The following is a 72,089-nucleotide window of genomic DNA, read 5'->3' as shown; positions in this document are numbered from 1 at the left end:
TTGATAAATATTCAGTTTCGCCTAATGTAAATTGATCAGTATGCAATATATCCCTGTTATGTAAACTTTCTATCGTCAGATGATAGATGTGACCCATAAACTTAAACTAAACTTAACTAAAATAAACACAGGAGACCAAGTTATGCCGTTTAAATTAATTGGTCAGCTTTATTTGGTTACAAAGGTAGACATGGTGGCAGGAGAAAGAACGGCAACTAACCCGCGTCCGCTTGTCTTAGGCCGGAAGTAAATCACAACTTGTGAGGGCCAACTATCCCAGACAAGGGTAGGGTGATCTTAAAAACTTGCAAAGGGCCAACTATCCCTTTCAGAGCAAGTGATGCGGCCCCAACACCCATGCCAATGCACCATTCATCCTGCTCGGTCGAGAGGTGCCGCTGACCCCAATAGGGTGAAATCAGCCTATCAGTGCATTGAAGGGGTGCGCACCGCTATTACTGCTGCAAGATGGACACTTCAATATTGCCGGTCTTTCCCTGCCAATGAAACAAAGCCGACACAAGACACAAGAGGGTAGGGAGGGTGGGAGATCAATTCAAAAGAGGCAGATTTTACCACAGTAGATTCTCTACACCCTCTCACTAACTCCGCCCCTAACCCAACGTCCTATCGCATCTGCCTATAACTGTAAACAAACATTTTTAACTTTATTAACCCCTCTATCCCTGACTAGAAGTTTATGTGCCGTCGGCTCTATTCCTAACCTCCGTTATATTAAACTTTCTATCGTCAGATGATAGATGTGACCCATAAACTTAAACTAAACTTAACTAAAATAAACACAGGAGACCAAGTTATGCCGTTTAAATTAATTGGTCAGCTTTATTTGGTTACAAAGGTAGACATGGTGGCAGGAGAAAGAACGGCAACTAACCCGCGTCCGCTTGTCTTAGGCCGGAAGTAAATCACAACTTGTGAGGGCCAACTATCCCAGACAAGGGTAGGGTGATCTTAAAAACTTGCAAAGGGCCAACTATCCCTTTCAGAGCAAGTGATGCGGCCCCAACACCCATGCCAATGCACCATTCATCCTGCTCGGTCGAGAGGTGCCGCTGACCCCAATAGGGTGAAATCAGCCTATCAGTGCATTGAAGGGGTGCGCACCGCTATTACTGCTGCAAGATGGACACTTCAATATTGCCGGTCTTTCCCGCCACAGCGGCTCTCAGGAGAGAAGCAGCCCGCCACCATGCTAACCAACCAAACCCTTAAAAACTGCAAAAATATCTTCTAGAAACAAAAAATTACCCTCCTCAGTAAGATGAACTCCATCCCTGCGGAAAAGGTGGGCATCCTGAATCCGAATTAAAGGATGGTGCACCACTAGCCCTCCCATTTCCAGCACGTGCCTAGCCACCCATTTGTTAACCTTCCTCCTGGACCTGTCCAAAGCCACACTATTATAGCAATAGCGCCAGGAAAGCCTGGCGATGATAGGGGACCACACCAAAAGGCAGTTAGGCAATAACCGAACCACCTCTCTCAAGTCACGAACAATCGCATGGCGCAACTCTAAGGACGTTTGCTGACCCAAATCGTTGCCCCCGAGATGGATAATTAACACTAAAGGGGGACCAAATTCAGCTACTGCCCTGTGCAAGTTGCGCAACAAAGCTTCCCACAGCATGCCCCTCTGCCCCAACCACCTAACACTCTCCCAACGTGGGAACACGGAGGCATCTTCAGCAAAGCGCGACTGCCCGGCCCAAAAAATAAAAGAGTGACCAATCAACCAAATGGGCCTAGCGTCCTGGAAACCTGCAAATATACAGAAATATAATAGATAAGTATATATGCAACATGTAAATCACGAAGGAGGAGTGGGAGGGTGGGAGGGGGGGAGGAAGACTTGACCCGAGGTGAAAACCTACAAAAAACCTGCTGGATCTTTTCTATATTTCATTCGTTCACATTAATATTATTTTAAGCTAAACGATCAATGTCCAAAGCAGGGCAAAAAACGGCAAAATCTCTCGGACCCCCACCGGAAAGGCAGCGAGTTGGCCAAGGCACTCAAGTCCAAACGAATAAAGTATAACAATTTATGGTTCCAGACGAACATAACTTCTGTAAGCATTGGACTTCCATCTTCCGAGAGCCTGGATCTCCTGTGAAGAAAGACCCGAGGAGGCCGCAAAAGTGGCGGCACCTATTCTAAAAGAATGGGTGCCGTAATCCGAAGGGGAAAGCCCGAGGTGCCGTATGCAGCGATGGAAGACCGATCTAAATTGGAATTTAGTCAAAGGACTTCCGTCCTCGTGCATAAGCCAAGCCCCCGGCCGCATTGGCCTGCAAAGAGTATATTGGGAGGCTAAGTGAACCGGACAAATCCCGTCATCAGGACAGGACTTCAGGGACACCCAGCGACCTCTACCCATCTGATCGGTCTTGGAACACCGAATACGGCACAGCAGCGTATCACGCAGCAAAATGTGACAATGAAGCAGAGGGGGCTGAGCGCGGCGCGAAGACGCTACCAGCTCGCTGATGCGAAACGCCCCATGAAAGGCCATCGCAAAAGCGAGTCGGAATAACAGAACCTCGAATTGCGAAGAACAAATGCCCGTCAAACTTTCACCTAGACGTGCTAACAAATCAGGACCAATAGGACGACGTCGGTCATCCGCGGCAGGCCTGACGCGAGACCAACCCCTAAGGGCCCTTTGTATTAAAAAACCCTTAGTTATGTCCCTCCGCCCCGCTAGGCGCAAAAAGAACGAAATCCCAGCAAGCCTCTGGGCAACATAAGCCCGCGACCTGCCGGAATCGAACAAGAAACAAACAAAGCAACCATATTAGTATCACGAGATTTACCTGACGAACTCCGCCCTTGCAAAAACTTCTCCCACTGTTGCCAAGATGTCTGGTAGGCCGTCAACGTCCGTGGGGCCACGGACCGACGTGCGAGATCTTCCATTCTGGTTTGATGATCTGCCAGCAATGAAATGGACAAAGCTCACCTTTTAATGCCGCGTACGGGGCCAATTCGCGGAACCGTCGCCAATCCTGTCTGGAGAGCGCATCAGCAATGGAATTATCAGTACCCGGCACATGACGAGCTGTGAACAATATGTTAAACTGCAAAGCGCGCAGAACCAGCCAAGCAAGAAGCCGCAACACTGGCAGCGATGACGATCTTTGGTTATTGATCGCCTGTACTACCCCCAGGTTATCGCACCAAAAAACTATGGAACGGTCGCGCAACCGCTGACACCATAGCTCTAATGCCACCACTATGGGAAACAGCTCCAGTAGGAGCAAGTTCTTGGTCAATCCTGCCTGCACCCATTCCGCCGGCCAAACTGAAAAACACCAATCTCCTCCCAAAAAAGATCCGAAACCTGATGATCCAGCAGCATCCGTGAAGAGCTGCAGGCAAGCATTAGGCTGAGGATCCGCAGAACCAGACGCGCACTCCATTAAAATCGACCAAAAAAACGTCCCAAACCGCCAGGTCCAGCTTTAGCTCAGACGACAGTCGCAGAAAATGGTGCTGGTGACGCAGCCCTACCAAAGCCCTCTGTAGCTTCCGACAGAAAATCTTCCCCATCGGGATAACTCGACACACGAAGTTAAACAGCCCGAGCAGGGATTGACCTTGACGAAGAGTTACCTTTCCTCCTGCCAACGCTAGGAGGATAGCATCCTGCAAGCGACGAATCTTGTCCGGCGGCAGCCGGCAAAGACCCTCCAAGGTATCAATTTCAATACCCAAGAAAACCAGCTTAGTGGCTGGGCCCTCAGTTTTATCTTGCGCAATAGGTACTCCAAATTCCGAGAAGAGTGCTTGCAATGAAAAAAGGAGACGATTGCAGCGACGCGAGCCAGCTGGACCTACGCACAAGAAGTCATCCAAGTAATGGGCTATGCTCGTCTCCCCAGACCCCACCGCGACACACCAATGGAGAAAGGAACTGAAACGCTCGAAGAATGCGCAGGAAATAGAACAACCCATCGGAAGACATTTGTCCAGGTAATAGCCATCCGTCAACCGAAACCCCATGAAACGAAATGATTCAGGATGCAGGGGCAACAATCTGAAGGCGGACTCAATGTCCACTTTCGCCATGAAAGAACCCGGACCCGCTGCGCGAACCAAGGCTAACGCAGATTCGAATGACTGGTACTGTACGCGGCAGACCTCAACATCTATGGCGTCGTTAACCGACGTGCCTGACGGATGTGACAGGTGCTGAATTAAACGGTAACTCCCGGGGGCCTTCTTGGGGACAACACCCACAGGGGAAAGGACCAGATCGGGTATCGGAGGCTGCGGGAAAGGTCCAATCATGCGACCCAGCCCTACCTCCTTCATAACCTTATCCTTTAGTACGTGAGGTAAATCGCAGGCCGAGCGTAAATTCCTAGGGGACCCGGAACTGACAGGCCGTATTATTGGAAGCAAAAATCCTTCTGCAAAACCCTTACGCAAAAAGGCGGCGGCGTCCCACACAGGATACCAGTCTAACCATTTTGCCATGGCATCTAGATGAATGGGGGTCAACGCTTTACTTTGAAGTCCCGGCCCCTGACCGTTTGGCAGAGGGTACTGCAGAGGAGGCCTGAGCTCCTCCTGGACCGCGGGAGCAGTCCTTACTGGGGTGTGCCGCACCGCAGCGGAGGCACTGGTGTCGAAAGCGACACCTGTTACCAAGGGTACAATTCCCATTGTTGTATGCGTAACACTTCCGCTTGTTTTGCCCTCCATTGGCTGTCCTTGGTGCCGAGGGGGACGAGGGTTGAACTGGCCGCCCAGGGGACTGATCAGCAAGGACGCGTGTAGGCTGTGTCACCTCCATCCACACTTCAACATCTTTACAACCCAATTCCATGACCTTAACCCGATCTTGCTTCCGACGAAACTCTTCGTCGTATTGGCGCCACGCCGTACTGCGTGAGGCCTTGAATAGGCCATGTATCAGGTGTAAATATCGTATAACATTAAGGTACTCGGAAGGCCTGGTTTTTAGATAGCAAGTTGAGAACACGCAGAACCCAGATAGCCAATTCGTGTAAGACTTAAAGGCCTCCAGACCAATACCCCCTTTTGTCTTTGCGGTCGCAGCAGCTTTCTTCGCCGTAGCTGTAAGGGTGAACATATCTACGTAGCGCCCTTTTTTGATCCGCTGCTTAACCCTGGTACGCATACCTCGAGTGACAGCTGTATTAGCGCAGTGTACAACATCCTCCAGACCTGCTCCGCGATCTACACTGGTACTACTGCCAGAGGACCGTTCGCTAGAATGCCTATGACGATGTGAGCGACGTCTGCGAGACCTCCTTGCCCTTTTACGCCTAGCCTTCTGCGAACTATCGCTTGAAGAGGAGGAGGAAATGGAAGTAGACCCGCAGTCAGATGTACTGTCACACTCACCAGAAGCACTGGCAAGGGCATTGGTAACTCCAGCGCCTGCGTTAGCTCCGACTTCCGCCGTCGCACTTCTGGTCGGGGCTGCGACCACTGTTAACTCCTCCAGACTGTCGTCTGTAAAAGAAGAGACTGAGGCGGCATCGTGCGCATTGTCTGTGTCCGTAGCCTGAGTGGGCTGAGGAAGGGAGATGGCAGAGGGAGAGAAAGAAACGGAAGGAGCTGCGGGCATGGGAGCGAGGGAAAGACCGCAAATCCTGCCTAATTGCTGCACCAGAGGGCCAAGCTGCGTCTGCACGGCGGACGCCGCCAACGCAGAAGGGCCTCCAGTGTCAGTGTTTCCAGGCTGCTGGGTCAAAAGCGGCGTCAATGCACCCACCACAGAGACCAGCAGTCCGGCAATGGCACCAGCGTCAAACGAGGGAACACTCCCTGTCGACGCAGACCCTGCAGGTGTAGAGACTGCCTGTGCTGCTGCCACACCTGCAGGCCTGAAAGAACTGGCCACTACAGACATGGGGGAACCCATGTCTGAGTCACCATTATACACAGAGGGGAGCAGAATAGGAGGAGGACCAACCTGCCTGTCACTGTGCAGGCGCTGGCTCCTCCCCCTTCGTCTCCGCCCCCCGCCTGTGCTTATAGTATCGTGCGTGCAGGCCAGCGCCATGACAGGCACCCGGCCTGCACGCTTATGCCCTCTTTTTCGACGCCCCTCCGCCCGCACAGTGGCCGACTCAATCTGAGCGGCCACCGTGGGAGAAGAGACAGGCGGCGTTACAGCCCGCTGCCGCCCGCGGGAAAGGCCAGAGCGCACGCCCGTGACTCTCGCGGGTGCTGTAGCACGCTCGGCCTCCCCCGATCCCCGCCTGCCCTGGTCCCCGGCCGCGCTAGTACTGGTGACCAGAGGGGAACCAGAGGCAGGCGGAGGCAGAGCAGCTGATGTCTCGCGGCACCGCCGCGGCCGCGCGCCCGCCCCGCTTCCCAACTGCAAGGAGGGCACGCCTGACCCTCCCGAACGCCGGGAGGGCAGGCCTTGAGAGAGGGGGGGATAAAGCGCACCGGACCCGACACCGTCTGACAGACGGGCGGGTACCGAGCGCGCACGTTGGGGACGGCTCATGCTGCTCCAACAGTGAGCAAGGGAAAGAAGAAGAAGAAATAAAAATAACAAAAAATTAGAAGATAAGAAAAGAGAGTGTAGATATAGGGAAAGTATGGAGAAGAGAGTAGGGAAAGATATAAAGTAGGGAAAGAGAAAGTAGGGATGAATAAAGAACTTTAATTCACAACAGACAGATCTGCTAAGAAGGAACTGTACTTCCCTGGTCGCAGATCAATTCAAAAGAGGCAGATTTTACCACAGTAGATTCTCTACACCCTCTCACTAACTCCGCCCCTAACCCAACGTCCTATCGCATCTGCCTATAACTGTAAACAAACATTTTTAACTTTATTAACCCCTCTATCCCTGACTAGAAGTTTATGTGCCGTCGGCTCTACTCCTAACCTCCGTTATATTTTGGCCACTATACAGATTAGGCCCACTGTGCTAAATATACGTACACTCTGGGGGTCATTTAGAGTTGGCTGTGCTGGCAAAGTGATTTTGTGAGGGGGCACACTGCACGCTGATAGATGCTGCGCTATACTCTGCTGATTAAGTGCTGTGTCCAGAGACTCACAGGTGGCTGTGCTGGCAAAGTGACTGTGTAAGGGGGCACACTGTACGCTGATGTATGCTGCGTTATACTCTGCTGATTAAGTGCTGTGTCCAGAGACTCACAGGTGGCTGTGCTGGCAAAGTGACTGTGTAAGCGGGAACACTGTACGCTGATGTATGCTGCGTTATACTCTGCTGATTAAGTGCTGTGTCCAGAGACTCAAAGGTGGCTGTGCTGGTAAAGTGACTGTGTATGGGTGCACACTGCTCGCTGATGTATGCTGCGCTATACTCTGCTGATTAAGTGCTGTGTCCAGAGACTCACAAGTGGCTGTGCTGGTAAAGTGACTGTATATAGTGTGCACACTGCTCGCTGATGTATGCTGCGCTATACTTTGCTGATTAAAGGGGCTGTGTCCAGACTCACAAGTGGCTTTGTGTGCAAAAAAAAAAAAGAAATGGTCCGGCACACATATCTAGTTTATATGTGGTTTTTTTCTGTGGCACTACAGGTCCCAGCTGGTCCTGATGATTTCTTCAAGCTGCAACGTGATTTTTCAGCCATGGGTATGCAGGCACTTGTAGTGCTAAAAGCGCCTGCATGCGCGAGCCGTTTTATTTATTTGGCTGGCTGCATTTGTGTGGAAAAGGTGTGTGTCTGTGTAGGCTTTTGTCAGTGTGGGTCTGCGTGTGTGTGTCTGGGGAGGTTATGGTGTGCTGAGAGACGATGCAGGGGGAGATGGTGAGGCTAAGAGATGCAGGGGGCAGGAAGGTAGACAGGGGAAACGAGTCTGGTTGAACCGCTGTTGTAAGACGATGACCTTGTTAATATTCCCACACAAACAGGCATCTTCCGGACGATGTGACCTACAAGAATAATAAATGCTGACTGAGGACGCCGTCTTCCCATGGAGGATATATTTCTTCAGAGGTTCCACATTGTGAGAAACCACCGTATAGGTAAGGTATATATGGAATGGAAAGTAATGTTCCCAGAGTGACAAGAAATGGGTGGTGTGCCATGTTGGCATGCCCCATTTTTAATGGACACGCCCCTTTGGTATGTGACCACATCCATTTTTTTTGCTGCGCGCCAGGGGTGCGCAGATATATTTCTCTATGTGTGTCTGTGGGGGTGCGGGGCACGCCGTTCTTCAACTTGCTCTGGGCTCCAAAGGCCCTAGTGATGCCTCTGGCTCTTTTCTTTCCTAGGGAAGAAGCACACATCCCCCTGCAGAATAGGCTTGGACTAGGTGACAGGAGGACCCCTTGCTTTGAGTTTTCTTCTTATCGTGTCAACAGCACAGGATCATAACATTGAGCAATTGCCTGGGACTTGGCAGACTCAATTAGGCATCTCGGAAGTGAATGTGAGCCAAATATGTCATTTTTAATCCATTCATAATGGCTACCTGTTTTGCAGGTGCACCCCACTGCTTCCGAGTCTGCAGGATGATTGCATTAAATAATGCAGTTGGACAGGGTATCCAACCTCTTTAAGAAATGCCTTGAAAAGCATCCTAAATAGTTGCTATTTAAAGGGACTGTAACCTTCCATATGTCGTTGGCTTCATTTTCTCCAGCACAGAAGAGTATACATGTTAGAAAAATTTTATATTATTTCAATTTCACCTGATCTCTTTCATTTTTTGTGTCCTTTCTGGACTTGACCACTTCCCCAATGACATCATGTACCACCGCCATATCCTGCACATCGCCATCAGGTCATCACCTTAAACAATTATGTAGTGCGAATATTATCAAATCTCAATTCTAGTTACAGGATAGTTCTGGGAGGCGTGAAACAGATTTTGGGTGAAAGAAAGCAGAAGATTGGAAATGTAATAAATGATGAATTGGATAAGCAGTCTTAGTAGTACCAACATATAAATTGCACCATGTTCTGTATTAAGATTATTTGAATATATTCATTACTTAATATTTATATGAGAAAAGAAATACACGGTAGGGAATCCCTGTAAAATCTTGACCCGGATTGTGTGCAAACAAAGTTTTTGTCATTGGGACCCTTACCACAGCCTAAAGTTATCATATCGCTCCTCAGGTGCCAGTAATCCATATGAGCTTCATAGAAATATTTTATGTCATTCAGAATACAAGGCCTTTAGTGTTTTGTGAGTGTCATGAAATGAACATAACATTTTTGTTTTTATTTTAGTTTCTTCTTTGTTTTGGTCAGATTTTGTTTCTTTGTAAAGAAATTGCAAAACGTCACTGGATCCTCTTAATATTTTCCATATAACTCATTTTACCATTGTTGTAAACTAGACAAGTGGGTAACAACAAGTACGGAGTAAGACCATATTCCTGATTCTATAGTAGCAGATATACAGTATTTACTGTAAGAAGAGTTTATCACCTCATTTACTTTGCTAGACCTCACAGCCTCTTAACCTTCTAAGAACCTCCATTATGAAAAAAACAAAGACCACATCAAGCAAAATCAATTTTAAAATATATTTATTATGAATTTTTAGCACAAGGAAAACAACACTTTATTTTTACTCTGCATTGTAAAATAAATTAGTGCCCAAGATTAGCCGGAGTCTCTTACAAGCTTGTCCTATAAGAAGACCAAGATGGTGGAAGCCTCATGACTCACGAAGAATCATCCTTCAAGCACTCAGGAGAGGAAAAACCCCATGTGGAGGAAACCTTTGGGGACCCATGGCTTGAAGGACTGCCCGTCCCTCTGGGCACTAGGAGGCTATGCAGAGTTATATTTCCAAACTTATTTAAAATATGAACATTTGACACTAAAATGCAGTATACATTTCACCACATTAATAAATAACATTGGCTGACGTCATTAATGTAGCTCCAGTCCACATCTCCTGAGATTACCCAATTTACATTCCTCCCAAAGCTGCGCAATTTTCTGAAGAGGACGGTCATCCCCTTTTGAGAAGCACCGAGTTTAGCCGAATGGCTACTACATTTCGATAGATGTGCTGTGCTGCTAGAACCTCCAATTATAGAAATAAACAAGCTCAAGGTCATATTTTAGGGTAGTCAAGCTCCAAGTCTGCAGGCACATCCAAGTGAAACGCCCTTATCTTTGATGAGATACTTACCTCAAGAGGATATCTTTCCCTCAGTGGCCTGGGTGCAAGAGATGTATTTGGGGTATGCTAATAACAGCAATGATAATGCTATGTCAGTGTCCTGGGCAGCTAAGAGTGGTAGCAACAGCAAAGAGCTACCATTATGACATCACAGCATGACCTCACTCGTGTTCTACATTCCTTAAAGGAGAAGTGCACAAAATAATCTCTACTGATGTGTGATATGTTTATATTCTGCATCACCTCTGCTTCCCATGATACACCTGCCATTTATTACACATCTGTCCCTTTGCCATCTCATTATTCGCCAAAGTTCTCTTTTACTGCATCCACTCATTGAATCAATCAGTTCGTAGCAGCTCTTTCTCATTTCATTAACCTGCTGCTTCTGTCCAATTTTTATTTTTCAAGACTGCTACTTGGGTAGAAAACAAGCAAGAGATTGAATTAATATAAAAAACACAATTGAAATGAAAATATTCTTAGGATGTTTATATATTGAAATGACATTAATAGCTAGGCCAAGGCTAGTTATTTCTGCACCTTTATAGGTGTGAGCAAAGCCGAGCGAGGATTTCCTGCAGGATGACCAGCATTACACCAGCGTGCAATATTCTGATGGAAACTTGCTGCTAATTGAATTTCCCCAATAGTCTCTGTTCCCAGTATAGAATATAATTGGCAATGATGAAGATACAGTGGAGGACCCATTATGCCCATTATACAGTAGACTTTCAGGATTGATAAATATTCAGTTTAGCCTAATGTAAATTGATCAGTATGCAATATATCCCTGTTATGTTTGGCCACTATACAGATTAGGCCCACTGTGCTAAATATACGTACACTCTGGGGGTCGTTTAGAGTTGGCTGTGCTGGCAAAGTGATTTTGTGAGGGGGCACACTGCACGCTGATAGATGCTGCGCTATACTCTGCTGATTAAGTGCTGTGTCCGGAGACTCACAGGTGGCTGTGCTGGCAAAGTGACTGTGTAAGGGGGCACACTGTACGCTGATGTATGCTGCATTATACTCTGCTGATTAAGTGCTGTGTCCAGAGACTCACAGGTGGCTGTGCTGGCAAAGTGACTGTGTAAGGGGGCTCACTGTACGCTGATGTATGCTGCGTTATACTCTGCTGATTAAGTGCTGTGTCCAGAGACTCAAAGGTGGCTGTGCTGGTAAAGTGACTGTGTAAGGGTGCACACTGCTCGCTGATGTATGCTGCGCTATACTCTGCTGATTAAGTGCTGTGTCCAGAGACTCACAAGTGGCTGTGCTGGTAAAGTGACTGTATATAGGGTGCACACTGCTCGCTGATGTATGCTGCGCTATACTTTGCTGATTAAAGGGGCTGTGTCCAGACTCACAAGTGGCTTTGTGTGCAAAAAAAAAAAGAAATGGTCCGGCACACATATCTAGTTTATATGTGTTTTTTTTCTGTGGCACTACAGGTCCCAGCTGGTCCTGGATGATTTCTTCAAACTGCAACGTGATTTTTCAGCCATGGGTATGCAGGCACTTGTAGTGCTAAAAGCGCCTGCATGCGCGAGCCGTTTTATTTATTTGGCTGGCTGCATTTGTGTGGAAAAGGTGTGTGTGTCTGTGTAGGCTTTTGTCAGTGTGGGTCTGCGTGTGTGTGTCTGGGGAGGTTATGGTGTGCTGAGAGACGATGCAGGGGGAGATGGTGAGGCTAAGAGATGCAGGGGGCAGTAAGGTAGACAGGGGAAACGAGTCTTGTTGAACCGCTGTTGTAAGACGATGACCTTGTTAATATTCCCACACAAACAGGCATCTTCCGGACGATGTGACCTACATGAATAATAAATGCTGACTGAGGACGCCGTCTTCCCATGGAGGATATATTTCTTCAGAGGTTCCACATTGTGAGAAACCACCGTATAGGTAAGGTATATATGGAATGGAAAGTAATGTTCCCAGAGTGACAAGAAATGGGTGGTGTGCCATGTTGGCACGCCCCATTTTTAATGGACACGCCCCTTTGGTATGTGACCACATCCATTTTTTTTGCTGCGCGCCAGGGGTGCGCAGATATATTTCTCTGTGTGTGTCTGTGGGGGTGCGGGGCACGCCGTTCTTCAACTTGCTCTGGGCTCCAAAGGCCCTAGTGATGCCTCTGGCTCTTTTCTTTCCTAGGGAAGAGGCACACATCCCCCTGCACAATAGGCTTGGACTAGGTGACAGGAGGACCCCTTGCTTTTGGTTTTCTTCTTATCGTGTCAACAGCACAGGATCATAACATTGAACAATTGCCTGGGACTTGGCAGACTCAATTAGGCATCTCGGAAGTGAATGTGAGCCAAATATGTAATTTTTAATCCATTCATAATGGCTACCTGTTTTGCAGGTGCACCCCACTGCTTCCGAGTCTGCAGGATGATTGCATTAAATAATGCAGTTGGACTGGGTATCCAACCTCTTTAAGAAATGCCTTGAAAAGCATCCTAAATAGTTGCTATTTAAAGGGACTGTAACCTTCCATATGTCGTTGGCTTCATTTTCTCCAGCACAGAAGAGTATACATGTTAGAAAAATTTTATATTATTTCAATTTCACCTGATCTCTTTCATTTTTTGTGTCCTTTCTGGACTTGACCACTTCCCCAATGACATCATGTACCACCGCCATATCCTGCACATCGCCATCAGGTCATCACCTTAAACAATTATGTAGTGCGAATATTATCAAATCTCAATTCTAGTTACAGGATAGTTCTGGGAGGCTTGAAACAGATTTTGGGTGAAAGAAAGCAGAAGATTGGAAATGTAGTAAATGATGAATTGGATAAGCAGTCTTAGTAGTACCAACATATAAATTGCACCATGTTCTGTATTAAGATTATTTGAATATATTCATTACTTAATATTTATATGAGAAAAGAAATACACGGTAGGGAATCCCTGTAAAATCTTGACCCGGATTGTGTGCAAACAAAGTTTTTGTCATTGGGACCCTTACCACAGCCTAAAGTTATCATATCGCTCCTCAGGTGCCAGTAATCCATATGAGCTTCATAGAAATATTTTATGTCATTCAGAATACAAGGCCTTTAGTGTTTTGTGAGTGTCATAAAATGAACATAACATTTTTGTTTTTATTTTAGTTTCTTCTTTGTTTTGGTCAGATTTTGTTTCTTTGTAAAGAAATTGCAAAACGTCACTGGATCCTCTTAATATTTTCCATATAACTCATTTTACCATTGTTTTAAACTAGACAAGTGGGTAACAACAAGTACGGAGTAAGACCATATTCCTGATTCTATAGTAGCAGATATACAGTATTTACTGTAAGAAGAGTTTATCACCTCATTTACTTTGCTAGACCTCACAGCCTCTTAACCTTCTAAGAACCTCCATTATGAAAAAAACAAAGACCACATCAAGCAAAATCAATTTTAAAATATATTTATTATGAATTTTTAGCACAAGGAAAACAACACTTTATTTTTACTCTGCATTGTAAAATAAATTAGTGCCCAAGATTAGCCGGAGGCTCTTACAAGCTTGTCGTCCTATAAGAAGACCAAGATGGTGGAAGCCTCATGACTCACGAAGAATCATCCTTCAAGCACTCAGGAGAGGAAAAACCCCCTGTGGAGGAAACCTCTGGGGACCCATGGCTTGAAGGACTGCCCGTCCCTCTGGGCACTAGGAGGCTATGCAGAGTTATATTTCCAAACTTATTTAAAATATGAACATTTGACACTAAAATGCAGTATACATTTCACCACATTAATAAATAACATTGGCTGACGTCATTAATGTAGCTCCAGTCCACATCTCCTGAGATTACCCAATTTACATTCCTCCCAAAGCTGCGCAATTTTCTGAAGAGGACGGTCATCCCCTTTTGAGAAGCACCGAGTTTACCCGAATGGCTACTACATTTCGATAGATGTGCTGTGCTGCTAGAACCTCCAATTATAGAAATAAACAAGCTCAAGGTCATATTTTAGGGTAGTCAAGCTCCAAGTCTGCAGGCACATCCAAGTGAAACGCCCTTATCTTTGATGAGATACTTACCTCAAGAGGATATCTTTCCCTCAGTGGCCTGGGTGCAAGAGATGTATTTGGAGTATGTTAATGACAGCAATGATAATGCTATGTCAGTGTCCTGGGCAGCTAAGAGTGGTAGCAACAGCAAAGAGCTACCATTATGACATCACAGCATGACCTCACTCGTGTTCTACATTACTTAAAGGAGAAGTGCACAAAATAATCTCTACTGATGTGTGATATGTTTATATTCTGCATCACCTCTGCTTCCCATGATACACCTGCCACTTATTACACATCTGTCCCTTTGCCATCTCATTATTCGCCAAAGTTCTCTTTTACTGCATCCACTCATTGAATCAATCAGTTCGTAGCAGCTCTTTCTCATTTCATTAACCTGCTGCTTCTGTCCAATTTTTATTTTTCAAGACTGCTACTTGGGTAGAAAACAAGCAAGGGATTGAATTAATATAAAAAACACAATTGAAATGAAAATATTCTTAGGATGTTTATATATTGAAATGACATTAATAGCTAGGCCAAGGCTAGTTATTTCTGCACCTTTATAGGTGTGAGCAAAGCCGAGCGAGGATTTCCTGCAGGATGACCAGCATTACACCAGCGTGCAATATTCTGATGGAAACGTGCTGCTAATTGAATTTCCCCAATAGTCTCTGTTCCCAGTATAGAATATAATTGGCAATGATGAAGATACAGTGGAGGACCCATTATGCCCATTATACAGTAGACTTTCAGGATTGATAAATATTCAGTTTAGCCTAATGTAAATTGATCAGTATGCAATATATCCCTGTTATGTTTGGCCACTATACAGATTAGGCCCACTGTGCTAAATATACGTACACTCTGGGGGTCGTTTAGAGTTGGCTGTGCTGGCAAAGTGATTTTGTGAGGGGGCACACTGCACGCTGATAGATGCTGCGCTATACTCTGCTGATTAAGTGCTGTGTCCAGAGACTCACAGGTGGCTGTGCTGGCAAAGTGACTGTGTAAGGGGGCACACTGTACGCTGATGTATGCTGCGTTATACTCTGCTGATTAAGTGCTGTGTCCAGAGACTCACAGGTGGCTGTGCTGGCAAAGTGACTGTGTAAGGGGGCACACTGTACGCTGATGTATGCTGCGTTATACTCTGCTGATTAAGTGCTGTGTCCAGAGACTCACAGGTGGCTGTGCTGGCAAAGTGACTGTGTAAGGGGGCACACTGTACGCTGATGTATGCTGCGTTATACTCTGCTGATTAAGTGCTGTGTCCAGAGACTCAAAGGTGGCTGTGCTGGTAAAGTGACTGTGTAAGGGTGCACACTGCTCGCTGATGTATGCTGCGCTATACTCTGCTGATTAAGTGCTGTGTCCAGAGACTCACAAGTGGCTGTGCTGGTAAAGTGACTGTATATAGGGTGCACACTGCTCGCTGATGTATGCTGCGCTATACTTTGCTGATTAAAGGGGCTGTGTCCAGACTCACAAGTGGCTTTGTGTGCAAAAAAAAAAAGAAATGGTCAGGCACACATATCTAGTTTATATGTGTTTTTTTTCTGTGGCACTACAGGTCCCAGCTGGTCCTGGATGATTTCTTCAAGCTGCAACGTGATTTTTCAGCCATGGGTATGCAGGCACTTGTAGTGCTAAAAGCGCCTGCATGCGCGAGCCGTTTTATTTATTTGGCTGGCTGCATTTGTGTGGAAAAGGTGTGTGTGTCTGTGTAGGCTTTTGTCAGTGTGGGTCTGCGTGTGTGTGTCTGGGGAGGTTATGGTGTGCTGAGAGACGATGCAGGGGGAGATGGTGAGGCTAAGAGATGCAGGGGGCAGGAAGGTAGATAGGGGAAACGAGTCTGGTTGAACCGCCGTTGTAAGACGATGACCTTGTTAATATTCCCACACAAACAGGCATCTTCCGGACGATGTGACCTACATGAATAATAAATGCTGACTGAGGACGCCATCTTCCCATGGAGGATATATTTCTTCAGAGGTTCCACATTGTGAGAAACCACCGTATAGGTAAGGTATATATGGAATGGAAAGTAATGTTCCCAGAGTGACAAGAAATGGGTGGTGTGCCATGTTGGCACGCCCCCTTTTTAATGGACATGCCCCTTTGGTATGTGACCACATCCATTTTTTTTGCTGCGCGCCAGGGGTGCGCAGATATATTTCTCTATGTGTGTCTGTGGGGGTGCGGGGCACGCCGTTCTTCAACTTGCTCTGGGCTCCAAAGGCCCTAGTGATGCCTCTGGCTCTTTTCTTTCCTAGGGAAGAGGCACACATCCCCCTGCAGAATAGGCTTGGACTAGGTGACAGGAGGACCCCTTGCTTTGGGTTTTCTTCTTATCGTGTCAACAGCACAGGATCATAACATTGAGCAATTGCCTGGGACTTGGCAGACTCAATTAGGCATCTCGGAAGTGAATGTGAGCCAAATATGTCATTTTTAATCCATTCATAATGGCTACCTGTTTTGCAGGTGCACCCCACTGCTTCCGAGTCTGCAGGATGATTGCAATAAATAATGCAGTTGGACAGGGTATCCAACCTCTTTAAGAAATGCCTTGAAAAGCATCCTAAATAGTTGCTATTTAAAGGGACTGTAACCTTCCATATGTCGTTGGCTTCTTTTTCTCCAGCACAGAAGAGCATACATGTTAGAAAAATTTTATATTATTTCAATTTCACCTGATCTCTTTCATTTTTTGTGTCCTTTCTGGACTTGACCACTTCCCCAATGACATCATGTACCACCGCCATATCCTGCACATCGCCATCAGGTCATCACCTTAAACAATTATGTAGTGCGAATATTATCAAATCTCAATTCTAGTTACAGGATAGTTCTGGGAGGCGTGAAACAGATTTTGGGTGAAAGAAAGCAGAAGATTGGAAATGTAGTAAATGATGAATTGGATAAGCAGTCTTAGTAGTACCAACATATAAATTGCACCATGTTCTGTATTAAGATTATTTGAATATATTCATTACTTAATATTTATATGAGAAAAGAAATACACGGTAGGGAATCCCTGTAAAATCTTGACCCGGATTGTGTGCAAACAAAGTTTTTGTCATTGGGACCCTTACCACAGCCTAAAGTTATCATATCGCTCCTCAGGTGCCAGTAATCCATATGAGCTTCATAGAAATATTTTATGTCATTCAGAATACAAGGCCTTTAGTGTTTTGTGAGTGTCATGAAATGAACATAACATTTTTGTTTTTATTTTAGTTTCTTCTTTGTTTTGGTCAGATTTTGTTTCTTTGTAAAGAAATTGCAAAACGTCACTGGATCCTCTTAATATTTTCCATATAACTCATTTTACCATTGTTGTAAACTAGACAAGTGGGTAACAACAAGTACGGAGTAAGACCATATTCCTGATTCTATAGTAGCAGATATACAGTATTTACTGTAAGAAGAGTTTATCACCTCATTTACTTTGCTAGACCTCACAGCCTCTTAACCTTCTAAGAACCTCCATTATGAAAAAACAAAGACCACATCAAGCAAAATCAATTTTAAAATATATTTATTATGAATTTTTAGCACAAGGAAAACAACACTTTATTTTTACTCTGCATTGTAAAATAAATTAGTGCCCAAGATTAGCCGGAGGCTCTTACAAGCTTGTCCTATAAGCAGACCAAGATGGTGGAAGCCTCATGACTCATGAAGAATCATCCTTCAAGCACTCAGGAGAGGAAAAACCCCCTGTGGAGGAAACCTCTGGGGACCCATGGCTTGAAGGACTGCCCGTCCCTCTGGGCACTAGGAGGCTATGCAGAGTTATATTTCCAAACTTATTTAAAATATGAACATTTGACACTAAAATGCAGTATACATTTCACCACATTAATAAATAACATTGGCTGACGTCATTAATGTAGCTCCAGTCCACATCTCCTGAGATTACCCAATTTACATTCCTCCCAAAGCTGCGCAATTTTCTGAAGAGGACGGTCATCCCCTTTTGAGAAGCACCGAGTTTAGCCGAATGGCTACTACATTTCGATAGATGTGCTGTGCTGCTAGAACCTCCAATTATAGAAATAAACAAGCTCAAGGTCATATTTTAGGGTAGTCAAGCTCCAAGTCTGCAGGCACATCCAAGTGAAACGCCCTTATCTTTGATGAGATACTTACCTCAAGAGGATATCTTTCCCTCAGTGGCCTGGGTGCAAGAGATGTATTTGGGGTATGCTAATAACAGCAATGATAATGCTATGTCAGTGTCCTGGGCAGCTAAGAGTGGTAGCAACAGCAAAGAGCTACCATTATGACATCACAGCATGACCTCACTCGTGTTCTACATTCCTTAAAGGAGAAGTGCACAAAATAATCTCTACTGATGTGTGATATGTTTATATTCTGCATCACCTCTGCTTCCCATGATACACCTGCCATTTATTACACATCTGTCCCTTTGCCATCTCATTATTCGCCAAAGTTCTCTTTTACTGCATCCACTCATTGAATCAATCAGTTCGTAGCAGCTCTTTCTCATTTCATTAACCTGCTGCTTCTGTCCAATTTTTATTTTTCAAGACTGCTACTTGGGTAGAAAACAAGCAAGAGATTGAATTAATATAAAAAACACAATTGAAATGAAAATATTCTTAGGATGTTTATATATTGAAATGACATTAATAGCTAGGCCAAGGCTAGTTATTTCTGCACCTTTATAGGTGTGAGCAAAGCCGAGCGAGGATTTCCTGCAGGATGACCAGCATTACACCAGCGTGCAATATTCTGATGGAAACGTGCTGCTAATTGAATTTCCCCAATAGTCTCTGTTCCCAGTATAGAATATAATTGGCAATGATGAAGATACAGTGGAGGACCCATTATGCCCATTATACAGTAGACTTTCAGGATTGATAAATATTCAGTTTAGCCTAATGTAAATTGATCAGTATGCAATATATCCCTGTTATGTTTGGCCACTATACAGATTAGGCCCACTGTGCTAAATATACGTACACTCTGGGGGTCGTTTAGAGTTGGCTGTGCTGGCAAAGTGATTTTGTGAGGGGGCACACTGCACGCTGATAGATGCTGCGCTATACTCTGCTGATTAAGTGCTGTGTCCGGAGACTCACAGGTGGCTGTGCTGGCAAAGTGACTGTGTAAGGGGGCACACTGTACGCTGATGTATGCTGCATTATACTCTGCTGATTAAGTGCTGTGTCCAGAGACTCACAGGTGGCTGTGCTGGCAAAGTGACTGTGTAAGGGGGCACACTGTACGCTGATGTATGCTGCATTATACTCTGCTGATTAAGTGCTGTGTCCAGAGACTCACAGGTGGCTGTGCTGGCAAAGTGACTGTGTAAGGGGGCTCACTGTACGCTGATGTATGCTGCGTTATACTCTGCTGATTAAGTGCTGTGTCCAGAGACTCAAAGGTGGCTGTGCTGGTAAAGTGACTGTGTAAGGGTGCACACTGCTCGCTGATGTATGCTGCGCTATACTCTGCTGATTAAGTGCTGTGTCCAGAGACTCACAAGTGGCTGTGCTGGTAAAGTGACTGTATATAGGGTGCACACTGCTCGCTGATGTATGCTGCGCTATACTTTGCTGATTAAAGGGGCTGTGTCCAGACTCACAAGTGGCTTTGTGTGCAAAAAAAAAAAGAAATGGTCCGGCACACATATCTAGTTTATATGTGTTTTTTTTCTGTGGCACTACAGGTCCCAGCTGGTCCTGGATGATTTCTTCAAACTGCAACGTGATTTTTCAGCCATGGGTATGCAGGCACTTGTAGTGCTAAAAGCGCCTGCATGCGCGAGCCGTTTTATTTATTTGGCTGGCTGCATTTGTGTGGAAAAGGTGTGTGTGTCTGTGTAGGCTTTTGTCAGTGTGGGTCTGCGTGTGTGTGTCTGGGGAGGTTATGGTGTGCTGAGAGACGATGCAGGGGGAGATGGTGAGGCTAAGAGATGCAGGGGGCAGTAAGGTAGACAGGGGAAACGAGTCTTGTTGAACCGCTGTTGTAAGACGATGACCTTGTTAATATTCCCACACAAACAGGCATCTTCCGGACGATGTGACCTACATGAATAATAAATGCTGACTGAGGACGCCGTCTTCCCATGGAGGATATATTTCTTCAGAGGTTCCACATTGTGAGAAACCACCGTATAGGTAAGGTATATATGGAATGGAAAGTAATGTTCCCAGAGTGACAAGAAATGGGTGGTGTGCCATGTTGGCACGCCCCATTTTTAATGGACACGCCCCTTTGGTATGTGACCACATCCATTTTTTTTGCTGCGCGCCAGGGGTGCGCAGATATATTTCTCTGTGTGTGTCTGTGGGGGTGCGGGGCACGCCGTTCTTCAACTTGCTCTGGGCTCCAAAGGCCCTAGTGATGCCTCTGGCTCTTTTCTTTCCTAGGGAAGAGGCACACATCCCCCTGCACAATAGGCTTGGACTAGGTGACAGGAGGACCCCTTGCTTTTGGTTTTCTTCTTATCGTGTCAACAGCACAGGATCATAACATTGAACAATTGCCTGGGACTTGGCAGACTCAATTAGGCATCTCGGAAGTGAATGTGAGCCAAATATGTAATTTTTAATCCATTCATAATGGCTACCTGTTTTGCAGGTGCACCCCACTGCTTCCGAGTCTGCAGGATGATTGCATTAAATAATGCAGTTGGACTGGGTATCCAACCTCTTTAAGAAATGCCTTGAAAAGCATCCTAAATAGTTGCTATTTAAAGGGACTGTAACCTTCCATATGTCGTTGGCTTCATTTTCTCCAGCACAGAAGAGTATACATGTTAGAAAAATTTTATATTATTTCAATTTCACCTGATCTCTTTCATTTTTTGTGTCCTTTCTGGACTTGACCACTTCCCCAATGACATCATGTACCACCGCCATATCCTGCACATCGCCATCAGGTCATCACCTTAAACAATTATGTAGTGCGAATATTATCAAATCTCAATTCTAGTTACAGGATAGTTCTGGGAGGCTTGAAACAGATTTTGGGTGAAAGAAAGCAGAAGATTGGAAATGTAGTAAATGATGAATTGGATAAGCAGTCTTAGTAGTACCAACATATAAATTGCACCATGTTCTGTATTAAGATTATTTGAATATATTCATTACTTAATATTTATATGAGAAAAGAAATACACGGTAGGGAATCCCTGTAAAATCTTGACCCGGATTGTGTGCAAACAAAGTTTTTGTCATTGGGACCCTTACCACAGCCTAAAGTTATCATATCGCTCCTCAGGTGCCAGTAATCCATATGAGCTTCATAGAAATATTTTATGTCATTCAGAATACAAGGCCTTTAGTGTTTTGTGAGTGTCATAAAATGAACATAACATTTTTGTTTTTATTTTAGTTTCTTCTTTGTTTTGGTCAGATTTTGTTTCTTTGTAAAGAAATTGCAAAACGTCACTGGATCCTCTTAATATTTTCCATATAACTCATTTTACCATTGTTTTAAACTAGACAAGTGGGTAACAACAAGTACGGAGTAAGACCATATTCCTGATTCTATAGTAGCAGATATACAGTATTTACTGTAAGAAGAGTTTATCACCTCATTTACTTTGCTAGACCTCACAGCCTCTTAACCTTCTAAGAACCTCCATTATGAAAAAAACAAAGACCACATCAAGCAAAATCAATTTTAAAATATATTTATTATGAATTTTTAGCACAAGGAAAACAACACTTTATTTTTACTCTGCATTGTAAAATAAATTAGTGCCCAAGATTAGCCGGAGGCTCTTACAAGCTTGTCGTCCTATAAGAAGACCAAGATGGTGGAAGCCTCATGACTCACGAAGAATCATCCTTCAAGCACTCAGGAGAGGAAAAACCCCCTGTGGAGGAAACCTCTGGGGACCCATGGCTTGAAGGACTGCCCGTCCCTCTGGGCACTAGGAGGCTATGCAGAGTTATATTTCCAAACTTATTTAAAATATGAACATTTGACACTAAAATGCAGTATACATTTCACCACATTAATAAATAACATTGGCTGACGTCATTAATGTAGCTCCAGTCCACATCTCCTGAGATTACCCAATTTACATTCCTCCCAAAGCTGCGCAATTTTCTGAAGAGGACGGTCATCCCCTTTTGAGAAGCACCGAGTTTACCCGAATGGCTACTACATTTCGATAGATGTGCTGTGCTGCTAGAACCTCCAATTATAGAAATAAACAAGCTCAAGGTCATATTTTAGGGTAGTCAAGCTCCAAGTCTGCAGGCACATCCAAGTGAAACGCCCTTATCTTTGATGAGATACTTACCTCAAGAGGATATCTTTCCCTCAGTGGCCTGGGTGCAAGAGATGTATTTGGAGTATGTTAATGACAGCAATGATAATGCTATGTCAGTGTCCTGGGCAGCTAAGAGTGGTAGCAACAGCAAAGAGCTACCATTATGACATCACAGCATGACCTCACTCGTGTTCTACATTACTTAAAGGAGAAGTGCACAAAATAATCTCTACTGATGTGTGATATGTTTATATTCTGCATCACCTCTGCTTCCCATGATACACCTGCCACTTATTACACATCTGTCCCTTTGCCATCTCATTATTCGCCAAAGTTCTCTTTTACTGCATCCACTCATTGAATCAATCAGTTCGTAGCAGCTCTTTCTCATTTCATTAACCTGCTGCTTCTGTCCAATTTTTATTTTTCAAGACTGCTACTTGGGTAGAAAACAAGCAAGGGATTGAATTAATATAAAAAACACAATTGAAATGAAAATATTCTTAGGATGTTTATATATTGAAATGACATTAATAGCTAGGCCAAGGCTAGTTATTTCTGCACCTTTATAGGTGTGAGCAAAGCCGAGCGAGGATTTCCTGCAGGATGACCAGCATTACACCAGCGTGCAATATTCTGATGGAAACGTGCTGCTAATTGAATTTCCCCAATAGTCTCTGTTCCCAGTATAGAATATAATTGGCAATGATGAAGATACAGTGGAGGACCCATTATGCCCATTATACAGTAGACTTTCAGGATTGATAAATATTCAGTTTAGCCTAATGTAAATTGATCAGTATGCAATATATCCCTGTTATGTTTGGCCACTATACAGATTAGGCCCACTGTGCTAAATATACGTACACTCTGGGGGTCGTTTAGAGTTGGCTGTGCTGGCAAAGTGATTTTGTGAGGGGGCACACTGCACGCTGATAGATGCTGCGCTATACTCTGCTGATTAAGTGCTGTGTCCAGAGACTCACAGGTGGCTGTGCTGGCAAAGTGACTGTGTAAGGGGGCACACTGTACGCTGATGTATGCTGCGTTATACTCTGCTGATTAAGTGCTGTGTCCAGAGACTCACAGGTGGCTGTGCTGGCAAAGTGACTGTGTAAGGGGGCACACTGTACGCTGATGTATGCTGCGTTATACTCTGCTGATTAAGTGCTGTGTCCAGAGACTCACAGGTGGCTGTGCTGGCAAAGTGACTGTGTAAGGGGGCACACTGTACGCTGATGTATGCTGCGTTATACTCTGCTGATTAAGTGCTGTGTCCAGAGACTCAAAGGTGGCTGTGCTGGTAAAGTGACTGTGTAAGGGTGCACACTGCTCGCTGATGTATGCTGCGCTATACTCTGCTGATTAAGTGCTGTGTCCAGAGACTCACAAGTGGCTGTGCTGGTAAAGTGACTGTATATAGGGTGCACACTGCTCGCTGATGTATGCTGCGCTATACTTTGCTGATTAAAGGGGCTGTGTCCAGACTCACAAGTGGCTTTGTGTGCAAAAAAAAAAAGAAATGGTCAGGCACACATATCTAGTTTATATGTGTTTTTTTTCTGTGGCACTACAGGTCCCAGCTGGTCCTGGATGATTTCTTCAAGCTGCAACGTGATTTTTCAGCCATGGGTATGCAGGCACTTGTAGTGCTAAAAGCGCCTGCATGCGCGAGCCGTTTTATTTATTTGGCTGGCTGCATTTGTGTGGAAAAGGTGTGTGTGTCTGTGTAGGCTTTTGTCAGTGTGGGTCTGCGTGTGTGTGTCTGGGGAGGTTATGGTGTGCTGAGAGACGATGCAGGGGGAGATGGTGAGGCTAAGAGATGCAGGGGGCAGGAAGGTAGATAGGGGAAACGAGTCTGGTTGAACCGCCGTTGTAAGACGATGACCTTGTTAATATTCCCACACAAACAGGCATCTTCCGGACGATGTGACCTACATGAATAATAAATGCTGACTGAGGACGCCATCTTCCCATGGAGGATATATTTCTTCAGAGGTTCCACATTGTGAGAAACCACCGTATAGGTAAGGTATATATGGAATGGAAAGTAATGTTCCCAGAGTGACAAGAAATGGGTGGTGTGCCATGTTGGCACGCCCCCTTTTTAATGGACATGCCCCTTTGGTATGTGACCACATCCATTTTTTTTGCTGCGCGCCAGGGGTGCGCAGATATATTTCTCTATGTGTGTCTGTGGGGGTGCGGGGCACGCCGTTCTTCAACTTGCTCTGGGCTCCAAAGGCCCTAGTGATGCCTCTGGCTCTTTTCTTTCCTAGGGAAGAGGCACACATCCCCCTGCAGAATAGGCTTGGACTAGGTGACAGGAGGACCCCTTGCTTTGGGTTTTCTTCTTATCGTGTCAACAGCACAGGATCATAACATTGAGCAATTGCCTGGGACTTGGCAGACTCAATTAGGCATCTCGGAAGTGAATGTGAGCCAAATATGTCATTTTTAATCCATTCATAATGGCTACCTGTTTCGCAGGTGCACCCCACTGCTTCCGAGTCTGCAGGATGATTGCATTAAATAATGCAGTTGGACTGGGTATCCAACCTCTTTAAGAAATGCCTTGAAAAGCATCCTAAATAGTTGCTATTTAAAGGGACTGTAACCTTCCATATGTCGTTGGCTTCATTTTCTCCAGCACAGAAGAGTATACATGTTAGAAAAATTTTATATTATTTCAATTTCACCTGATCTCTTTCATTTTTTGTGTCCTTTCTGGACTTGACCACTTCCCCAATGACATCATGTACCACCGCCATATCCTGCACATCGCCATCAGGTCATCACCTTAAACAATTATGTAGTGCGAATATTATCAAATCTCAATTCTAGTTACAGGATAGTTCTGGGAGGCTTGAAACAGATTTTGGGTGAAAGAAAGCAGAAGATTGGAAATGTAGTAAATGATGAATTGGATAAGCAGTCTTAGTAGTACCAACATATAAATTGCACCATGTTCTGTATTAAGATTATTTGAATATATTCATTACTTAATATTTATATGAGAAAAGAAATACACGGTAGGGAATCCCTGTAAAATCTTGACCCGGATTGTGTGCAAACAAAGTTTTTGTCATTGGGACCCTTACCACAGCCTAAAGTTATCATATCGCTCCTCAGGTGCCAGTAATCCATATGAGCTTCATAGAAATATTTTATGTCATTCAGAATACAAGGCCTTTAGTGTTTTGTGAGTGTCATAAAATGAACATAACATTTTTGTTTTTATTTTAGTTTCTTCTTTGTTTTGGTCAGATTTTGTTTCTTTGTAAAGAAATTGCAAAACGTCACTGGATCCTCTTAATATTTTCCATATAACTCATTTTACCATTGTTTTAAACTAGACAAGTGGGTAACAACAAGTACGGAGTAAGACCATATTCCTGATTCTATAGTAGCAGATATACAGTATTTACTGTAAGAAGAGTTTATCACCTCATTTACTTTGCTAGACCTCACAGCCTCTTAACCTTCTAAGAACCTCCATTATGAAAAAAACAAAGACCACATCAAGCAAAATCAATTTTAAAATATATTTATTATGAATTTTTAGCACAAGGAAAACAACACTTTATTTTTACTCTGCATTGTAAAATAAATTAGTGCCCAAGATTAGCCGGAGGCTCTTACAAGCTTGTCGTCCTATAAGAAGACCAAGATGGTGGAAGCCTCATGACTCACGAAGAATCATCCTTCAAGCACTCAGGAGAGGAAAAACCCCCTGTGGAGGAAACCTCTGGGGACCCATGGCTTGAAGGACTGCCCGTCCCTCTGGGCACTAGGAGGCTATGCAGAGTTATATTTCCAAACTTATTTAAAATATGAACATTTGACACTAAAATGCAGTATACATTTCACCACATTAATAAATAACATTGGCTGACGTCATTAATGTAGCTCCAGTCCACATCTCCTGAGATTACCCAATTTACATTCCTCCCAAAGCTGCGCAATTTTCTGAAGAGGACGGTCATCCCCTTTTGAGAAGCACCGAGTTTACCCGAATGGCTACTACATTTCGATAGATGTGCTGTGCTGCTAGAACCTCCAATTATAGAAATAAACAAGCTCAAGGTCATATTTTAGGGTAGTCAAGCTCCAAGTCTGCAGGCACATCCAAGTGAAACGCCCTTATCTTTGATGAGATACTTACCTCAAGAGGATATCTTTCCCTCAGTGGCCTGGGTGCAAGAGATGTATTTGGAGTATGTTAATGACAGCAATGATAATGCTATGTCAGTGTCCTGGGCAGCTAAGAGTGGTAGCAACAGCAAAGAGCTACCATTATGACATCACAGCATGACCTCACTCGTGTTCTACATTACTTAAAGGAGAAGTGCACAAAATAATCTCTACTGATGTGTGATATGTTTATATTCTGCATCACCTCTGCTTCCCATGATACACCTGCCACTTATTACACATCTGTCCCTTTGCCATCTCATTATTCGCCAAAGTTCTCTTTTACTGCATCCACTCATTGAATCAATCAGTTCGTAGCAGCTCTTTCTCATTTCATTAACCTGCTGCTTCTGTCCAATTTTTATTTTTCAAGACTGCTACTTGGGTAGAAAACAAGCAAGGGATTGAATTAATATAAAAAACACAATTGAAATGAAAATATTCTTAGGATGTTTATATATTGAAATGACATTAATAGCTAGGCCAAGGCTAGTTATTTCTGCACCTTTATAGGTGTGAGCAAAGCCGAGCGAGGATTTCCTGCAGGATGACCAGCATTACACCAGCGTGCAATATTCTGATGGAAACGTGCTGCTAATTGAATTTCCCCAATAGTCTCTGTTCCCAGTATAGAATATAATTGGCAATGATGAAGATACAGTGGAGGACCCATTATGCCCATTATACAGTAGACTTTCAGGATTGATAAATATTCAGTTTAGCCTAATGTAAATTGATCAGTATGCAATATATCCCTGTTATGTTTGGCCACTATACAGATTAGGCCCACTGTGCTAAATATACGTACACTCTGGGGGTCGTTTAGAGTTGGCTGTGCTGGCAAAGTGATTTTGTGAGGGGGCACACTGCACGCTGATAGATGCTGCGCTATACTCTGCTGATTAAGTGCTGTGTCCAGAGACTCACAGGTGGCTGTGCTGGCAAAGTGACTGTGTAAGGGGGCACACTGTACGCTGATGTATGCTGCGTTATACTCTGCTGATTAAGTGCTGTGTCCAGAGACTCACAGGTGGCTGTGCTGGCAAAGTGACTGTGTAAGGGGGCACACTGTACGCTGATGTATGCTGCGTTATACTCTGCTGATTAAGTGCTGTGTCCAGAGACTCACAGGTGGCTGTGCTGGCAAAGTGACTGTGTAAGGGGGCACACTGTACGCTGATGTATGCTGCGTTATACTCTGCTGATTAAGTGCTGTGTCCAGAGACTCAAAGGTGGCTGTGCTGGTAAAGTGACTGTGTAAGGGTGCACACTGCTCGCTGATGTATGCTGCGCTATACTCTGCTGATTAAGTGCTGTGTCCAGAGACTCACAAGTGGCTGTGCTGGTAAAGTGACTGTATATAGGGTGCACACTGCTCGCTGATGTATGCTGCGCTATACTTTGCTGATTAAAGGGGCTGTGTCCAGACTCACAAGTGGCTTTGTGTGCAAAAAAAAAAAGAAATGGTCAGGCACACATATCTAGTTTATATGTGTTTTTTTTCTGTGGCACTACAGGTCCCAGCTGGTCCTGGATGATTTCTTCAAGCTGCAACGTGATTTTTCAGCCATGGGTATGCAGGCACTTGTAGTGCTAAAAGCGCCTGCATGCGCGAGCCGTTTTATTTATTTGGCTGGCTGCATTTGTGTGGAAAAGGTGTGTGTGTCTGTGTAGGCTTTTGTCAGTGTGGGTCTGCGTGTGTGTGTCTGGGGAGGTTATGGTGTGCTGAGAGACGATGCAGGGGGAGATGGTGAGGCTAAGAGATGCAGGGGGCAGGAAGGTAGATAGGGGAAACGAGTCTGGTTGAACCGCCGTTGTAAGACGATGACCTTGTTAATATTCCCACACAAACAGGCATCTTCCGGACGATGTGACCTACATGAATAATAAATGCTGACTGAGGACGCCATCTTCCCATGGAGGATATATTTCTTCAGAGGTTCCACATTGTGAGAAACCACCGTATAGGTAAGGTATATATGGAATGGAAAGTAATGTTCCCAGAGTGACAAGAAATGGGTGGTGTGCCATGTTGGCACGCCCCCTTTTTAATGGACATGCCCCTTTGGTATGTGACCACATCCATTTTTTTTGCTGCGCGCCAGGGGTGCGCAGATATATTTCTCTATGTGTGTCTGTGGGGGTGCGGGGCACGCCGTTCTTCAACTTGCTCTGGGCTCCAAAGGCCCTAGTGATGCCTCTGGCTCTTTTCTTTCCTAGGGAAGAGGCACACATCCCCCTGCAGAATAGGCTTGGACTAGGTGACAGGAGGACCCCTTGCTTTGGGTTTTCTTCTTATCGTGTCAACAGCACAGGATCATAACATTGAGCAATTGCCTGGGACTTGGCAGACTCAATTAGGCATCTCGGAAGTGAATGTGAGCCAAATATGTCATTTTTAATCCATTCATAATGGCTACCTGTTTCGCAGGTGCACCCCACTGCTTCCGAGTCTGCAGGATGATTGCAATAAATAATGCAGTTGGACAGGGTATCCAACCTCTTTAAGAAATGCCTTGAAAAGCATCCTAAATAGTTGCTATTTAAAGGGACTGTAACCTTCCATATGTCGTTGGCTTCTTTTTCTCCAGCACAGAAGAGTATACATGTTAGAAAAATTTTATATTATTTCAATTTCACCTGATCTCTTTCATTTTTTGTGTCCTTTCTGGACTTGACCACTTCCCCAATGACATCATGTACCACCGCCATATCCTGCACATCGCCATCAGGTCATCACCTTAAACAATTATGTAGTGCGAATATTATCAAATCTCAATTCTAGTTACAGGATAGTTCTGGGAGGCGTGAAACAGATTTTGGGTGAAAGAAAGCAGAAGATTGGAAATGTAGTAAATGATGAATTGGATAAGCAGTCTTAGTAGTACCAACATATAAATTGCACCATGTTCTGTATTAAGATTATTTGAATATATTCATTACTTAATATTTATATGAGAAAAGAAATACACGGTAGGGAATCCCTGTAAAATCTTGACCCGGATTGTGTGCAAACAAAGTTTTTGTCATTGGGACCCTTACCACAGCCTAAAGTTATCATATCGCTCCTCAGGTGCCAGTAATCCATATGAGCTTCATAGAAATATTTTATGTCATTCAGAATACAAGGCCTTTAGTGTTTTGTGAGTGTCATGAAATGAACATAACATTTTTGTTTTTATTTTAGTTTCTTCTTTGTTTTGGTCAGATTTTGTTTCTTTGTAAAGAAATTGCAAAACGTCACTGGATCCTCTTAATATTTTCCATATAACTCATTTTACCATTGTTGTAAACTAGACAAGTGGGTAACAACAAGTACGGAGTAAGACCATATTCCTGATTCTATAGTAGCAGATATACAGTATTTACTGTAAGAAGAGTTTATCACCTCATTTACTTTGCTAGACCTCACAGCCTCTTAACCTTCTAAGAACCTCCATTATGAAAAAACAAAGACCACATCAAGCAAAATCAATTTTAAAATATATTTATTATGAATTTTTAGCACAAGGAAAACAACACTTTATTTTTACTCTGCATTGTAAAATAAATTAGTGCCCAAGATTAGCCGGAGGCTCTTACAAGCTTGTCCTATAAGAAGACCAAGATGGTGGAAGCCTCATGACTCATGAAGAATCATCCTTCAAGCACTCAGGAGAGGAAATACCCCCTGTGGAGGAAACCTCTGGGGACCCATGGCTTGAAGGACTGCCCGTCCCTCTGGGCACTAGGAGGCTATGCAGAGTTATATTTCCAAACTTATTTAAAATATGAACATTTGACACTAAAATGCAGTATACATTTCACCACATTAATAAATAACATTGGCTGACGTCATTAATGTAGCTCCAGTCCACATCTCCTGAGATTACCCAATTTACATTCCTCCCAAAGCTGCGCAATTTTCTGAAGAGGACGGTCATCCCCTTTTGAGAAGCACCGAGTTTACCCGAATGGCTACTACATTTCGATAGATGTGCTGTGCTGCTAGAACCTCCAATTATAGAAATAAACAAGCTCAAGGTCATATTTTAGGGTAGTCAAGCTCCAAGTCTGCAGGCACATCCAAGTGAAACGCCCTTATCTTTGATGAGATACTTACCTCAAGAGGATATCTTTCCCTCAGTGGGCTGGGTGCAAGAGATGTATTTGGAGTATGTTAATGACAGCAATGATAATGCTATGTCAGTGTCCTGGGCAGCTAAGAGTGGTAGCAACAGCAAAGAGCTACCATTATGACATCACAGCATGACCTCACTCGTGTTCTACATTCCTTAAAGGAGAAGTGCACAAAATAATCTCTACTGATGTGTGATATGTTTATATTCTGCATCACCTCTGCTTCCCATGATACACCTGCCATTTATTACACATCTGTCCCTTTGCCATCTCATTATTCGCCAAAGTTCTCTTTTACTGCATCCACTCATTGAATCAATCAGTTCGTAGCAGCTCTTTCTCATTTCATTAACCTGCTGCTTCTGTCCAATTTTTATTTTTCAAGACTGCTACTTGGGTAGAAAACAAGCAAGGGATTGAATTAATATAAAAAACACAATTGAAATGAAAATATTCTTAGGATGTTTATATATTGAAATGACATTAATAGCTAGGCCAAGGCTAGTTATTTCTGCACCTTTATAGGTGTGAGCAAAGCCGAGCGAGGATTTCCTGCAGGATGACCAGCATTACACCAGCGTGCAATATTCTGATGGAAACGTGCTGCTAATTGAATTTCCCCAATAGTCTCTGTTCCCAGTATAGAATATAATTGGCAATGATGAAGATACAGTGGAGGACCCATTATGCCCATTATACAGTAGACTTTCAGGATTGATAAATATTCAGTTTCGCCTAATGTAAATTGATCAGTATGCAATATATCCCTGTTATGTTTGGCCACTATACAGATTAGGCCCACTGTGCTAAATATACGTACACTCTGGGGGTCGTTTAGAGTTGGCTGTGCTGGCAAAGTGATTTTGTGAGGGGGCACACTGCACGCTGATAGATGCTGCGCTATACTCTGCTGATTAAGTGCTGTGTCCAGAGACTCACAGGTGGCTGTGCTGGCAAAGTGACTGTGTAAGGGGGCACACTGTACGCTGATGTATGCTGCGTTATACTCTGCTGATTAAGTGCTGTGTCCAGAGACTCACAGGTGGCTGTGCTGGCAAAGTGACTGTGTAAGGGGGCACACTGTACGCTGATGTATGCTGCGTTATACTCTGCTGATTAAGTGCTGTGTCCAGAGACTCACAGGTGGCTGTGCTGGCAAAGTGACTGTGTAAGGGGGCACACTGTACGCTGATGTATGCTGCGTTATACTCTGCTGATTAAGTGCTGTGTCCAGAGACTCAAAGGTGGCTGTGCTGGTAAAGTGACTGTGTAAGGGTGCACACTGCTCGCTGATGTATGCTGCGCTATACTCTGCTGATTAAGTGCTGTGTCCAGAGACTCACAAGTGGCTGTGCTGGTAAAGTGACTGTATATAGGGTGCACACTGCTCGCTGATGTATGCTGCGCTATACTTTGCTGATTAAAGGGGCTGTGTCCAGACTCACAAGTGGCTTTGTGTGCAAAAAAAAAAAGAAATGGTCCGGCACACATATCTAGTTTATATGTGTTTTTTTTCTGTGGCACTACAGGTCCCAGCTGGTCCTGGATGATTTCTTCAAGCTGCAACGTGATTTTTCAGCCATGGGTATGCAGGCACTTGTAGTGCTAAAAGCGCCTGCATGCGCGAGCCGTTTTATTTATTTGGCTGGCTGCATTTGTGTGGAAAAGGTGTGTGTGTCTGTGTAGGCTTTTGTCAGTGTGGGTCTGCGTGTGTGTGTCTGGGGAGGTTATGGTGTGCTGAGAGACGATGCAGGGGGAGATGGTGAGGCTAAGAGATGCAGGGGGCAGGAAGGTAGATAGGGGAAACGAGTCTGGTTGAACCGCCGTTGTAAGACGATGACCTTGTTAATATTCCCACACAAACAGGCATCTTCCGGACGATGTGACCTACATGAATAATAAATGCTGACTGAGGACGCCATCTTCCCATGGAGGATATATTTCTTCAGAGGTTCCACATTGTGAGAAACCACCGTATAGGTAAGGTATATATGGAATGGAAAGTAATGTTCCCAGAGTGACAAGAAATGGGTGGTGTGCCATGTTGGCACGCCCCCTTTTTAATGGACATGCCCCTTTGGTATGTGACCACATCCATTTTTTTTGCTGCGCGCCAGGGGTGCGCAGATATATTTCTCTATGTGTGTCTGTGGGGGTGCGGGGCACGCCGTTCTTCAACTTGCTCTGGGCTCCAAAGGCCCTAGTGATGCCTCTGGCTCTTTTCTTTCCTAGGGAAGAGGCACACATCCCCCTGCAGAATAGGCTTGGACTAGGTGACAGGAGGACCCCTTGCTTTGGGTTTTCTTCTTATCGTGTCAACAGCACAGGATCATAACATTGAGCAATTGCCTGGGACTTGGCAGACTCAATTAGGCATCTCGGAAGTGAATGTGAGCCAAATATGTCATTTTTAATCCATTCATAATGGCTACCTGTTTTGCAGGTGCACCCCACTGCTTCCGAGTCTGCAGGATGATTGCAATAAATAATGCAGTTGGACAGGGTATCCAACCTCTTTAAGAAATGCCTTGAAAAGCATCCTAAATAGTTGCTATTTAAAGGGACTGTAACCTTCCATATGTCGTTGGCTTCTTTTTCTCCAGCACAGAAGAGTATACATGTTAGAAAAATTTTATATTATTTCAATTTCACCTGATCTCTTTCATTTTTTGTGTCCTTTCTGGACTTGACCACTTCCCCAATGACATCATGTACCACCGCCATATCCTGCACATCGCCATCAGGTCATCACCTTAAACAATTATGTAGTGCGAATATTATCAAATCTCAATTCTAGTTACAGGATAGTTCTGGGAGGCGTGAAACAGATTTTGGGTGAAAGAAAGCAGAAGATTGGAAATGTAGTAAATGATGAATTGGATAAGCAGTCTTAGTAGTACCAACATATAAATTGCACCATGTTCTGTATTAAGATTATTTGAATATATTCATTACTTAATATTTATATGAGAAAAGAAATACACGGTAGGGAATCCCTGTAAAATCTTGACCCGGATTGTGTGCAAACAAAGTTTTTGTCATTGGGACCCTTACCACAGCCTAAAGTTATCATATCGCTCCTCAGGTGCCAGTAATCCATATGAGCTTCATAGAAATATTTTATGTCATTCAGAATACAAGGCCTTTAGTGTTTTGTGAGTGTCATGAAATGAACATAACATTTTTGTTTTTATTTTAGTTTCTTCTTTGTTTTGGTCAGATTTTGTTTCTTTGTAAAGAAATTGCAAAACGTCACTGGATCCTCTTAATATTTTCCATATAACTCATTTTACCATTGTTGTAAACTAGACAAGTGGGTAACAACAAGTACGGAGTAAGACCATATTCCTGATTCTATAGTAGCAGATATACAGTATTTACTGTAAGAAGAGTTTATCACCTCATTTACTTTGCTAGACCTCACAGCCTCTTAACCTTCTAAGAACCTCCATTATGAAAAAACAAAGACCACATCAAGCAAAATCAATTTTAAAATATATTTATTATGAATTTTTAGCACAAGGAAAACAACACTTTATTTTTACTCTGCATTGTAAAATAAATTAGTGCCCAAGATTAGCCGGAGGCTCTTACAAGCTTGTCCTATAAGAAGACCAAGATGGTGGAAGCCTCATGACTCATGAAGAATCATCCTTCAAGCACTCAGGAGAGGAAATACCCCCTGTGGAGGAAACCTCTGGGGACCCATGGCTTGAAGGACTGCCCGTCCCTCTGGGCACTAGGAGGCTATGCAGAGTTATATTTCCAAACTTATTTAAAATATGAACATTTGACACTAAAATGCAGTATACATTTCACCACATTAATAAATAACATTGGCTGACGTCATTAATGTAGCTCCAGTCCACATCTCCTGAGATTACCCAATTTACATTCCTCCCAAAGCTGCGCAATTTTCTGAAGAGGACGGTCATCCCCTTTTGAGAAGCACCGAGTTTACCCGAATGGCTACTACATTTCGATAGATGTGCTGTGCTGCTAGAACCTCCAATTATAGAAATAAACAAGCTCAAGGTCATATTTTAGGGTAGTCAAGCTCCAAGTCTGCAGGCACATCCAAGTGAAACGCCCTTATCTTTGATGAGATACTTACCTCAAGAGGATATCTTTCCCTCAGTGGGCTGGGTGCAAGAGATGTATTTGGAGTATGTTAATGACAGCAATGATAATGCTATGTCAGTGTCCTGGGCAGCTAAGAGTGGTAGCAACAGCAAAGAGCTACCATTATGACATCACAGCATGACCTCACTCGTGTTCTACATTCCTTAAAGGAGAAGTGCACAAAATAATCTCTACTGATGTGTGATATGTTTATATTCTGCATCACCTCTGCTTCCCATGATACACCTGCCATTTATTACACATCTGTCCCTTTGCCATCTCATTATTCGCCAAAGTTCTCTTTTACTGCATCCACTCATTGAATCAATCAGTTCGTAGCAGCTCTTTCTCATTTCATTAACCTGCTGCTTCTGTCCAATTTTTATTTTTCAAGACTGCTACTTGGGTAGAAAACAAGCAAGGGATTGAATTAATATAAAAAACACAATTGAAATGAAAATATTCTTAGGATGTTTATATATTGAAATGACATTAATAGCTAGGCCAAGGCTAGTTATTTCTGCACCTTTATAGGTGTGAGCAAAGCCGAGCGAGGATTTCCTGCAGGATGACCAGCATTACACCAGCGTGCAATATTCTGATGGAAACGTGCTGCTAATTGAATTTCCCCAATAGTCTCTGTTCCCAGTATAGAATATAATTGGCAATGATGAAGATACAGTGGAGGACCCATTATGCCCATTATACAGTAGACTTTCAGGATTGATAAATATTCAGTTTCGCCTAATGTAAATTGATCAGTATGCAATATATCCCTGTTATGTTTGGCCACTATACAGATTAGGCCCACTGTGCTAAATATACGTACACTCTGGGGGTCGTTTAGAGTTGGCTGTGCTGGCAAAGTGATTTTGTGAGGGGGCACACTGCACGCTGATAGATGCTGCGCTATACTCTGCTGATTAAGTGCTGTGTCCAGAGACTCACAGGTGGCTGTGCTGGCAAAGTGACTGTGTAAGGGGGCACACTGTACGCTGATGTATGCTGCGTTATACTCTGCTGATTAAGTGCTGTGTCCAGAGACTCACAGGTGGCTGTGCTGGCAAAGTGACTGTGTAAGGGGGCTCACTGTACGCTGATGTATGCTGCATTATACTCTGCTGATTAAGTGCTGTGTCCAGAGACTCAAAGGTGGCTGTGCTGGTAAAGTGACTGTGTAAGGGTGCACACTGCTCGCTGATGTATGCTGCGCTATACTCTGCTGATTAAGTGCTGTGTCCAGAGACTCACAAGTGGCTGTGCTGGTAAAGTGACTGTATATAGGGTGCACACTGCTCGCTGATGTATGCTGCGCTATACTTTGCTGATTAAAGGGGCTGTGTCCAGACTCACAAGTGGCTTTGTGTGCAAAAAAAAAAAGAAATGGTCCGGCACACATATCTAGTTTATATGTGTTTTTTTTCTGTGGCACTACAGGTCCCAGCTGGTCCTGGATGATTTCTTCAAGCTGCAACGTGATTTTTCAGCCATGGGTATGCAGGCACTTGTAGTGCTAAAAGCGCCTGCATGCGCGAGCCGTTTTATTTATTTGGCTGGCTGCATTTGTGTGGAAAAGGTGTGTGTGTCTGTGTAGGCTTTTGTCAGTGTGGGTCTGCGTGTGTGTGTCTGGGGAGGTTATGGTGTGCTGAGAGACGATGCAGGGGGAGATTGTGAGGCTAAGAGATGCAGGGGGCAGGAAGGTAGATAGGGGAAACGAGTCTGGTTGAACCGCCATTGTAAGACGATGACCTTGTTAATATTCCCACACAAACAGGCATCTTCCGGACGATGTGACCTACATGAATAATAAATGCTGACTGAGGACGCCATCTTCCCATGGAGGATATATTTCTTCAGAGGTTCCACATTGTGAGAAACCACCGTATAGGTAAGGTATATATGGAATGGAAAGTAATGTTCCCTGAGTGACAAGAAATGGGTGGTGTGCCATGTTGGCACGCCCCCTTTTTAATGGACACGCCACTTTGGTATGTGACCACATCCATTTTTTTTGCTGCGCGCCAGGGGTGCGCAGATATATTTCTCTATGTGTGTCTGTGGGGGTGCGGGGCACGCCGTTCTTCAACTTGCTCTGGGCTCCAAAGGCCCTAGTGATGCCTCTGGCTCTTTTCTTTCCTAGGGAAGAGGCACACATCCCCCTGCAGAATAGGCTTGGACTAGGTGACAGGAGGACCCCTTGCTTTGGGTTTTCTTCTTATCGTGTCAACAGCACAGGATCATAACATTGAGCAATTGCCTGGGACTTGGCAGACTCAATTAGGCATCTCGGAAGTGAATGTGAGCCAAATATGTCATTTTTAATCCATTCATAATGGCTACCTGTTTTGCAGGTGCACCCCACTGCTTCCGAGTCTGCAGGATGATTGCATTAAATAATGCAGTTGGACAGGGTATCCAACCCCTTTAAGAAATGCCTTGAAAAGCATTCTAAATAGTTGCTATTTAAAGGGACTGTAACCTTCCATATGTTGTTGGCTTCATTTTCTCCAGCACAGAAGAGTATACATGTTAGAAAAATTTTATATTATTTCAATTTCACCTGATCTCTTTCATTTTTTGTGTCCTTTCTGGACTTGACCACTTCCCCAATGACATCATGTACCACCGCCATATCCTGCACATCGCCATCAGGTCATCACCTTAAACAATTATGTAGTGAGAATATTATCAAATCTCAATTCTAGTTACAGGATAGTTCTGGGAGGCGTGAAACAGATTTTGGGTGAAAGAAAGCAGAAGATTGGAAATGTAGTAAATGATGAATTGGATAAGCAGTCTTAGTAGTACCAACATATAAATTGCACCATGTTCTGTATTAAGATTATTTGAATATATTCATTACTTAATATTTATATGAGAAAAGAAATACACGGTAGGGAATCCCTGTAAAATCTTGACCCGGATTGTGTGCAAACAAAGTTTTTGTCATTGGGACCCTTACCACAGCCTAAAGTTATCATATCGCTCCTCAGGTGCCAGTATTCCATATGAGCTTCATAGAAATATTTTATGTCATTCAGAATACAAGGCCTTTAGTGTTTTGTGAGTGTCATGAAATGAACATAACATTTTTGTGTTTATTTTAGTTTCTTCTTTGTTTTGGTCAGATTATGTTTCTTTGTAAAGAAATTGCAAAACGTCACTGGATCCTCTTAATATTTTCCATATAACTCATTTTACCATTGTTGTAAACTAGACAAGTGGGTAACAACAAGTACGGAGTAAGACCATATTCCTGATTCTATAGTAGCAGATATACAGTATTTACTGTAAGAAGAGTTTATCACCTCATTTACTTTGCTAGACCTCACAGCCTCTTAACCTTCTAAGAACCTCCATTATGAAAAAAACAAAGACCACATCAAGCAAAATCAATTTTAAAATATATTTATTATGAATTTTTAGCACAAGGAAAACAACACTTTATTTTTACTCTGCATTGTAAAATAAATTAGTGCCCAAGATTAGCCGGAGTCTCTTACAAGCTTGTCCTATAAGAAGACCAAGGTGGTGGAAGCATCATGACTCACGAAGAATCATCCTTCAAGCACTCAGGAGAGGAAAAACCCCCTGTGGAGGAAACCTCTGGGGACCCATGGCTTGAAGGACTGCCCGTCCCTCTGGGCACTAGGAGGCTATGCAGAGTTATATTTCCAAACTTATTTAAAATATGAACATTTGACACTAAAATGCAGTATACATTTCACCACATTAATAAATAACATTGGCTGACGTCATTAATGTAGCTCCAGTCCACATCTCCTGAGATTACCCAATTTACATTCCTCCCAAAGCTGCGCAATTTTCTGAAGAGGACGGTCATCCCCTTTTGAGAAGCACCGAGTTTACCCGAATGGCTACTACATTTCGATAGATGTGCTGTGCTGCTAGAACCTCCAATTATAGAAATAAACAAGCTCAAGGTCATATTTTAGGGTAGTCAAGCTCCAAGTCTGCAGGCACATCCAAGTGAAACGCCCTTATCTTTGATGAGATACTTACCTCAAGAGGATATCTTTCCCTCAGTGGCCTGGGTGCAAGAGATGTATTTGGGGTATGTTAATGACAGCAATGATAATGCTATGTCAGTGTCCTGGGCAGCTAAGAGTGGTAGCAACAGCAAAGAGCTACCATTATGACATCACAGCATGACCTCACTCGTGTTCTACATTCCTTAAAGGAGAAGTGCACAAAATAATCTCTACTGATGTGTGATATGTTTATATTCTGCATCACCTCTGCTTCCCATGATACACCTGCCATTTATTACACATCTGTCCCTTTGCCATCTCATTATTCGCCAAAGTTCTCTTTTACTGCATCCACTCATTGAATCAATCAGTTCGTAGCAGCTCTTTCTCATTTCATTAACCTGCTGCTTCTGTCCAATTTTTATTTTTCAAGACTGCTACTTGGGTAGAAAACAAGCAAGAGATTGAATTAATATAAAAAACACAATTGAAATGAAAATATTCTTAGGATGTTTATATATTGAAATGACATTAATAGCTAGGCCAAGGCTAGATATTTCTGCACCTTTATAGGTGTGAGCAAAGCCGAGCGAGGATTTCCTGCAGGATGACCAGCATTACACCAGCGTGCAATATTCTGATGGAAACGTGCTGCTAATTGAATTTCCCCAATAGTCTCTGTTCCCAGTATAGAATATAATTGGCAATGATGAAGATACAGTGGAGGACCCATTATGCCCATTATACAGTAGACTTTCAGGATTGATAAATATTCAGTTTCGCCTAATGTAAATTGATCAGTATGCAATATATCCCTGTTATGTTTGGCCACTATACAGATTAGGCCCACTGTGCTAAATATACGTACACTCTGGGGGTCGTTTAGAGTTGGCTGTGCTGGCAAAGTGATTTTGTGAGGGGGCACACTGCACGCTGATAGATGCTGCGCTATACTCTGCTGATTAAGTGCTGTGTCCAGAGACTCACAGGTGGCTGTGCTGGCAAAGTGACTGTGTAAGGGGGCACACTGTACGCTGATGTATGCTGCGTTATACTCTGCTGATTAAGTGCTGTGTCCAGAGACTCACAGGTGGCTGTGCTGGCAAAGTGACTGTGTAAGGGGGCTCACTGTACGCTGATGTATGCTGCGTTATACTCTGCTGATTAAGTGCTGTGTCCAGAGACTCAAAGGTGGCTGTGCTGGTAAAGTGACTGTGTAAGGGTGCACACTGCTCGCTGATGTATGCTGCGCTATACTCTGCTGATTAAGTGCTGTGTCCAGAGACTCACAAGTGGCTGTGCTGGTAAAGTGACTGTATATAGGGTGCACACTGCTCGCTGATGTATGCTGCGCTATACTTTGCTGATTAAAGGGGCTGTGTCCAGACTCACAAGTGGCTTTGTGTGCAAAAAAAAAAAGAAATGGTCCGGCACACATATCTAGTTTATATGTGTTTTTTTTCTGTGGCACTACAGGTCCCAGCTGGTCCTGGATGATTTCTTCAAGCTGCAACGTGATTTTTCAGCCATGGGTATGCAGGCACTTGTAGTGCTAAAAGCGCCTGCATGCGCGAGCCGTTTTATTTATTTGGCTGGCTGCATTTGTGTGGAAAAGGTGTGTGTGTCTGTGTAGGCTTTTGTCAGTGTGGGTCTGCGTGTGTGTGTCTGGGGAGGTTATGGTGTGCTGAGAGACGATGCAGGGGGAGATGGTGAGGCTAAGAGATGCAGGGGGCAGTAAGGTAGACAGGGGAAACGAGTCTTGTTGAACCGCTGTTGTAAGATGATGACCTTGTTAATATTCCCACACAAACAGGCATCTTTCGCACGATGTGACCTACATGAATAATAAATGCTGACTGAGGACGCCGTCTTCCCATGGAGGATATATTTCTTCAGAGGTTCCACATTGTGAGAAACCACCGTATAGGTAAGGTATATATGGAATGGAAAGTAATGTTCCCAGAGTGACAAGAAATGGGTGGTGTGCCATGTTGGCATGCCCCATTTTTAATGGACACGCCCCTTTGGTATGTGACCACATCCATTTTTTTTGCTGCGCGCCAGGGGTGCGCAGATATATTTCTCTATGTGTGTCTGTGGGGGTGCGGGGCACGCCGTTCTTCAACTTGCTCTGGGCTCCAAAGGCCCTAGTGATGCCTCTGGCTCTTTTCTTTCCTAGGGAAGAGGCACACATCCCCCTGCACAATAGGCTTGGACTAGGTGACAGGAGGACCCCTTGCTTTGGGTTTTCTTCTTATCGTGTCAACAGCACAGGATCATAACATTGAACAATTGCCTGGCACTTGGCAGACTCAATTAGGCATCTCGGAAGTGAATGTGAGCCAAATATGTCATTTTTAATCCATTCATAATGGCTACCTGTTTTGCAGGTGCACCCCACTGCTTCCGAGTCTGCAGGATGATTGCATTAAATAATGCAGTTGGACAGGGTATCCAACCTCTTTAAGAAATGCCTTGAAAAGCATCCTAAATAGTTGCTATTTAAAGGGACTGTAACCTTCCATATGTCGTTGGCTTCATTTTCTCCAGCACAGAAGAGTATACATGTTAGAAAAATTTTATATTATTTCAATTTCACCTGATCTCTTTCATTTTTTGTGTCCTTTCTGGACTTGACCACTTCCCCATTGACATCATGTACCTCCGCCATATCCTGCACATCGCCATCAGGTCATCACCTTAAACAATTAAGTAGTGCGAATATTATCAAATCTCAATTCTAGTTACAGGATAGTTCTGGGAGGCGTGAAACAGATTTTGGGTGAAAGAAAGCAGAAGATTGGAAATGTAGTAAATGATGAATTGGATAAGCAGTCTTAGTAGTACCAACATATAAATTGCACCATGTTCTGTATTAAGATTATTTGAATATATTCATTACTTAATTTTTATATGAGAAAAGAAATACACGGTAGGGAATCCCTGTAAAATCTTGACCCGGATTGTGTGCAAACAAAGTTTTTGTCATTGGGACCCTTACCACAGCCTAAAGTTATCATATCGCTCCTCAGGTGCCAGTAATCCATATGAGCTTCATATAAATATTTTATGTCATTCAGAATACAAGGCCTTTAGTGTTTTTTGAGTGTCATAAAATGAACATAACATTTTTGTTTTTATTTTTGTTTCTTCTTTGTTTTGGTCAGATTTTGTTTCTTTGTAAAGAAATTGGAAAACGTCACTGGATCCTCTTAATATTTTCCATATAACTCATTTTACCATTGTTTTAAACTAGACAAGTGGGTAACAACAAGTACGGAGTAAGACCATATTCCTGATTCTATAGTAGCAGATATACAGTATTTACTGTAAGAAGAGTTTATCACCTCATTTACTTTGCTAGACCTCACAGCCTCTTAACCTTCTAAGAACCTCCATTATGAAAAAAACAAAGACCACATCAAGCAAAATCAATTTTAAAATATATTTATTATGAATTTTTAGCACAAGGAAAACAACACTTTATTTTTACTCTGCATTGTAAAATAAATTAGTGCCCAAGATTAGCCGGAGGCCCTTACAAGCTTGTCGTCCTATAAGAAGACCAAGATGGTGGAAGCCTCATGACTCACGAAGAAACATCCTTCAAGCACTCAGGAGAGGAAAAAACCCCTGTGGAGGAAACCTCTGGGGACCCATGGCTTGAAGGACTGCCCGTCCCTCTGGGCACTAGGAGGCTATGCAGAGTTATATTTCCAAACTTATTTAAAATATGAACATTTGACACTAAAATGCAGTATACATTTCACCACATTAATAAATAACATTGGCTGACGTCATTAATGTAGCTCCAGTCCACATCTCCTGAGATTACCCAATTTACATTCCTCCCAAAGCTGCGCAATTTTCTGAAGAGGACGGTCATCCCCTTTTGAGAAGCACCGAGTTTACCCGAATGGCTACTACATTTCGATAGATGTGCTGTGCTGCTAGAACCTCCAATTATAGAAATAAACAAGCTCAAGGTCATATTTTAGGGTAGTCAAGCTCCAAGTCTGCAGGCACATCCAAGTGAAACGCCCTTATCTTTGATGAGATACTTACCTCAAGAGGATATCTTTCCCTCAGTGGGCTGGGTGCAAGAGATGTATTTGGAGTATGTTAATGACAGCAATGATAATGCTATGTCAGTGTCCTGGGCAGCTAAGAGTGGTAGCAACAGCAAAGAGCTACCATTATGACATCACAGCATGACCTCACTCGTGTTCTACATTCCTTAAAGGAGAAGTGCACAAAATAATCTCTACTGATGTGTGATATGTTTATATTCTGCATCACCTCTGCTTCCCATGATACACCTGCCATTTATTACACATCTGTCCCTTTGCCATCTCATTATTCGCCAAAGTTCTCTTTTACTGCATCCACTCATTGAATCAATCAGTTCGTAGCAGCTCTTTCTCATTTCATTAACCTGCTGCTTCTGTCCAATTTTTATTTTTCAAGACTGCTACTTGGGTAGAAAACAAGCAAGGGATTGAATTAATATAAAAAACACAATTGAAATGAAAATATTCTTAGGATGTTTATATATTGAAATGACATTAATAGCTAGGCCAAGGCTAGTTATTTCTGCACCTTTATAGGTGTGAGCAAAGCCGAGCGAGGATTTCCTGCAGGATGACCAGCATTACACCAGCGTGCAATATTCTGATGGAAACGTGCTGCTAATTGAATTTCCCCAATAGTCTCTGTTCCCAGTATAGAATATAATTGGCAATGATGAAGATACAGTGGAGGACCCATTATGCCCATTATACAGTAGACTTTCAGGATTGATAAATATTCAGTTTCGCCTAATGTAAATTGATCAGTATGCAATATATCCCTGTTATGTTTGGCCACTATACAGATTAGGCCCACTGTGCTAAATATACGTACACTCTGGGGGTCGTTTAGAGTTGGCTGTGCTGGCAAAGTGATTTTGTGAGGGGGCACACTGCACGCTGATAGATGCTGCGCTATACTCTGCTGATTAAGTGCTGTGTCCAGAGACTCACAGGTGGCTGTGCTGGCAAAGTGACTGTGTAAGCGGGCACACTGTACGCTGATGTATGCTGCGTTATACTCTGCTGATTAAGTGCTGTGTCCAGAGACTCACAGGTGGCTGTGCTGGCAAAGTGACTGTGTAAGGGGGCACACTGTACGCTGATGTATGCTGCGTTATACTCTGCTGATTAAGTGCTGTGTCCAGAGACTCAAAGGTGGCAGTGCTGGTAAAGTGACTGTGTAAGGGTGCACACTGCTCGCTGATGTATGCTGCGCTATACTCTGCTGATTAAGTGCTGTGTCCAGAGACTCACAAGTGGCTGTGCTGGTAAAGTGACTGTATATAGGGTGCACACTGCTCGCTGATGTATGCTGCGCTATACTTTGCTGATTAAAGGGGCTGTGTCCAGACTCACAAGTGGCTTTGTGTGCAAAAAAAAAAAGAAATGGTCCGGCACACATATCTAGTTTATATGTGTTTTTTTTCTGTGGCACTACAGGTCCCAGCTGGTCCTGGATGATTTCTTCAAGCTGCAACGTGATTTTTCAGCCATGGGTATGCAGGCACTTGTAGTGCTAAAAGCGCCTGCATGCGCGAGCCGTTTTATTTATTTGGCTGGCTGCATTTGTGTGGAAAAGGTGTGTGTGTCTGTGTAGGCTTTTGTCAGTGTGGGTCTGCGTGTGTGTGTCTGGGGAGGTTATGGTGTGCTGAGAGACGATGCAGGGGGAGATGGTGAGGCTAAGAGATGCAGGGGGCAGGAAGGTAGATAGGGGAAACGAGTCTGGTAGAACCGCCGTTGTAAGACGATGACCTTGTTAATATTCCCACACAAACAGGCATCTTCCGGACGCTGTGACCTACATGAATAATAAATGCTGACTGAGGACGCCGTCTTCCCATGGAGGATATATTTCTTCAGAGGTTCCACATTGTGAGAAACCACCGTATAGGTAAGGTATATATGGAATGGAAAGTAATGTTCCCAGAGTGACAAGAAATGGGTGGTGTGCCATGTTGGCATGCCCCATTTTTAATGGACACGCCCCTTTGGTATGTGACCACATCCATTTTTTTTGCTGCGCGCCAGGGGTGCGCAGATATATTTCTCTATGTGTGTCTGTGGGGGTGCGGGGCACGCCGTTCTTCAACTTGCTCTGGGCTCCAAAGGCCCTAGTGATGCCTCTGGCTCTTTTCTTTCCTAGGGAAGAGGCACACATCCCCCTGCACAATAGGCTTGGACTAGGTGACAGGAGGACCCCTTGCTTTGGGTTTTCTTCTTATCGTGTCAACAGCACAGGATCATAACATTGAACAATTGCCTGGCACTTGGCAGACTCAATTAGGCATCTCGGAAGTGAATGTGAGCCAAATATGTCATTTTTAATCCATTCATAATGGCTACCTGTTTTGCAGGTGCACCCCACTGCTTCCGAGTCTGCAGGATGATTGCATTAAATAATGCAGTTGGACAGGGTATCCAACCTCTTTAAGAAATGCCTTGAAAAGCATCCTAAATAGTTGCTATTTAAAGGGACTGTAACCTTCCATATGTCGTTGGCTTCATTTTCTCCAGCACAGAAGAGTATACATGTTAGAAAAATTTTATATTATTTCAATTTCACCTGATCTCTTTCATTTTTTGTGTCCTTTCTGGACTTGACCACTTCCCCAATGACATCATGTACCTCCGCCATATCCTGCACATCGCCATCAGGTCATCACCTTAAACAATTAAGTAGTGCGAATATTATCAAATCTCAATTCTAGTTACAGGATAGTTCTGGGAGGCGTGAAACAGATTTTGGGTGAAAGAAAGCAGAAGATTGGAAATGTAGTAAATGATGAATTGGATAAGCAGTCTTAGTAGTACCAACATATAAATTGCACCATGTTCTGTATTAAGATTATTTGAATATATTCATTACTTAATATGTATATGAGAAAAGAAATACACGGTAGGGAATCCCTGTAAAATCTTGACCCGGATTGTGTGCAAACAAAGTTTTTGTCATTGGGACCCTTACCACAGCCTAAAGTTATCATATTGCTCCTCAGGTGCCAGTAATCCATATGAGCTTCATAGAAATATTTTATGTCATTCAGAATACAAGGCCTTTAGTGTTTTTTGAGTGTCATAAAATGAACATAACATTTTTGTTTTTATTTTTGTTTCTTCTTTGTTTTGGTCAGATTTTGTTTCTTTGTAAAGAAATTGCAAAACGTCACTGGATCCTCTTAATATTTTCCATATAACTCATTTTACCATTGTTTTAAACTAGACAAGTGGGTAACAACAAGTACGGAGTAAGACCATATTCCTGATTCTATAGTAGCAGATATACAGTATTTACTGTAAGAAGAGTTTATCACCTCATTTACTTTGCTAGACCTCACAGCCTCTTAACCTTCTAAGAACCTCCATTATGAAAAAAACAAAGACCACATCAAGCAAAATCAATTTTAAAATATATTTATTATGAATTTTTAGCACAAGGAAAACAACACTTTATTTTTACTCTGCATTGTAAAATAAATTAGTGCCCAAGATTAGCCGGAGGCCCTTACAAGCTTGTCGTCCTATAAGAAGACCAAGATGGTGGAAGCCTCATGACTCACGAAGAAACATCCTTCAAGCACTCAGGAGAGGAAAAAACCCCTGTGGAGGAAACCTCTGGGGACCCATGGCTTGAAGGACTGCCCGTCCCTCTGGGCACTAGGAGGCTATGCAGAGTTATATTTCCAAACTTATTTAAAATATGAACATTTGACACTAAAATGCAGTATACATTTCACCACATTAATAAATAACATTGGCTGACGTCATTAATGTAGCTCCAGTCCACATCTCCTGAGATTACCCAATTTACATTCCTCCCAAAGCTGCGCAATTTTCTGAAGAGGACGGTCATCCCCTTTTGAGAAGCACCGAGTTTACCCGAATGGCTACTACATTTCGATAGATGTGCTGTGCTGCTAGAACCTCCAATTATAGAAATAAACAAGCTCAAGGTCATATTTTAGGGTAGTCAAGCTCCAAGTCTGCAGGCACATCCAAGTGAAACGCCCTTATCTTTGATGAGATACTTACCTCAAGAGGATATCTTTCCCTCAGTGGGCTGGGTGCAAGAGATGTATTTGGAGTATGTTAATGACAGCAATGATAATGCTATGTCAGTGTCCTGGGCAGCTAAGAGTGGTAGCAACAGCAAAGAGCTACCATTATGACATCACAGCATGACCTCACTCGTGTTCTACATTCCTTAAAGGAGAAGTGCACAAAATAATCTCTACTGATGTGTGATATGTTTATATTCTGCATCACCTCTGCTTCCCATGATACACCTGCCATTTATTACACATCTGTCCCTTTGCCATCTCATTATTCGCCAAAGTTCTCTTTTACTGCATCCACTCATTGAATCAATCAGTTCGTAGCAGCTCTTTCTCATTTCATTAACCTGCTGCTTCTGTCCAATTTTTATTTTTCAAGACTGCTACTTGGGTAGAAAACAAGCAAGGGATTGAATTAATATAAAAAACACAATTGAAATGAAAATATTCTTAGGATGTTTATATATTGAAATGACATTAATAGCTAGGCCAAGGCTAGTTATTTCTGCACCTTTATAGGTGTGAGCAAAGCCGAGCGAGGATTTCCTGCAGGATGACCAGCATTACACCAGCGTGCAATATTCTGATGGAAACGTGCTGCTAATTGAATTTCCCCAATAGTCTCTGTTCCCAGTATAGAATATAATTGGCAATGATGAAGATACAGTGGAGGACCCATTATGCCCATTATACAGTAGACTTTCAGGATTGATAAATATTCAGTTTCGCCTAATGTAAATTGATCAGTATGCAATATATCCCTGTTATGTTTGGCCACTATACAGATTAGGCCCACTGTGCTAAATATACGTACACTCTGGGGGTCGTTTAGAGTTGGCTGTGCTGGCAAAGTGATTTTGTGAGGGGGCACACTGCACGCTGATAGATGCTGCGCTATACTCTGCTGATTAAGTGCTGTGTCCAGAGACTCACAGGTGGCTGTGCTGGCAAAGTGACTGTGTAAGCGGGCACACTGTACGCTGATGTATGCTGCGTTATACTCTGCTGATTAAGTGCTGTGTCCAGAGACTCACAGGTGGCTGTGCTGGCAAAGTGACTGTGTAAGGGGGCACACTGTACGCTGATGTATGCTGCGTTATACTCTGCTGATTAAGTGCTGTGTCCAGAGACTCAAAGGTGGCAGTGCTGGTAAAGTGACTGTGTAAGGGTGCACACTGCTCGCTGATGTATGCTGCGCTATACTCTGCTGATTAAGTGCTGTGTCCAGAGACTCACAAGTGGCTGTGCTGGTAAAGTGACTGTATATAGGGTGCACACTGCTCGCTGATGTATGCTGCGCTATACTTTGCTGATTAAAGGGGCTGTGTCCAGACTCACAAGTGGCTTTGTGTGCAAAAAAAAAAAGAAATGGTCCGGCACACATATCTAGTTTATATGTGTTTTTTTTCTGTGGCACTACAGGTCCCAGCTGGTACTGGATGATTTCTTCAAGCTGCAACGTGATTTTTCAGCCATGGGTATGCAGGCACTTGTAGTGCTAAAAGCGCCTGCATGCGCGAGCCGTTTTATTTATTTGGCTGGCTGCATTTGTGTGGAAAAGGTGTGTGTGTCTGTGTAGGCTTTTGTCAGTGTGGGTCTGCGTGTGTGTGTCTGGGGAGGTTATGGTGTGCTGAGAGACGATGCAGGGGGAGATGGTGAGGCTAAGAGATGCAGGGGGCAGGAAGGTAGATAGGGGAAACGAGTCTGGTAGAACCGCCGTTGTAAGACGATGACCTTGTTAATATTCCCACACAAACAGGCATCTTCCGGACGCTGTGACCTACATGAATAATAAATGCTGACTGAGGACGCCATCTTCCCATGGAGGATATATTTCTTCAGAGGTTCCACATTGTGAGAAACCACCGTATAGGTAAGGTATATATGGAATGGAAAGTAATGTTCCCGGAGTGACAAGAAATGGGTGGTGTGCCATGTTGGCACGCCCCCTTTTTAATGGACACGCCCCTTTGGTATGTGACCACATCCATTTTTTTTGCTGCGCGCCAGGGGTGCGCAGATATATTTCTCTATGTGTGTCTGTGGGGGTGCGGGGCACGCCATTCTTCAACTTGCTCTGGGCTCCAAAGGCCCTAGTGATGCCTCTGGCTCTTTTCTTTCCTAGGGAAGAGGCACACATCCCCCTGCAGAATAGGCTTGGACTAGGTGACAGGAGGACCCCTTGCTTTGGGTTTTCTTCTTATCGTGTCAACAGCACAGGATCATAACATTGAGCAATTGCCTGGGACTTGGCAGACTCAATTAGGCATCTCGGAAGTGAATGTGAGCCAAATATGTCATTTTTAATCCATTCATAATGGCCTTCTGTTTTGCAGGTGCACCCCACTGCTTCCGAGTCTGCAGGATGATTGCATTAAATAATGCAGTTGGACAGGGTATCCAACCTCTTTAAGAAATGCCTTGAAAAGCATCCTAAATAGTTGCTATTTAAAGGGACTGTAACCTTCCATATGTCGTTGGCTTCATTTTCTCCAGCACAGAAGAGTATACATGTTAGAAAAATTTTATATTATTTCAATTTCACCTGATCTCTTTCATTTTTTGTGTCCTTTCTGGACTTGACCACTTCCCCAATGACATCATGTACCACCACCATATCCAGCACATCGCATTCAGGTCATCACCTTAAACAATTATGTAGTGCGAATATTATCAAATCTCAATTCTAGTTACAGGATAGTTCTGGGAGGCGTGAAACAGATTTTGGGTGAAAGAAAGCAGAAGATTGGAAATGTAGTAAATGATGAATTGGATAAGCAGTCTTAGTAGTACCAACATATAAATTGCACCATGTTCTGTATTAAGATTATTTGAATATATTCATTACTTAATATTCATATGAGAAAAGAAATACACGGTAGGGAATCCCTGTAAAATCTTGACCCGGATTGTGTGCAAACAAAGTTTTTGTCATTGGGACCCTTACCACAGCCTAAAGTTATCATATCGCTCCTCAGGTGCCAGTAATCCATATGAGCTTCATAGAAATATTTTATGTCATTCAGAATACAAGGCCTTTAGTGTTTTGTGAGTGTCATGAAATGAACATAACATTTTTGTTTTTATTTTAGTTTCTTCTTTGTTTTGGTCAGATTTTGTTTCTTTGTAAAGAAATTGCAAAACGTCACTGGATCCTCTTAATATTTTCCATATAACTCATTTTACCATTGTTGTAAACTAGACAAGTGGGTAACAACAAGTACGGAGTTAGACCATATTCCTGATTCTATAGTAGCAGATATACAGTATTTACTGTAAGAAGAGTTTATCACCTCATTTACATTGCTAGACCTCACAGCCTCTTAACCTTCTAAGAACCTCCATTATGAAAAAAACAAAGACCACATCAAGCAAAATCAATTTTAAAATATATTTATTATGAATTTTTAGCACAAGGAAAACAACACTTTATTTTTACTCTGCATTGTAAAATAAATTAGTGCCCAAGATTAGCCGGAGGCTCTTACAAGCTTGTCGTCCTATAAGAAGACCAAGATGGTGGAAGCCTCATGACTCACGAAGAATCATCCTTCAAGCACTCAGGAGAGGAAAAACCCCCTGTGGAGGAAACCTTTGGGGACCCATTGCTTGAAGGACTGCCCGTCCCTCTGGGCACTAGGAGGCTATGCAGAGTTATATTTCCAAACTTATTTAAAATATGAACATTTGACACTAAAATGCAGTATACATTTCACCACATTAATAAATAACATTGGCTGACGTCATTAATGTAGCTCCAGTCCACATCTCCTGAGATTACCCAATTTACATTCCTCCCAAAGCTGCGCAATTTTCTGAAGAGGACGGTCATCCCCTTTTGAGAAGCACCGAGTTTACCCGAATGGCTACTACATTTCGATAGATGTGATGTGCTGCTAGAACCTCCAATTATAGAAATAAACAAGCTCAAGGTCATATTTTAGGGTAGTCAAGCTCCAAGTCTGCAGGCACATCCAAGTGAAACGCCCTTATCTTTGATGAGATACTTACCTCAAGAGGATATCTTTCCCTCAGTGGCCTGGGTGCAAGAGATGTATTTGGAGTATGTTAATGACAGCAATGATAATGCTATGTCAGTGTCCTGGGCAGCTAAGAGTGGTAGCAACAGCAAAGAGCTACCATTATGACATCACAGCATGACCTCACTCGTGTTCTACATTCCTTAAAGGAGAAGTGCACAAAATAATCTCTACTGATGTGTGATATGTTTATATTCTGCATCACCTCTGCTTCCCATGATACACCTGCCATTTATTACACATCTGTCCCTTTGCCATCTCATTATTTGCCAAAGTTCTCTTTTACTGCATCCACTCATTGAATCAATCAGTTCGTAGCAGCTCTTTCTCATTTCATTAACCTGCTGCTTCTGTCCAATTTTTATTTTTCAAGACTGCTACTTGGGTAGAAAACAAGCAAGGGATTGAATTAATATAAAAAACACAATTGAAATGAAAATATTCTTAGGATGTTTATATATTGAAATGACATTAATAGCTAGGCCAAGGCTAGTTATTTCTGCACTTTTATAGGTGTGAGCAAAGCCGAGCGAGGATTTCCTGCAGGATGACCAGCATTACACCAGCGTGCAATATTCTGATGGAAACGTGCTGCTAATTGAATTTCCCCAATAGTCTCTGTTCCCAGTATAGAATATAATTGGCATTGATGAAGATACAGTGGAGGACCCATTATGCCCATTATATAGTAGACTTTCAGGATTGATAAATATTCAGTTTCGCCTAATGTAAATTGATCAGTATGCAATATATCCCTGTTATGTTTGGCCACTATACAGATTAGGCCCACTGTGCTAAATATACGTACACTCTGGGGGTCGTTTAGAGTTGGCTGTGCTGGCAAAGTGATTTTGTGAGGGGGCACACTGCACGCTGATAGATGCTGCGCTATACTCTGCTGATTAAGTGCTTTGTCCAGAGACTCACAGGTGGCTGTGCTGGCAAAGTGACTGTGTAAGGGGGCACACTGTACGCTGATGTATGCTGCGTTATACTCTGCTGATTAAGTGCTGTGTCCAGAGACTCAAAGGTGGCTGTGCTGGTAAAGTGACTGTGTAAGGGTGCACACTGCTCGCTGATGTATGCTGCGCTATACTCTGCTGATTAAGTGCTGTGTCCAGAGACTCACAAGTGGCTGTGCTGGTAAAGTGACTGTATATAGGGTGCACACTGCTCGCTGATGTATGCTGCGCTATACTTTGCTGATTAAAGGGGCTGTGTCCAGACTCACAAGTGGCTTTGTGTGCAAAAAAAAAAAGAAATGGTCCGGCACACATATCTAGTTTATATGTGTTTTTTTTCTGTGGCACTACAGGTCCCAGCTGGTCCTGGATGATTTCTTCAAGCTGCAACGTGATTTTTCAGCCATGGGTATGCAGGCACTTGTAGTGTTAAAAGCGCCTGCCTGCGCGAGCCGTTTTATTTATTTGGCTGGCTGCATTTGTGTGGAAAAGGTGTGTGTGTCTGTGTAGGCTTTTGTCAGTGTGGGTCTGCGTGTGTGTGTCTGGGGAGGTTATGGTGTGCTGAGAGACGATGCAGGGGGAGATGGTGAGGCTAAGAGATGCAGGGGGCAGGAAGGTAGACAGGGGAAACGAGTCTGGTTGAACCGCTGTTGTAAGACGATGACCTTGTTAATATTCCCACACAAACAGGCATCTTCCGGACGATGTGACCTACATGAATAATATATGCTGACTGAGGACGCCATCTTCCCATGGAGGATATATTTCTTCAGAGGTTCCACATTGTGAGAAACCACCGTATAGGTAAGGTATATATGGAATGGAAAGTAATGTTCCCGGAGTGACAAGAAATAGGTGGTGTGCCATGTTGGCACGCCCCCTTTTTAATGGACACGCCCCTTTGGTATGTGACCACATCCATTTTTTTTGCTGCGCGCCAGGGGTGCGCAGATATATTTCTCTATGTGTGTCTGTGGGGGTGCGGGGCACGCCGTTCTTCAACTTGCTCTGGGCTCCAAAGGCCCTAGTGATGCCTCTGGCTCTTTTCTTTCCTAGGGAAGAGGCACACATCCCCCTGCAGAATAGGCTTGGACTAGGTGACAGGAGGACCCCTTGCTTTGGGTTTTCTTCTTATCGTGTCAACAGCACAGGATCATAACATTGAGCAATTGCCTGGGACTTGGCAGACTCAATTAGGCATCTCGGAAGTGAATGTGAGCCAAATATGTCATTTTTAATCCATTCATAATGGCCTTCTGTTTTGCAGGTGCACCCCACTGCTTCCGAATCTGCAGGATGATTGCATTAAATAATGCAGTTGGACAGGGTATCCAACCTCTTTAAGAAATGCCTTGAAAAGCATCCTAAATAGTTGCTATTTAAAGGGACTGTAACCTTCCATATGTCGTTGGCTTCATTTTCTCCAGCACAGAAGAGTATACATGTTAGAAAAATTTTATATTATTTCAATTTCACCTGATCTCTTTCATTTTTTGTGTCCTTTCTGGACTTGACCACTTCCCCAATGACATCATGTACCACCGCCATATCCTGCACATCGCCATCAGGTCATCACCTTAAACAATTATGTAGTGCGAATATTATCAAATCTCAATTCTAGTTACAGGATAGTTCTGGGAGGCGTGAAACAGATTTTGGGTGAAAGAAAGCAGAAGATTGGAAATGTAGTAAATGATGAATTGGATAAGCAGTCTTAGTAGTACCAACATATAAATTGCACCATGTTCTGTATTAAGATTATTTGAATATATTCATTACTTAATATTCATATGAGAAAAGAAATACACGGTAGGGAATCCCTGTAAAATCTTGACCCGGATTGTGTGCAAACAAAGTTTTTGTCATTGGGACCCTTACCACAGCCTAAAGTTATCATATCGCTCCTCAGGTGCCAGTAATCCATATGAGCTTCATAGAAATATTTTATGTCATTCAGAATACAAGGCCTTTAGTGTTTTGTGAGTGTCATGAAATGAACATAACATTTTTGTTTTTATTTTAGTTTCTTCTTTGTTTTGGTCAGATTTTGTTTCTTTGTAAAGAAATTGCAAAACGTCACTGGATCCTCTTAATATTTTCCATATAACTCATTTTACCATTGTTGTAAACTAGACAAGTGGGTAACAACAAGTACGGAGTTAGACCATATTCCTGATTCTATAGTAGCAGATATACAGTATTTACTGTAAGAAGAGTTTATCACCTCATTTACATTGCTAGACCTCACAGCCTCTTAACCTTCTAAGAACCTCCATTATGAAAAAAACAAAGACCACATCAAGCAAAATCAATTTTAAAATATATTTATTATGAATTTTTAGCACAAGGAAAACAACACTTTATTTTTACTCTGCATTGTAAAATAAATTAGTGCCCAAGATTAGCCGGAGGCTCTTACAAGCTTGTCGTCCTATAAGAAGACCAAGATGGTGGAAGCCTCATGACTCACGAAGAATCATCCTTCAAGCACTCAGGAGAGGAAAAACCCCCTGTGGAGGAAACCTCTGGGGACCCATGGCTTGAAGGACTGCCCGTCCCTCTGGGCACTAGGAGGCTATGCAGAGTTATATTTCCAAACTTATTTAAAATATGAACATTTGACACTAAAATGCAGTATACATTTCACCACATTAATAAATAACATTGGCTGACGTCATTAATGTAGCTCCAGTCCACATCTCCTGAGATTACCCAATTTACATTCCTCCCAAAGCTGCGCAATTTTCTAAAGAGGACGGTCATCCCCTTTTGAGAATCACCGAGTTTACCCGAATGGCTACTACATTTCGATAGATGTGATGTGCTGCTAGAACCTCCAATTATAGAAATAAACAAGCTCAAGGTCATATTTTAGGGTAGTCAAGCTCCAAGTCTGCAGGCACATCCAAGTGAAACGCCCTTATCTTTGATGAGATACTTACCTCAAGAGGATATCTTTCCCTCAGTGGCCTGGGTGCAAGAGATGTATTTGGAGTATGTTAATGACAGCAATGATAATGCTATGTCAGTGTCCTGGGCAGCTAAGAGTGGTAGCAACAGCAAAGAGCTACCATTATGACATCACAGCATGACCTCACTCGTGTTCTACATTCCTTAAAGGAGAAGTGCACAAAATAATCTCTACTGATGTGTGATATGTTTATATTCTGCATCACCTCTGCTTCCCATGATACACCTGCCATTTATTACACATCTGTCCCTTTGCCATCTCATTATTTGCCAAAGTTCTCTTTTACTGCATCCACTCATTGAATCAATCAGTTCGTAGCAGCTCTTTCTCATTTCATTAACCTGCTGCTTCTGTCCAATTTTTATTTTTCAAGACTGCTACTTGGGTAGAAAACAAGCAAGGGATTGAATTAATATAAAAAACACAATTGAAATGAAAATATTCTTAGGATGTTTATATATTGAAATGACATTAATAGCTAGGCCAAGGCTAGTTATTTCTGCACTTTTATAGGTGTGAGCAAAGCCGAGCGAGGATTTCCTGCAGGATGACCAGCATTACACCAGCGTGCAATATTCTGATGGAAACGTGCTGCTAATTGAATTTCCCCAATAGTCTCTGTTCCCAGTATAGAATATAATTGGCATTGATGAAGATACAGTGGAGGACCCATTATGCCCATTATATAGTAGACTTTCAGGATTGATAAATATTCAGTTTCGACTAATGTAAATTGATCAGTATGCAATATATCCCTGTTATGTTTGGCCACTATACAGATTAGGCCCACTGTGCTAAATATACGTACACTCTGGGGGTCGTTTAGAGTTGGCTGTGCTGGCAAAGTGATTTTGTGAGGGGGCACACTGCACGCTGATAGATGCTGCGCTATACTCTGCTGATTAAGTGCTTTGTCCAGAGACTCACAGGTGGCTGTGCTGGCAAAGTGACTGTGTAAGGGGGCACACTGTACGCTGATGTATGCTGCGTTATACTCTGCTGATTAAGTGCTGTGTCCAGAGACTCACAGGTGGCTGTGCTGGCAAAGTGACTGTGTAAGGGGGCACACTGTACGCTGATGTATGCTGCGTTATACTCTGCTGATTAAGTGCTGTGTCCAGAGACTCAAAGGTGGCTGTGCTGGTAAAGTGACTGTGTAAGGGTGCACACTGCTCGCTGATGTATGCTGCGCTATACTCTGCTGATTAAGTGCTGTGTCCAGAGACTCACAAGTGGCTGTGCTGGTAAAGTGACTGTATATAGGGTGCACACTGCTCGCTGATGTATGCTGCGCTATACTTTGCTGATTAAAGGGGCTGTGTCCAGACTCACAAGTGGCTTTGTGTGCAAAAAAAAAAAGAAATGGTCCGGCACACATATCTAGTTTATATGTGTTTTTTTTCTGTGGCACTACAGGTCCCAGCTGGTCCTGGATGATTTCTTCAAGCTGCAACGTGATTTTTCAGCCATGGGTATGCAGGCACTTGTAGTGTTAAAAGCGCCTGCATGCGCGAGCTGTTTTATTTATTTGGCTGGCTGCATTTGTGTGGAAAAGGTGTGTGTGTCTGTGTAGGCTTTTGTCAGTGTGGGTCTGCGTGTGTGTGTCTGGGGAGGTTATGGTGTGCTGAGAGACGATGCAGGGGGAGATGGTGAGGCTAAGAGATGCAGGGGGCAGGAAGGTAGACAGGGGAAACGAGTCTGGTTGAACCGCTGTTGTAAGACGATGACCTTGTTAATATTCCCACACAAACAGGCATCTTCCGGACGATGTGACCTACATGAATAATATATACTGACTGAGGACGCCATCTTCCCATGGAGGATATATTTCTTCAGAGGTTCCACATTGTGAGAAACCACCGTATAGGTAAGGTATATATGGAATGGAAAGTAATGTTCCCAGAGTGACAAGAAATGGGTGGTGTGCCATGTTGGCACGCCCCATTTTTAATGGACACGCCCCTTTGGTATGTGACCACATCCATTTTTTTTGCTGCGCGCCAGGGGTGCGCAGATATATTTCTCTATGTGTGTCTGTGGGGGTGCGGGGCACGCCGTTCTTCAACTTGCTCTGGGCTCCAAAGGCCCTAGTGATGCCTCTGGCTCTTTTCTTTCCTAGGGAAGAGGAACACATCTCCCTGCAGAATAGGCTTGAACTAGGTGACAGGAGGACCCCTTGCTTTGGGTTTTCTTCTTATCGTGTCAACAGCACAGGATCATAACATTGAGCAATTGCCTGGGACTTGGCAGACTCAATTAGGCATCTCGGAAGTGAATGTGAGCCAAATATGTCATTTTTAATCCATTCATAATGGCTACCTGTTTTGCAGGTGCACCCCACTGCTTCCGAGTCTGCAGGATGATTGCATTAAATAATGCAGTTGGACAGGGTATCCAACCTCTTTAAGAAATGCCTTGAAAAGCATCCTAAATAGTTGCTATTTAAAGGGACTGTAACCTTCCATATATCGTTGGCTTCATTTTCTCCAGCACAGAAGAGTATACATGTTAGAAAAATTTTATATTATTTCAATTTCACCTGATCTCTTTCATTTTTTGTGTCCTTTCTGGACTTGACCACTTCCCCAATGACATCATGTACCACCGCCATATCCTGCACATCGCCATCAGGTCATCACCTTAAACAATTATGTAGTGCGAATATTATCAAATCTCAATTCTAGTTACAGGATAGTTCTGGGAGGCGTGAAACAGATTTTGGGTGAAAGAAAGCAGAAGATTGGAAATGTAGTAAATGATGAATTGGATAAGCAGTCTTAGTAGTACCAACATATAAATTGCACCATGTTCTGTATTAAGATTATTTGAATATATTCATTACTTAATATTCATATGAGAAAAGAAATACACGGTAGGGAATCCCTGTAAAATCTTGACCCGGATTGTGTGCAAACAAAGTTTTTGTCATTGGGACCCTTACCACAGCCTAAAGTTATCATATCGCTCCTCAGGTGCCAGTAATCCATTTGAGCTTCATAGAAATATTTTATGTCATTCAGAATACAAGGCCTTTAGTGTTTTGTGAGTGTCATGAAATGAACATAACATTTTTGTTTTTATTTTAGTTTCTTCTTTGTTTTGGTCAGATTTTGTTTCTTTGTAAAGAAATTGCAAAACGTCACTGGATCCTCTTAATATTTTCCATATAACTCATTTTACCATTGTTGTAAACTAGACAAGTGGGTAACAACTAGGGGTGTGCACCGGCCACTTTTCGTGTTTTGTGTTTTGGTTTTGGATCTGGATCTTTCTTCGTGTTTTGGATCTGGATTGGTTTTGCCAAAACCACCCTTCCGTGTTTTGGGTTCTGGGTTTTGTGTTTTGGATCTGTATTTTTTTTTAAAAAAGCATAAAAACAGCTAAAATCACAGAATTTGTAGGTTTTTCTGCTCCTATGCTATTATTAACCTCAATAACCTTAATTTCCACTCATTTCCAGTCTATTCTGAACACCTCACACCTCACAATAGTGTTTTTATGTCCAAAACGTTGCACCGAGGTAGCTGGATGACTATGCTAAGCGACACGAGTGGGCGGCACAAACACGTGACCCATCTAGGCGTGAAACTGCAGTGGCAGACAGGATGGCAGTTTGAAAAACTAGGCCCCAAACTGTACATAATGCAAAGAAAAAAAAGAGGTGCAAGATGGAATTGTCCTTGGGCCCTCCCACCCACTCTTATGTTGTATAAACAGGACATGCACACTTTAACAAACCAATCATTTCAGCGCCAGGGTCTGCCACACAACTGTGGCTGAAATGATTGGTTCGTTTGGGCCCCCACAAAACAAGCTGGCAATTAATGTGTCCCTGCACAAACTGGCTCTATGGAGGCAAGATGTCATCCTCATCCTCCTCATCCACCGATTCCTCACCCTCTTCAGTGTGTACATCCTCATCCTCACAAAGTATTAACTCGTCCCCACTTGAATCCACCACCACAGGTCCCTCTGTACCTTCTGGAGGCTGGTCTCCCTGGAAGAGCTGATAATTCATTTTGATGAACATCATCTTCTCCACATTCTGTGGAAGCAACCTCCTACGCCTTTCGCTGACAAGGTTCCCGGCTGCACTAAACACTCTTTCGGAGTACACACTGGAGGGGGGGCAACTCAGGTAAAATAGAGCCAGTTTGTACAGGGGCCTCCAAATTGCCTCTTTTTCCTGCCAGTACAGGTATGGACTGTCTGCCATGCCTACTTGGATGCTGTCACCGATGTAATCCTCCACCATTCTGTCAATGGTGACAGTATCATATGCAGTGACAGTAGACATGTCAGAAATTGTTGCCAGGTCCTTCAGTCCGGACCAGATGTCCAAACTTGGTCCTGCCTGCCCTGCATCACCGCCAGCGGGTTGCTTAGGATACCTAAGTTTTTTCCTGGCAGCCCCAGTTGCAGGAGAAAATGAAGAAGGAGCCGTTGACGTGTCACGTTCCGCTTCAGCTGACAGTGTGTTCACCAGCAGGTCTTTGCACCTCTGCAGGCTTGTGTCGGCCGGAAAGAGAGACACCACATAGGCTTTAAACCTAGGATCGAGCACGGTGGCCAAAACGTAGTGGTCTGATTTCAACAGATTGACCACCCTGGAATCCTGGCAAAGCGAATGAAGGGCTTCATCCACAAGTCCCACATGCCGAGCGGAATCGCTCCGTCTTAGCTCCTCCTTCACTTTCTCCAGCTGCTTCTGCAAAAGCCTGATGAGGGGAATGACCTGACTCAAGCTGGCAGTGTCTGAACTGACTTCACGTGTGGCAAGTTCGAAGGGCTGGAGAACCTTGCACAACACGGAAATCATTCTCCACTGCGCTTGAGTCAGGTGCATACCCCCTCCTTTGCCTATGTCATAGGTGGATGTATAGGCTTGTATGGCCTTTTGCTGCTCCTCCATCCTCTGAAGCATATAGAGGGTTGAGTTCCACCGCGTCACAACCTCTTGCTTCAGGTGATGGCGGGGCAGGTTCAAGAGTGTTTGCTGGCGCTCCAGTCTTTGGCACGCAGTCGCTGAATGGCGAAAGTGGCCAGAAATTTTTCGGGCCACCCAAAGCGTCTCCTGCACGCCCCTGTCGCTTTTCAGAAAATTCTGCACCACCAAGTTTATTGTGTGAGCAAAACATGGGACGTGCTGGAATTTGCCCAGATGTAATGCCCGCACAATATTGGTGGCGTTGTCAGATATCACAAATCCCCAGGAGAGTCTAAGTGGGGTAAGCCACTGGGCGATGATTTCCCTCAGTTTCTCTAAGAGGTTGTCGGCGGTGTGCCTCTTACTGAAACCGGTGATACACAGCGTAGCCTGCCTTGTAACGAGCTGGCATTTCTGAGATGCTGCTACTGGTGACGCTGCTGCTGTTGCTGCGTAAGGTGATACATCTACCCAGTGGGCTGTCACAGTCATATAGTCCTTAGTCTGCCCTGTTCCACTTGTCCACATGTCCGTGGTTAAGTGGACATTGTGTACAACGGCATTTTTCAGGACACTGAGGACACTTTTTCTGACGTTTCTGTACAGTCTCGGTATCGCCTGCCTAGTGAAGTGGAATCTAGACGGGATTTGGAACCGGGGACACACTACCTCCATCAATTGTCTAAATCCCACTGCACTAATGGCGGATACCGGACGCACGTCTAACACCAACATAGCAGTCAAGGCCTCAGTTATACGTTTTGCTTCAGGATGACTGCTGTCGTACTTCATCCTCCTCGCTAAGGACTGTTGGAGGGTCAATTGTTTAGTAAAAGTAGTGGTGTTCCTACTTCCTCTCTGGGATGATGAACGACTCCCAGCAGCAGCAACAGCAGCAGCGGCAGCAGTAGGCGTAGCAATGCAGGATCCTCCAGAGGAATCCCGGATAGGAGAGTCAGTCATGCCAGTGACATGGCCTGCAGGACTACTTCCGATCCTGACTAAGGAGGAAATTGACGAGGAGGGAGTTGATGGTGTGGTTTGCAGGCGCTTGGATACAACAGGACAACGGGATTTAGGTGTCCCTGGACTGCTTACGGTCTTAGCCAAAGTTTCTGAACTTGACAGTAACTTTTTATGAACGCGCTGCAGGTGCCGTATAAGGGAGGATGTTCCTAGGTGGTTGACGTCCCTACCCCTACTTATTTCACCTTTACATATGGTACATATGGCAAGACAGTTGTTGTCCGGATTTGGATAGAAATATTGCCAGACCAAAGAGGTGGAATGTTTGGTCTTCTGCCCAGGCATGACCGTGATGGGCTTTTTCATCCCACGGACAACAACTGTCTCCCCCGGAGCCTGATTTAAACAAACCACATCACCATCAGAATCCTCCTCGCCAACTTCCTCCTCAGTGCCAGCTACACCAATATCCTCATGCTGTTGTACTTCAACAGTGACATCTTCAATTTGCATATCAGCAAGTGGACTGTGGGTGCTCCTTTCAGCACTTGCAGGGGGCGTGCAAATGGTGGAAAGAGCCACCTCTTCCCGTCCAGTGCTGGGAAGGTCAGGCATCGCAACCACCACCACACTTGGACTCTCCTTGGGGATTTGTGATATCTTCTTAGAAAGCACAGTTCTTCGCTGTGCTTTTGCCAGCTTAACTCTTTTGATTTTTTTAGTGGGAGGAGGGCTTCCATCGTCATGTGAAGCTGAACCACTAGTCATGAACATACTAGGGATCGACCTTAGCCGTTCCTTGCCACTCCGTGTCGTAAATGGCATATTGGCAAGTTTACGTTTCTCTTCAGCTGATTTAAATGTCTTTTTCAAGGTCATTTTCCTGAACTTTGCCATTTGGGATTGTATGTGCCCTCTACTATGACATTGGGCATCGGCCTTGGCAGACGACGTTGATGGCATGTTATCGTCTATGTCATGACTAGTGGCAGCAGCTTCAGCACTAGGAGGAAGTGGTTCTTGATCTTTCTCTATTTTATTTTTATCGGAGAAAGTTTGGTCCTCCATTTATGTTATATCGATTTGATATATACGTGCGGCTAAACACAGAAAATAATTTTTTTTTTGGTTTGGACTGGAGTGTACTTTGTGGGTTACAGCACCCTTTAACGGTCAAGCCAGCCGGCCCTTTACTTATGACACAGGCGCACGCTTGGCACTACTTTGTTGATGCACGTGCGGCTACTGCGCACACAATTCACAAACACAGAAAATAATTTTTTTTTGGTTTGGACTGGAGTGTACTTTCGGGGGGTTACAGCACCCTTTAACGGTCAAGCCAGCCGGCCCTTTACTTATGACACAGGCGCACGCTTGGCACTACTTTGTTGATGCACGTGCGGCTACTGCGCACACAATTCACAAACACAGAAAATAATTTTTTTTTGGTTTGGACTGGAGTGTACTTTCGGGGGTTACAGCACCCTTTAACGGTCAAGCCAGCCGGCCCTTTACTTATGACACAGGTGCACGCTTGGCACTACTTTGTTGATGCACGTGCGGCTACTGCGCACACAATTCACAAACACAGAAAATAATTTTTTTTTTGGTTTGGACTGGGAGTGTACTTTCGGGGGTTACAGCACCCTTTAACGGTCAAGCCAGCCGGCCCTTTACTTATGACACAGGCGCACGCTTGGCACTACTTTGTTGATGCACGTGCGGCTACTGCGCACACAATTCACAAACACAGAAAATAATTTTTTTTTTGGTTTGGACTGGAGTGTACTTTGGGGGTTACAGCACCCTTTAACGGTCAAGCCAGCCGGCCCTTTACTTATGACACAGGCGCACGCTTGGCACTACTTTGTTGATGCACGTGCGGCTACTGCGCACACAATTCACAAACACAGAAAATAATTTTTTTTTTGGTTTGGACTGGAGTGTACTTTCGGGGGGTTACAGCACCCTTAACGGTCCAGCCCCTTTACTTATGACACAGGTGCACGCTTGGCACTACTTTGTTGATGCACGTGCGGCTACTGCGCACACAATTCACAAACACAGAAAATAATTTTTTTTTGGTTTGGACTGGAGTGTACTTTCGGGGGTTACAGCACCCTTTAACGGTCAAGCCAGCCGGCCCTTTACTTATGACACAGGCGCACGCTTGGCACTACTTTGTTGATGCACGTGCGGCTACTGCGCACACAATTCACAAACACAGAAAATAATTTTTTTTTTGGTTTGGACTGGAGTGTACGTTGGGGGTTACAGCACCCTTTAACGGTCAAGCCAGCCGGCCCTTTACTTATGACACAGGCGCATGCTTGGCACTACTTTGTTGATGCACGTGCGGCTACTGCGCACACAATTCACAAACACAGAAAATAATTTTTTTTTTGGTTTGGACTGGAGTGTACTTTCGGGGGTTACAGCACCCTTAACGGTCAAGCCAGCCGGCCCTTTACTTATGACACAGGTGCACGCTTGGCACTACTTTGTTGATGCACGTGCGGCTACTGCGCACACAATTCACAAACACAGAAAATAATTTTTTTTTTGGTTTGGACTGGAGTGTACTTTCGGGGGTTACAGCACCCTTAACGGTCAAGCCAGCCGGCCCTTTACTTATGACACAGGCGCACGCTTGGCACTACTTTGTTGATGCACGTGCGGCTACTGCGCACACAATTCACAAACACAGAAAATAATTTTTTTTTTGGTTTGGACTGGAGTGTACTTTCGGGGTTACAGCACCCTTAACGGTCAAGCCAGCCGGCCCTTTACTTATGACACAGGCGCACGCTTGGCACTACTTTGTTGATGCACGTGCGGCTACTGCGCACACAATTCACAAACACAGAAAATAATTTTTTTGGGTTTGGACTGGAGTGTACTTTCGGGGGTTACAGCACCCTTTAACGGTCAAGCCAGCCGGCCCTTTACTTATGACACAGGCGCACGCTTGGCACTACTTTGTTGATGCACGTGCGGCTACTGCGCACACAATTCACAAACACAGAAAATAATTTTTTTTTTGGTTTGGACTGGAGTGTACTTTGGGGGTTACAGCACCCTTTAACGGTCAAGCCAGCCGGCCCTTTACTTATGACACAGGCGCACGCTTGGCACTACTTTGTTGATGCACGTGCGGCTACTGCGCACACAATTCACAAACACAGAAAATAATTTTTTTTTGGTTTGGACTGGAGTGTACTTTCGGGGGTTACAGCACCCTTAACGGTCAAGCCAGCCGGCCCTTTACTTATGACACAGGTGCACGCTTGGCACTACTTTGTTGATGCACGTGCGGCTACTGCGCACACAATTCACAAACACAGAAAATAATTTTTTTTTTGGTTTGGACTGGAGTGTACTTTCGGGGGTTACAGCACCCTTAACGGTCAAGCCAGCCGGCCCTTTACTTATGACACAGGCGCACGCTTGGCACTACTTTGTTGATGCACGTGCGGCTACTGCGCACACAATTCACAAACACAGAAAATAATTTTTTTTTTGGTTTGGACTGGAGTGTACTTTCGGGGGTTACAGCACCCTTAACGGTCAAGCCAGCTGGCCCTTTACTTATGACACAGGCGCACGCTTGGCACTACTTTGTTGATGCACGTGCGGCTACTGCGCACACAATTCACAAACACAGAAAATAATTTTTTTTTTGGTTTGGACTGGAGTGTACTTTCGGGGGTTACAGCACCCTTAACGGTCAAGCCAGCCGGCCCTTTACTTATGACACAGGCGCACGCTTGGCACTACTTTGTTGATGCACGTGCGGCTACTGCGCACACAATTCACAAACACAGAAAATAATTTTTTTTTTGGTTTGGACTGGAGTGTACTTTCGGGGGTTACAGCACCCTTAACGGTCAAGCCAGCCGGCCCTTTACTTATGACACAGGCGCACGCTTGGCACTACTTTGTTGATGCACGTGCGGCTACTGCGCACACAATTCACAAACACTGAAAATAATTTTTTTTTGGTTTGGACTGGAGTGTACTTTCGGGGTTACAGCACCCTTTAACGGTCAAGCCAGCCGGCCCTTTACTTATGACACAGGCGCACGCTTGGCACTACTTTGTTGATGCATGTGCGGCTACTGCGCACACAATTCACAAACACAGAAAATATATTATTTTTTTAGCACTTGGGGGGAGCACCCCTGATGGACAGAGCACCCCCTGGACAACACTACAGCACCCCTTTAGGTCTGGGACACTGCACAGGACTTTGGAGTGGACACAGCCCCTATGGAGAACTGACTGCACAACACAGTCCAGCCAGCCCCTATGGACTTTGAAGTAGTGGACACAGCCCCTATTAACAACAGCAGCACAGCACAACACAGCCAGCCCCTATGGACTTTGAAGTAGTGGACAACAGCAGCACTACACTACACTACACTACACTACACAGCCCTAACTCCCACCCTCCCTCTTCACTGTCCACAGCCGAGTGAGAAAATGGCGCCGACGCGGGTACCTTATATAGGATCCAAAACCTGCGAGACTCGGAAGGCGGGATGATGACGTTTTGCCTCGATTTCAGATCCGAGTCAGGCGGGAAAAGTCGAGCCTGACTCGGATCGGACTCGGATCGGGGGGGCTCGGGGGGGTTCGGATTTCAGAAATCCGAACCCGCTCACCCCTAGTAACAACAAGTACGGAGTAAGACCATATTCCTGATTCTATAGTAGCAGATATACAGTATTTACTGTAAGAAGAGTTTATCACCTCATTTACTTTGCTAGACCTCACAGCCTCTTAACCTTCTAAGAACCTCCATTATGAAAAAAACAAAGACCACATCAAGCAAAATCAATTTTAAAATATATTTATTATGAATTTTTAGCACAAGGAAAACAACACTTTATTTTTACTCTGCATTGTAAAATAAATTAGTGCCCAAGATTAGCCGGAGGCTCTTACAAGCTTGTCCTATAAGAAGACCAAGATGGTGGAAGCCTCATGACTCACGAAGAATCATCCTTCAAGCACTCAGGAGAGGAAAAACCCCATGTGGAGGAAACCTTTGGGGACCCATGGCTTGAAGGACTGCCCGTCCCTCTGGGCACTAGGAGGCTATGCAGAGTTATATTTCCAAACTTATTTAAAATATGAACATTTGACACTAAAATGCAGTATACATTTCACCACATTAATAAATAACATTGGCTGACGTCATTAATGTAGCTCCAGTCCACATCTCCTGAGATTACCCAATTTACATTCCTCCCAAAGCTGCGCAATTTTCTGAAGAGGACGGTCATCCCCTTTTGAGAAGCACCGAGTTTACCCGAATGGCTACTACATTTCGATAGATGTGATGTGCTGCTAGAACCTCCAATTATAGAAATAAACAAGCTCAAGGTCATATTTTAGGGTAGTCAAGCTCCAAGTCTGCAGGCACATCCAAGTGAAACGCCCTTATCTTTGATGAGATACTTACCTCAAGAGGATATCTTTCCCTCAGTGGCCTGGGTGCAAGAGATGTATTTGGAGTATGTTAATGACAGCAATGATAATGCTATGTCAGTGTCCTGGGCAGCTAAGAGTGGTAGCAACAGCAAAGAGCTACCATTATGACATCACAGCATGACCTCACTCGTGTTCTACATTCCTTAAAGGAGAAGTGCACAAAATAATCTCTACTGATGTGTGATATGTTTATATTCTGCATCACCTCTGCTTCCCATGATACACCTGCCATTTATTACACATCTGTCCCTTTGCCATCTCATTATTCGCCAAAGTTCTCTTTTACTGCATCCACTCATTGAATCAATCAGTTCGTAGCCGCTCTTTCTCATTTCATTAACCTGCTGCTTCTGTCCAATTTTTATTTTTCAAGACTGCTACTTGGGTAGAAAACAAGCAAGGGATTGAATTAAAATAAAAAACACAATTGAAATGAAAATATTCTTAGGATGTTTATATATTGAAATGACATTAATAGCTAGGCCAAGGCTAGTTATTTCTGCACTTTTATAGGTGTGAGCAAAGCCGAGCGAGGATGTCCTGCAGGATGACCAGCATTACACCAGCGTGCAATATTCTGATTGAAACGTGCTGCTAATTGAATTTCCCCAATAGTCTCTGTTCCCAGTATAGAATATAATTGGCATTGATGAAGATACAGTGGAGGACCCATTATGCCCATTATATAGTAGACTTTCAGGATTGATAAATATTCAGTTTCGCCTAATGTAAATTGATCAGTATGCAAAATATCCCTGTTATGTTTGGCCACTATACAGATTAGGCCCACTGTGCTAAATATACGTACACTTTTGGGGTCGTTTAGAGTTGGCTGTGCTGGCAAAGTGATTTTGTGAGGGGGCACACTGCACGCTGATAGATGCTGCGCTATACTCTGCTGATTAAGTGTTGTGTCCAGAGACTCACAGGTGGCTGTGCTGGCAAAGTGACTGTGTAAGGGGGCACACTGTACGCTGATGTATGCTGCGTTATACTCTGCTGATTAAGTGCTGTGTCCAGAGACTCACAGGTGGCTGTGCTGGCAAAGTGACTGTGTAAGGGGGCACACTGTACGCTGATGTATGCTGCGTTATACTCTGCTGATTAAGTGCTGTGTCCAGAGACTCAAAGGTGGCTGTGCTGGTAAAGTGACTGTGTAAGGGTGCACACTGCTCGCTGATGTATGCTGCGCTATACTCTGCTGATTAAGTGCTGTGTCCAGAGACTCACAAGTGGCTGTGCTGGTAAAGTGACTGTATATAGGGTGCACACTGCTGGCTGATGTATGCTGCGTTATACTTTGCTGATTAAAGGGGCTGTGTCCAGACTCACAAGTGGCTTTGTGTGCAAAAAAAAAAAAGAAATGGTCCGGCACACATATCTAGTTTATATGTGTTTTTTTTCTGTGGCACTACAGGTCCCAGCTGGTCCTGGATGATTTCTTCAAGCTGCAACGTGATTTTTCAGCCATGGGTATGCAGGCACTTGTAGTGCTAAAAGCGCCTGCATGCGCGAGCCGTTTTATTTATTTGGCTGGCTGCATTTGTGTGGAAAAGGTGTGTGTGTCTGTGTAGGCTTTTGTCAGTGTGGGTCTGCGTGTGTGTGTCTGGGGAGCTTATGGTGTGCTGAGAGACGATGCAGGGGGAGATGGTGAGGCTAAGAGATGCAGGGCGCAGGAAGGTAGACAGGGGAAACGAGTCTGGTTGAACCGCTGTTGTAAGACGATGACCTTGTTAATATTCCCACACAAACAGGCATCTTCCGGACGATGTGACCTACATGAATAATAAATGCTGACTGAGGATGCTGTCTTCCCATGGAGGATATATTTCTTCAGAGGTTCCACATTGTGAGAAACCACCGTATAGGTAAGGGTATATATGGAATGGAAAGTAATGTTCCCAGAGTGACAAGAAATGGGTGGTGTGCCATGTTGGCACGCCCCATTTTTAATGGACACGCCCCTTTGGTATGTGACCACATCCATTTTTTTTGCTGCGCGCCAGGGTGCGCAGATATATTTCTCTATGTGTGTCTGTGGGGGTGCGGGGCACGCCGTTCTTCAACTTGCTCTGGGCTCCAAAGGCCCTAGTGATGCCTCTGGCTCTTTTCTTTCCTAGGGAAGAGGCACACATCTCCCTGCAGAATAGGCTTGGACTAGGTGACAGGAGGACCCCTTGCTTTGGGTTTTCTTCTTATCGTGTCAACAGCACAGGATCATAACATTGAGCAATTGCCTGGGACTTGGCAGACTCAATTAGGCATCTCGGAAGTGAATGTGAGCCAAATATGTCATTTTTAATCCATTCATAATGGCTACCTGTTTTGCAGGTGCACCCCACTGCTTCCGAGTCAGCAGGATGATTGCATTAAATAATGCAGTTGGACAGGGTATCCAACCTCTTTAAGAAATGCCTTGAAAAGCATCCTAAATAGTTGCTATTTAAAGGGACTGTAACCTTCCATATGTCGTTGGCTTCATTTTCTCCAGCACAGAAGAGTATACATGTTAGAAAAATTTTATATTATTTCAATTTCACCTGATCTCTTTCATTTTTTGTGTCCTTTCTGGACTTGACCACTTCCCCAATGACATCATGTACCACCGCCATATCCTGCACATCGCCATCAGGTCATCACCTTAAACAATTATGTAGTGCGAATATTATCAAATCTCAATTCTAGTTACAGGATAGTTCTGGGAGGCGTGAAACAGATTTTGGGTGAAAGAAAGCAGAAGATTGGAAATGTAGTAAATGATGAATTGGATAAGCAGTCTTAGTAGTACCAACATATAAATTGCACCATGTTCTGTATTAAGATTATTTGAATATATTCATTACTTAATAGTTATATGAGAAAAGAATTACACGGTAGGGAATCCCTGTAAAATCTTGACCCGGATTGTGTGCAAACAAAGTTTTTGTCATTGGGACCCTTACCACAGCCTAAAGTTATCATATCGCTCCTCAGGTGCCAGTAATCCATATGAGCTTCATAGAAATATTTTATGTCATTCAGAATACAAGGCCTTTAGTGTTTTGTGAGTGTCATGAAATGAACATAACATTTTTGTGTTTATTTTAGTTTCTTCTTTGTTTTGGTCAGATTTTGTTTCTTTGTAAAGAAATTGCAAAACGTCACTGGATCCTCTTAATATTTTCCATATAACTCATTTTACCATTGTTGTAAACTAGACAAGTGGGTAACAACAACAAGTACGGAGTAAGACCATATTCCTGATTCTATAGTAGCAGATATACAGTATTTACTGTAAGAAGAGTTTATCACCTCATTTACTTTGCTAGACCTCACAGCCTCTTAACCTTCTAAGAACCTCCATTATGAAAAAAACAAAGACCACATCAAGCAAAATCAATTTTAAAATATATTTATTATGAATTTTTAGCACAAGGAAAACAACACTTTATTTTTACTCTGCATTGTAAAATAAATTAGTGCCCAAGATTAGCCGGAGGCTCTTACAAGCTTGTCCTATAAGAAGACCAAGATGGTGGAAGCCTCATGACTCACGAAGAATCATCCTTCAAGCACTCAGGAGAGGAAAAACCCCCTGTGGAGGAAACCTCTGGGGACCCATGGCTTGAAGGACTGCCCGTCCCTCTTGGCACTAGGAGGCTATGCAGAGTTATATTTCCAAACTTATTTAAAATATGAACATTTGACACTAAAATGCAGTATACATTTCACCACATTAATAAATAACATTGGCTGACGTCATTAATGTAGCTCCAGTCCACATCTCCTGAGATTACCCAATTTACATTCCTCCCAAAGCTGCGCAATTTTCTGAAGAGGACGTCATCCCCTTTTGAGAAGCACCGAGTTTACCCGAATGGCTACTACATTTCGATAGATGTGCTGTGCTGCTAGAACCTCCAATTATAGAAATAAACAAGCTCAAGGTCATATTTTAGGGTAGTCAAGCTCCAAGTCTGCAGGCACATCCAAGTGAAACGCCCTTATCTTTGATGAGATACTTACCTCAAGAGGATATCTTTCCCTCAGTGGGCTGGGTGCAAGAGATGTATTTGGAGTATGTTAATGACAGCAATGATAATGCTATGTCAGTGTCCTGGGCAGCTAAGAGTGGTAGCAACAGCAAAGAGCTACCATTATGACATCACAGCATGACCTCACTCGTGTTCTACATTCCTTAAAGGAGAAGTGCACAAAATAATCTCTACTGATGTGTGATATGTTTATATTCTGCATCACCTCTGCTTCCCATGATACACCTGCCATTTATTACACATCTGTCCCTTTGCCATCTCATTATTCGCCAAAGTTCTCTTTTACTGCATCCACTCATTGAATCAATCAGTTCGTAGCAGCTCTTTCTCATTTCATTAACCTGCTGCTTCTGTCCAATTTTTATTTTTCAAGACTGCTACTTGGGTAGAAAACAAGCAAGGGATTGAATTAATATAAAAAACACAATTGAAATGAAAATATTCTTAGGATGTTTATATATTGAAATGACATTAATAGCTAGGCCAAGGCTAGTTATTTCTGCACCTTTATAGGTGTGAGCAAAGGCGAGCGAGGATTTCCTGCAGGATGACCAGCATTACACCAGCGTGCAATATTCTGATGGAAACGTGCTGCTAATTGAATTTCCCCAATAGTCTCTGTTCCCAGTATAGAATATAATTGGTAATGATGAAGATACAGTGGAGGACCCATTATGCCCATTATACAGTAGACTTTCAGGATTGATAAATATTCAGTTTAGCCTAATGTAAATTGATCAGTATGCAATATATCCCTGTTATGTTTGGCCACTATACAGATTAGGCCCACTGTGCTAAATATACGTACACTCTGGGGGTCGTTTACAGTTGGCTGTGCTGGCAAAGTGATTTTGTGAGGGGGCACACTGCACGCTGATAGATGCTGCGCTATACTCTGCTGATTAAGTGCTGTGTCCAGAGACTCACAGGTGGCTGTGCTGGCAAAGTGACTGTTTAAGGGGGCACACTGTACGCTGATGTATGCTGCGTTATACTCTGCTGATTAAGTGCTGTGTCCAGAGACTCACAGGTGGCTGTGCTGGCAAAGTGACTGTGTAAGGGGGCACACTGTACGCTGATGTATGCTGCGTTATACTCTGCTGATTAAGTGCTGTGTCCAGAGACTCAAAGGTGGCTGTGCTGGTAAAGTGAATGTGTAAGGGTGCACACTGCTCGCTGATGTATGCTGCGCTATACTCTGCTGATTAAGTGCTGTGTCCAGAGACTCACAAGTGGCTGTGCTGGTAAAGTGACTGTATATAGGGTGCACACTGCTCGCTGATGTATGCTGCGCTATACTTTGCTGATTAAAGGGGCTGTGTCCAGACTCACAAGTGGCTTTGTGTGCAAAAAAAAAAGAAATGGTCCGGCACACATATCTAGTTTATATGTGATTTTTTTTCTGTGGCACTACAGGTCCCAGCTGGTCCTGGATGATTTCTTCAAGCTGCAACGTGATTTTTCAGCCATGGGTATGCAGGCACTTGTAGTGCTAAAAGCGCGAGCCGTTTTATTTATTTGGCTGGCTGCATTTGTGTGGAAAAGGTGTGTGTGTCTGTGTAGGCTTTTGTCAGTGTGGGTCTGCGTGTGTGTGTCTGGGGAGGTTATGGTGTGCTGAGAGACGATGCAGGGGGAGATGGTGAGACTAAGAGATGCAGGGGGCAGGAAGGTAGACAGGGGAAACGAGTCTGGTTGAACCGCTGTTGTAAGACGATGACCTTGTTAAT

Source organism: Taudactylus pleione, unplaced genomic scaffold (assembly GCF_031769625.1).
Source record: "Taudactylus pleione unplaced genomic scaffold, aTauple2 ptg000284l, whole genome shotgun sequence".
Lineage (NCBI taxonomy): Eukaryota > Metazoa > Chordata > Amphibia > Anura > Myobatrachidae > Taudactylus > Taudactylus pleione.
The sequence above is the reverse complement of the archived record's forward strand: the minus strand, read 5'-3'. Positions refer to the sequence as shown.